General features: G+C 40.2%; 1 protein-coding gene across 1 annotated transcript; it reads right to left on the bottom strand.

Moving 5' to 3' along the window:
* Window positions 1–20760: 20760 nt before the first annotated feature.
* On the bottom strand, window positions 20761–65085 carry LOC133000246 (contactin-4). Its single transcript, XM_061070130.1, has 21 exons — window positions 65019–65085; window positions 62125–62248; window positions 61741–61919; window positions 60041–60136; window positions 56360–56563; window positions 55713–55815; window positions 55344–55528; window positions 51200–51342; window positions 50957–51086; window positions 50490–50640; window positions 44720–44847; window positions 43977–44149; window positions 41233–41350; window positions 38383–38541; window positions 36793–36942; window positions 36077–36147; window positions 35469–35703; window positions 35243–35358; window positions 25257–25437; window positions 22122–22234; window positions 20761–20979 (listed from the first exon to the last, which is right to left on the bottom strand). The coding sequence occupies exons 1-21, from the start codon at window positions 65083–65085 to the stop codon at window positions 20761–20763; spliced, it is 3045 nt and encodes a 1014-aa protein (XP_060926113.1).
* Between the last annotated feature and the right edge of the window lie 7004 nt (window positions 65086–72089).

Below are 72089 nucleotides of genomic sequence, written 5' to 3'. Positions count from 1 at the left end.
AAATAGGGCTGATGTATGTCGATGTCACAAAATGCTGTGCACACTCAAATAGGATGCGTTTGAATAATGTTTAACATTGCATCTTCAAAGTCAGAGCCTGCGTCGTTAATCAGTTGGTAAATGCCGTAATATGTAGTTACCATGCCAGTAAGTCGTTTCTGACGGAATTTCTTAATTTCATTATTTATTATTTTGAGTACGACCATGTTCGGGTAAGGGTTATCACAAAATGCTGTTTACATAGCATTCTTCTTCAGACTATGGTTTAATTTGGTTAATAACAGAATATTGGTGCATCCTACTACTTGATTGCTGACAAAAGTAACATGACTACTGTTAACGACAGTAGCTGTGTCAGTGTGCTGGTACTTCTACCAAGCACCAGAAGAGACTCACTTCCTACAACAATCCCATTAAGATAAATTCAGCCATGTGGTACAGTTAAGCTTATTGTTATATTGTTGACAGGCGAACCTTCACTCATACATAACTAGTCTATATTAATCCATAGTGTTTGTTTACCTCCAAAGAAAATAACATGGATAAAAAATGGAAGACAGGGCAGGAAATAGAATGCAAGGAGAGCAGGAGAAGAATAGGGAGAGGGAAGAGAGGAAGACAAAACACAAATAAAAAAATCCAGAAACCCGTGTGGATGGAACTAAAAATGGCCTTATATTCAAAGATTCATGACTTGGATAGACCCTACTTAAAATGGTGAGTTTGAAATAAAAATTACTGTATAAAATAAATGTATAAATCTTTCATGAATCATTCCATCATGTAGCATTCCCCTGACTCCCCCCCACGGTCACATTGCCCCTAGGCAAACCTCTTGATCTATTGGAAACACTGCTGATTGAAGTCTGTGACCATCTAAATGTGTCCAAACTGCCCCCTAGAGAGACAAAGTTCCACAGAGAGTGCAAAGCCCTTCTGAAACATCTCGCCTACATGATCAACCTTCCTTCGTGGAAAATAACTCTTATCTTGACTTCCTGAAGGCTAAGTTGTCTGCAAAGCCACATGTAATGTTTTCAGCGTCTCAGCAAGTATCATGGCTGCTGATGCTTGGTTTGGAGAGGTGTTGGTCCGCCATCCCAGAGTAGAGACTGTTGTGGCTCACTGATAAAAATAGATCATATCATGGGAAGGATATTGGTCCAAGAGATTTGTTTTCTACACACTAGTCCCCTGATGATGTCAGAACCATTGAACATGTCAACACCTTGTAGCTCCCTTCGCAAGGGAGCTAAATTTTATCGTCAAATTATTTTCTTCTGAGAATACATTGATGTTGAGTTCCACAGCAGAGGATGAGGTTCAGTGGTACCTGCAAGATCCTTTAGAGTGTATGCAATGATCAGAGCCCTGTTCATGAAATACAACCCTAAAATGTTGAGGGAAGTGACTTTTAGTAGAGTTGTCCTGACTCTACAGTATAACTATATGACAGACAAACACTTTGAACAGGCTCTCTTGCAAGATTACAATCACCTTTATGGGACTACAGAGAGCGACTAGAGAAGGTGGGTCATGCTCCAGATGTAGCAGCCTTAAGCACTAAAAGCTTTCACAGGCGATGGCAGTATTTTATAGTCACATTGTTTCATTGTATGCTGTTGTAACATGCAATGAATATTGAATGCAACACTGTACATTTATATTACAGAGGCATTGACACGTCTTTTATGTTATGCCTGTTAAATGATGTCTGAAGTATTTAGAATATTTTAGGTAATGTATTCTGTTACCTGAAACCATCCACCTGCACTGCATTTACAGCAAGCTTGAACATGTTTCAACAAACTAAAAGCCTTGTTATATTGATATGGCTCATGTGTTTGCAAGAAGGTGCTTATTTGCCTCCCTCAGATCTAGAGTAAATGTAGTATTCATTTAGTCATGTTTTGTACCAGCTGACAAATAAGTCCAATAGTCAGTCTTTTCGTTCTCTTTTGGTCTCTACCCACCGGGACAAATACGTTTGGGTCTATATTGTTGATACTTGCTATGCCTATTTTGCATGATAACTCACATAATACTTAACTTCGCCTGTCAGTTTGTATTGGTACCACAGATTTGTTTTAGCATGAAACCGCCGCTGGAGTCAAGGTGAACCTGAGCATCAAGACTGAACCAGTGAAGCTGAAACAATAAACTGAGAGATCTTTAAGTGTTCTGTAGAGGTAACTGGCAAAGTCAAGTGATAGTTATCTATGGAAAAGTCAGTATGCAAGACCCCTTTCACATCCCACACAGTCACTTAGTCCATATTTCATACAAATATTGAAAAGTGCATCTTACCCACAAATATGAAGCTCAGCGATAGTTAAAGGTTCAGTGTGTAGGATTTAAGTGAAAGGGATCTATTGGCAGAAATTTTATATAAAATAACACTAGTATTGTTTTCACCAGTGTGTTTCATCTGAATTATACAAAACAATAAACTGAGAGATCTTTAAGTGTTCTGTAGAGGTAACTGGCAAAGTCAAGTGATAGTTATCTATGGAAAAGTCAGTATGCAAGACCCCTTTCACATCCCACACAGTCACTTAGTCCATATTTCATACAAATATTGAAAAGTGCATCTTACCCACAAATATGAAGCTCAGCGATAGTTAAAGGTTCAGTGTGTAGGATTTAAGTGAAAGGGATCTATTGGCAGAAATTTTATATAAAATAACACTAGTATTGTTTTCACCAGTGTGTTTCATCTGAATTATACAAATTGTTGTTTTATGTACCCTGCAATGGGCACTTTACATTTAAATACTTTATATTTACATCATGGGGGTCCTATGGAGTTTTTAATGACAACTGAAGGCTACCAGAAAGGTTCTCTTTTATGTTTGGAAGTGGGGAGGATGAGGTCAGGGGTATTCAGCTGCAACATGCAACTTCACCACTATATGACACTAAATTCTAGACATTACAACTTAAAGTACTGAAGACCCATTCAATCAATCTCAATACTCTCACTCTCTCTATGCTTATTTATCGGCTGATTGTGGGTGTTTCTAAACAGTAAATCAGATTATGCCACAATCTCTCCCAGCTAATCATACGGCTGCTACTTAAAGTCCCTTTGAAGATTTGAAGACCTGAAGAACTCATAACATTTGCATGTCAATTGTTGGGACCTAGTAATTGCGAACAATAGTTCAGCCAAACCTGACCCCATGTTTCCTTGTTCTGGGGACAAAGGAGAGCCTTGAGAACTCAGTCTCCCAGGGTGCTTCAACTTCACACCTAGCTGTTAAAACTGCCCCTGGACACAACTTTCAACCACTATTGGTCACTCTGGGCCCCATGACCCATGAGGTCACCAGGCCAATATAAGCCCAGTTCCCTCTCCCTTGCCTCTCTTTCGACTCAACTCCTTTCCACTCAACCCTCATGGAGGAGAGGTGTAGGTCACCAGCTCATCCTGCCAGGGAATCTTCCTCCCTACCCAAGGTCTACCAACCTTCAAGCAGGTAATGTTTTTAATATTAATATTCAATATTTGTTAATAACCAAATTTATTGAATGCCCAAAGGCGCAACATTTAATGGTGTCATGCTTAAGGTATCATATGTACAACACAACTAATGTTTGTTAAACTGTTGAATCGAAGTCTCTCCTGATTGAAATATGGATTTGCTTACGAAGTGTTCTACACTCTTCACTGTAGCTTGAGTAATCCACTGCACATGTCCCAAATTAAGCAAATGACAGTAATACCTTCCATCACCTTTACCTAGCTGTTTGATTTGAATTGCAGACATGCCAATACAATATTCTTCTCCAAGCCTGATGTGATATCTCAGCCTCAAGAAGCAGATAAGAAAATAAGGACTATCTTTGTATATTCCTTGTACGTTTAAAGGTCTTCTGCACAATTTAATTTACCAACTACCAGTAAAAGTTAGCAGGTGTTATGCCCATAGCATAATCGATTGTTTTGGGCTTGTAATAAATGATACAGGCTGGACTTAAGGTACGTCTGACTGGCTACTGGCTTGTATGGCAGCACTATGAAAGCCATGTGGCCGCTTAGTAGATCAGACATCATTACCTCTGTCTTTTAAAACGAAACACTGTCCCATTTTAGAACATAGGACAAGGTGGATAATATACCTAGAATGTTTTACTGAACTATGTTATCTAATGTAAGTGACCACCACAGGCTCTTATGAAATTTTCTTCAAATGTGAACCTTAGCATCATCAGGCGTTTCAGCCTTTTACTCTCAAGACACACTCTTCTAAGGCTGCTCCAGCACAGGTTGACCAGGCCTTGGTGCATGTCCCTAGAATCTTGGGGACCAGTTAGGATCTTTCCTGCTGATCCAGAGCGACTGGCCACATGAATTCTTCAGTGTGTGATGTTTGTTTTATGGTCTGGCCCAGGACTCGTCCATGGACCGCCAGGTCTTTGAGCAACCTGCTGGTGGATGTTGCAGTGAAACCACTGCAAAGAACATCCACAGGGAAAACTCTTGCTTTCCAGCTTAGTTTCTCAGCCTTTAATGCCATGTCTGCACACCACAGCCTTTTCCTTCAAATTACTTAAATTACTCCCTCAAAAGCTTCAAGTTGAGAATAAAACAGCTCTTGTTACCAAGGAAAAAATTGGATGCAATTATTTAGCAGCCAAGAAGACGCAGTGAGGTATACTGAATGAGTGAATACAACTTGGGGGAAAAAAAACAATCTTTGAAAGAGCTGAGGAAAAGCCTGACAAACAGAGACTAAATCTTTATTTTCTTTTATCTTCAGGAAATTATCTTAGAAATTCAGCTGCTGTGATCTGCGCAAAAAAGATATTTCCACTGTTTAGTTTTCTTTGGTGTTGCAGCATTTGGTTTGTATCTGCTGCTTTAAAAAAATGACAACCGAAAAACATAGGCATTGGTTTCTAGTACAATTTGAACATTTACTTTTTGAGAAACAATAATCCTTTTACAAATAAAGCTTCATTCCCTTGCCACTGGTAATTTGCTCCTGTAGCCTTTCTTGGTCTTGTATGACCAGTAGCTCATGCTGGCTGTAATGAGGTCTTTATGTGGTTATTATCAACACCTTATCAACAGATTTGTAATGAATGATTTTTATTTGTGACATGTTCATACAATATGTGCACTGAAAGGCACGGCTCCTCTAATGACTGCATTAGCTAGTGTGCAACATGAATAGTTATTATAGTGGTGGCATTCATGAGGACAAGCTCAGTAAGCAGTACATACTAGTCAAAGCTCAAAATAGACATTAATCAGAACACCACCTCTGTTGTGCTGTGCCCCCCATAGAGAATCTAATATTGCTTGTTTGCATTCATCTTGTAGTCTACCGCCCACTTGTTGTCGAAGTTAGGCTATTGTCTGGATGCTGAGTTTGATAACCGGCTCTGTCTGTAAAAGTCACTGTATGATTGGTAAGATAGGAATTGTAATAAAATCCTGTAATGAATACAAATGAAAATATAAAAAATGTTAGTGTATTTAATGAAAGTATCAATGCATATATATATGTGTGTATATAATCATTTGTGAAGTAAATTGTTGTCCCAAGTCCTTTGTTCATTAAACTACTCACCTATAGGTTGCAGTGTTTTTCTTCTTGTTGGGACTGTTCTTTAATTTGTTGCTTTTCATGAAAACAGTTTAAAACTAAAAATCTTCTAAGAATAATGTCTATAGCAATTCTGATTGTGAGTAATTTACTCAATCATTTGAACTACAAAATAATCAACCCCTTCTGTAACTCAAACTCATGTGAAATGAATCTTGGCGAAAATCTTATTGCACACTCTAACCCAGTCACATGCACAGTTCCTGCTATCTCGAAACTCTACCAGCTAATTATCCCTTTTCATCCAATCACAGCCTGGCCAGCTCATCTTGAGCCAATCACCTATAATCTGTCAAAGTTTAAAATGTTCTCTCTCCCTCCTGTCATTCAGCTATCAGATCAGTGCTACGATTAGATGATTACTTGGATACTTGGTTTCAACTAGACAACTATATACTTGGTCTTCAACCGTACGACCAGAAACCTGCATGAGATATGCCAATTTAGTGCTCCATTCTTAATCACCAACACCAGTGTCTAGGCTCCAGGGTGAAGTCTTCTTCACATCCAAAGCACCTAATTCAGATTGTTTCCATGCTGTTTTACGTCCTGCTGGAGTCCAAGCAGCAAAGTGTACGCCTCATTTCCTTCCTATTTACACACCCATGTGTTACTCTAAACATCTCTACTGATTGAAAATGTTGTCTTACTATTTTATGTGTAACTCAGACATCTCACCACAGTGCCAGGTTCAACATCTGGTTCAACATGTCATGTTCAACATCTGGTTTTTGTCTGCAATGGGAATGGAATAAACTGGTATTCACTCCTGCGTTAATTGACGCTGCAGCACACACCATTTTCAGCATTGTAAACCATGACACCAACATGGCTTAATGAATCTGATTATTACAGAAGACATTGCATGTACCAGTTTAGTTCAAAACTGTGCAAATCTGCTGGTTTTCAAACGGTAACATAAAACCCTTTTTGCACAGCCCTCCCGTACAAATAGGACTTGGTAGAGGCAACGCATGATGGGATCTAAACTCATGTTTCGCTGATCAATAATTTATAATGCACCGATCGACACAGCAGCATACAAATCTCAGGGGATTTCCAAGGTTAATGGCATACACTGTCAGGCTAGAGGTCGCCTGACAGTGTACAACAGATAAGAAGACATTATTGTTTGTTACTGAATGACAAGGGGAGCAGTGTGCCTACAGTGTAGTGAGGTGATGAAGGTCAAGTGAAAAGAAAAATCCCTCACGAGTACAAAAAGGAGAAATTTGCTTGAAATAAAAAGCACTTCTTGAAGGTGGATTCTGAGATGATTTCTTACTGTGACAGCCCTACAGTAGGTAATCAATAATGGAAGACTGACATAGGGCGGTGAATATACTTACCAGGAATTTATGAACTGGGTAGAGAAGACATGCTGTACTATATGACAGGAGATTAGACATAGAAGAAAACATTCAGAATAATATGAGTGCTTTTAATAGAAGTACGCAGATATATACCTAATATATAGGCCGCATTTGACAATGCAGACCTCTGTGCTCAGCTCTGAACTGCTGCTCATATCCGACTTTTGTGGAGGTTTTCTTCGTATCTATTCCAGGATGTAACCATGCAGCATCTGACACCAATATGAACTGACAGCCATGTTGAGAAGACTTGTGTGAAGACTGACAGAAACAAAAGATGTCACATTTCTGCAGCTTGTTTTGAACACATCCCGGTTTTGGTCTGCCCTCTATTTCCTACTTGAATTGAGGCTTCTCCCCAAATATCTGTCAAGCCTCCAATTCCACTTCCTTTCACTTCCACTGTAATTTTGCTATTGTCCTTCACGAGTCATCACGACGGAGCAGATAAGCTGAACCAGGCTTCTATAGGACAAAATTAAAACAGTATTCTCAGATGAATAGTATTAGATATCAGATCATGATTGACTTATATCTTGCTTGTGATCTAAAAATTGTACGAATTAACATAACAGACAAATGAACAAACTGGAATAGAAGAGTGGTCAGAGAAGCACATACCTCTGCCAAGGCCTCTTTAATTCAATCAAGATGAAATTAATCAGCCCCTTGATCTGAATTCTGCACGAACATTTAATTGGTTCTTCCTGGTTCTTCTTGACCCACACGGCCTAATTCCACCAAGTGCTATAGTGGAATCGTCGTGCAGTTTGGGTAATGTTACTAACTAACTAACTAACTCTTGGTGGAGGTATGCTGGATGAGTTGACATTCATTCATGCTCACTTCAGGATGAACTCCAGTAACTATAGCAATCTCCCTATTTGTCTTCTGGTGACATCACCAGCTCAAAATTGTTATGCACCCAATACTTTGGTTCATGGCCATGTTTACACAAAAAATAATGAATTGTGTTGTGTTTGGGGCTAAGTAGATGCTATCTTACTAAAGTAAGATAAAAATGATAAATATCATTCCTGCTGTGTTTGGTTATGCTGATGTTAGCATCTATGTCAAAGCATGGGTGTGCTTGAGCTAGAAAAACACTCCACGTTGACAACAATCAGTTATTTGTTTCCTTTCATTTAAAAAACACAGCATTTCTGCTCTTGTGAAGCAAGTTTCCAGAGCAAAGCAACTAAAGCTCTGATCAGCCCACTCTACCTTAACAGCACCAGCAGCTGCATCTAGCCAACAGATATTTCCTCCAGGAGTTGATGGAGACCAAAACAGACCTGAAGGGGAATAAATTAAATTTTAATCACATCACAAGATGCCAGTTGATTTGCGTTTTCTGGATAAAACAGTTGCCAATATATCTACCTGCCAAAAACTACTTTGTGAGCTGATGTTGTAGATCATTGCAGTGATTGAATAAATTCAGCTTTAGACGATGAATATGGTTTTATCACAAATTAGTTTGTATTGTAATATTTAGTTGCCCTTCACATTAGCAATGCCAAAACTCAACAGGTAATTGCTGAGAAGAAAATTACGTTCCTAAAATTAAATTTAAAGTGTCAAGCAGAACTAAACGTTTGCATCAAACCAGACTTGTGCCAACAGCTTTTCTGTGCAGTATGGATTATCACTGCCATTTTTGCAGAACTCACTTAATTCCTCCTCCACATGGTAAATGAGTTAGATTTTGCAAACTGCCTGAGCATACTGTTTGTGTTGTTATTTTCAAACCATCACTCTCTGCTGTTGCAATATCAATGTACCGTGATTTCGTTGCTGCATACAATGTTATGCAAGTTGAAAAGTGAATTGCAGGCTTTGTGGTGTTCTGGTCAGATTGACCTGATTCCAATTTTTACTAAAAGAGAAATGACGAATAAGGAAACACTTATTTCAACTTGAAACTCAGTGGCCATGGCTTGTTATTTTCTGTAAAAAATAAATCAAGGAGCACACATGCTTCAATACCCTCACACATTAATGCCCTTCAAACAATGTTTGGGTCAAATTGACCTGCGTGCAAACTTCGAAACACAGAAACACACAGAAACACACTCACATACACACTTGTGAAACACACACTCACATACAAACTAAGCACACTGTTACGATCGAAGCCATCTGGCCCTGTTTCTCCCTTTTCTTTACCCTCTGTGCTGTGGAAACCTGCATGTTTAAAACCATCGAACACATTTATTATTCTCCCACACTGAACACCTCTCACCTGCACATCAGGGGAGCAACACAACAGATAAATAACTGCATCACAAATGGGCCCCAAGCGGGCCGCTGGAGGAGCCCCACAGTTACAGGAAAATATTCCTCTCAGTCAGGCTCATCTTTAAATGACTTTTCATACTTGTGTATTTCTACATCAATGTCAATATCAAGGTCCTCAGAGGATCATTTGCTCATAATGCTGGAGGAGAATTGTAAGTCACCTATTTCCTCTGACCAAAGGCTGTATTTACTTTACAGTATTGATTTTGTTAAGTTAGGTGGATATCAATTAACCATCTCAATTCAAATGAACAGGAATCAAACCTTGATTCCATTTAAATTTTTCATAGACAAGCATGATTTTTGCAACTGCCTTTACCCAGACCTCATCTTTATTTCAGAATCATGAGTCCATATCAGTGTAACTAAAATGGCAAACAGACTCCTACAATACAAGCTGCATCACATTTCATGCACTCACTCACTCATTTGTTTTCATCAAGTTCCCTGAATTATTACCTGGGAAAATGGTTGCAAATGTCTCACAATATTAAAGAAATGTAAAACAAATTATTTGATCCAACATATTGATGGCATGTCTATTGTTTAACTGAGTTGGCAGACATTTTAAATATCAAATCATATCTTATCAATATTGTTAAATATAAAGATAATACTTGTTAGCAGTCTTTTTAATGTGATAAGGTCAAAGGTCAATTTGATCCAAACAGTACCAAAGGGTCCAATAGGCAAAACAATACAAGGGTTAACTCCCATGTTAAGATAACATCATAGTCTCTACAAGTCCTTACTTGTTACCGCACTGACTTTATAAGTGTATTACACTGTGCTATAGGCCTTATAACTTGATATAGGGTTAAGAAAAGCAGGGTTGCCAGATGTGTATGACAAAACCAACACAATGACCAATCAATGTCAAGCCAAAAATTTGCGCGACGACTGAAGTTGTGTTCGAGAGGCAGATGCTGGCTGATGGAGTGCCTAACTGCAAGTTGTGTGGGTGTGTGTGTGTGTGTGTACACGGGTTGCACATGTTAGTTTGGTGAGATTAAAAGGAATAAATTAGTCCATTTAAAATTGAGATTTTGTTTTCACGAAAGTGTAATATGGGTTCATCTAACCCCGCGGACAATAACACTTCACCAGCAGCCTAACTCCACGGTATAACCACAGACCTGGCAACCCTGAATCAAAGTGATGAGTGCAGTCTTTGTCAGTCTGAGGCTTGAGCAGCGGTCTTCCACTCACAGCCGTCTCCCTGTGAACCTGGGAGGAGAGCTCTGCGGGCTGCCTGTCAGCTGTCCCATGGTGCTTGGAGAAGGCTCATGGTCTTTTTAATTCCCAGCCAATCTTCTGTCCATCACAGCACTTTATCCCTACTTCAGAGCTCGGCTCAGGTCCACACACTGTCACTTTCCTGACATATCTCGCAGCCTACACCTCAACGATACCAGAAAGTATTGTCAGCTCCTTCACACCCCCAACTCACTTTCAATATGAACAACAAATCATATTTTCAAACTGGATGTAGGAGCAGAGCTGCCAACCTTACCTCCCAGCACCAACTCTTAGCAGTGTGTGCGGTGTGTATGTGTGTGAGATGGACCCATATGTAGGATAAAATAAGAGTCCTAGGTTTAAGCTCTTGACAGATCAGCCCGTGCTTGTTAGGTGACCCCAGCTGTATTTTTTCATGAGGCGTCACATGTTGGTCATAATGAGCGAAGGTGGATTCTCAGCAGCGCAACACGAGCAGCCTGGCAAAGGTGGAGACGCCACTCCTCAAGCGCTGCCATTCTCCCAAGATTGCCATGAATAAAGGATTTGCTGCAAGCTGTGAGTCAAGCTCTGGTTCTTGCGGTTGCTTTACATATTTAAGGCCGAATTTTGCAGCGGCAGAATAGGCAGCTTAACGTCAAAGGAGATTGTGCAGCAGTTCTGCAAAGTGGGAATGAGTCTTGAAGGAGTACATTGACATAAGTTGCTGAAATTTTTGACACACTGCGCCTTACCATGTCTCCAGTTTGAATGATGTGTCAGACCAGGGAGGCTGAACATGCATATAAGGCTGTTAAATGCTATCTTTGTCCCAAACGCACATCTGAACGTTTTTTACTTGAAACATGGCATGAATTTCAGTTGGTACATTTCTCCTCCGTGTCGGACTATTAAAGTGAATCAGTTTGTTCATGACACAGAGATTGTGAGGTGAGATCAGGAAGCTCCTGGTGAGCTCTACGGAAATTCACACTGCTGATGATGTTATCTGCCCAGACAAACGACTGAGGGATAAACTCCATCGTAATCCGTCGTACATTTAATTGGCTCAACCCGGATCTGAGCTGCTGATACCAATTGTATGTGTGTATTTACATAACGTGATTGAAGATTGTGCAAGCAGGTAATATTACTCGAGTGAAAGTCTCTGAAAATACCTTTTGGTAAGATGGAGGGTTTCTTGTCATGAATACAAATGTTTTCTCTTTCCTTGACGTTTGATTTAACCCTTAATGGTTGCCTTTAAATAATTTGGCCGCGATAAATGATGTGCATGCACAAAATCACAGGCATATTCTCTCAGCTCAGATCAACACAATGAGCAGTTTGGCCATACAGTCAGCTCAACACATCAAAAACACATGAAACCATTATGACATTAAGACGCAGCCCCCCATTTCTGGTCAAATGGAACACCATCAAAGGCCACATTACCAAAAAAGTCAAAAACTAAAATAAATTAAAAGTTAAACAAATTATCTTCCTCCACTATTACCATCATTGAAAACATACTCACCCATAATAGTTTGGTTTGTTAGCCTCAACAGCCAGTCACATACATACAAAAAGTACAATGGGCGTCGCCTCCCATCTGATGATTCACTATCACAAGCGCACAAATATAATTTGACCCAACCCATCCTCCTTTGCCATCTGATTCATCTATTACCCTCTAGTAGGCGCTGCAGATCGTAATCCACTAAGCATCCCATTTGAAAAAAAATATGTTCCCCACAGACAGAAGGACACTTGACTCTGCCACAATCATAATGTACATGCAGTTTGAATGCATGCACTGTTATTTTACTGAAATTGATAATGTTACATTATTTTGTTGTATGCCATTTACCTGACACTTTTATCCAAAGCGATTTCAAATTGGTGCATTCAACATCTATGAGGGGCCATTCAGGGTTCAGCGTCTTGCCCAAGGACACCCCGGCATGGGCTGGGGTTCAAGCTGCCGACCATATGGTTAGAGGACGACCACTCTACCCCTTAGCCACAGCCATTGTCCTGTTCTTATATTGTCTAGTGTCATGAAGACATGTAACTGTCTATGTCAACGACTTTGTTATTTTTTTATATTGATATGAGCTGTTCACTACTAATTCACTCTAACTTGGTTGTGTTGTCATAAGTGATTATTCCACAAAACAAATGCTATTCATAAAAGATAAATTTGCACTGAAAATCACACGCCACGGTACGCACAGTGTGGTTTTAAATTTAAATACAAAATACTAAAAAACTGTTTTGAGCTGCTTGGAAGGTTTTTAGATTTTTTTAATACTTGGTAATCAGTAAATGTATGAACATGTGCTTTACATTAAATAACAGTTTTTGAAGGGGTGGTCTTTAAGATCATAGGTGGTGGCGGGACCTCATGCTCAGAGGAAGTGACGAACAAAACACACTGCTATGTATCACAAAGCAGTACCCAAATGCAGGTGCAGAAGCAAAGGTTGGGGAAAGTGAATTTCACAAAGAAACCCAAAACAATGATTTACAGTCTCTGATGGCAGGTGAAAGAACACAGGAGACACAAGACTGAACAGAAACATGAGGGTGAACAGGTGAACTGACAGAGGAGAATACTTATATACACAAGGGGGCAGGAGAACAGAACTCAGGTGTGACACATCAGAACAGATTCAGATAAGCACAAGAGCAGGGAAATCAGACAAAGACAGGAAGCCAGGGACAAATGCAAGGAAAGACCTTTCAAAATAAAACAGGAAACAAAGACCTCAGAGTGCAAACGAAGAGTCCGACACAAGTCGCAAGTCCTCAACACAAATTGAAAGTCGTTCTTAAATGTCCAAACACAAAGTTGAACAAAGGACTGAATCATGACAAACACAATGTGATGTATACATGCACTACTCATTGCATGTTGTTTGAGTAGCGAGTGGAAAAAACTGAAAAAAGGCAAAACCTTTGATTAAACTGCAAAAAAAGTCAGAAATATGTTTCATGTGATTTTATCCTGTTGCCTTTACGTGGCTGCAATCATATTAACCTATTTTTTTTATCAATGAAGGCACATTACCCCTTTACCAAATTAAACTACTTATTTTGAAGGGGATTCAAAAACAACAGTTGTATTTGATAAAGAACATATATACGTTTTCTGTATTTTTTTGCACATAGCAGCAACAAATATTTTCTCCTGGACATCATGATACAGTGGAATAATGGTGTCAACAGAGAATGAAGTCACACTTCCTCCGTGTGTTGTAATCTCTCTGTCTTTGTGTTGGAAGCTGGTCTTGGCCCATTTGTGTTAGTGAATATGAATCCCTCCCTGACACTGTTGGCCATATTTAAAACAAATAATGCAGTGCGCTCTCTAAACATACCTGTTTGAACGTGCTGTTTGATTGGCCTGTGATTTCTGACCTGCAGTAACTGAGCCACGTTGAGTAACAGCCAGCTGAATGACTCAGTATGAAGAACCCTGAGCTGGAGAATCAGCTGTTGTTGATTTTATTATGAACACACTGTTGATGCAATCAACAACAACACTTTTGTCAATGAGTCCTAGCCACCGCTGTTACAAAGCCCTGGTCGCTTTTTAATAAAGATTTGTACTGATATGAACCTATTGTATATCCAAACACAAAATGTTCTTATTTTAAACCCAATAAGATGAATGTTTTTTAAAATATTCGAGCCACATACAGACAGAGATTTCTGGAATTAGTAGAATGTAAAATAATACTTTCAGGGAGACTGTCACGGTGTGAGCCCTTTAAAGTAAGATGCACATATACACACGACAAAGACACTTTGATTGAACCGGCTCCGAGGAATCTGTATTAGTGTAACAATGCGTGTGTAATGTCAGGAGACTTGACGACAAATCAAGATGTATATATAGGTCATAGAATGCATGGGATGTATTTTGGCATTGACATTATTTATTTTAAAAGTGTTTAAAAAAGAAAATGTATTATTTGTCACCTGTTTCCTATCTGCTGTACATGTGCTTTGCTGTCTGGATTAAGAACTGCAAGAACTGTGCTGGAAGGTACCATTGGCTTATGAACAGAGGTTCCCGGGGGGAGGCACCAATTATGGAAGAGTTAGAGGGGTGTGTCATAAGAAAAATGCTGTTAAATTGTTTTTGAGAACTAATATGGACCTAAAAGTGTGTTTGGTATGCTTTGCTATACAGTAGAGAAAGTTACCCTGCTTTGTGCACCAAGTGTAATATCCCTTTTAGAAAAAGGATTATCAAATATTAATCCATGTTTCTTGGTAGGACCGAGCAGGTATAATGGAGGAGTCTGGAGGTCCTGAGAGGGAGTTGAGTTCTTACCTGGAACAGAGTCAAGCCAGTGAAAATTGCGAGGGCACATATTGCTGCACAGGGAATGAAGTTGCAACAGGAAAAAATAAATACACTTGGGCTGCAGAACCATAACTGCTGGGGCCAACCTTACAGGGACACAGGAGTTTTGCTCCTTACCTGCAGTGTGTACACCTGTACACAGCGCAGCATATTCTAACAACACTTTTCTAACTTCGGTGCAGGATGAGACAGCTGTTTGTTCTCCTGTACACAGACTAACTTTATACAGCTTCTGGTTGTGCGTTAAGGGTTCACGTTCACTTAACTTTGCAACACCCATAGACTGTATGAGCAAATTGTTGCTGAGAACTCAAAGAGCATCTAGTGGTGGTGAATATTATATATATATAGTTATATATAACCCTATAACACATAAAACATGTAACATTCTGCCTTCAGGGCTTATTTTGCGGACACACAATTACATTTGCTGGAATACTTGAATTTGCTCTTGTTGATAAAACAGAGCCTGAGAAATGGATGCTCAGGTTGAGCCATGACCTGCACGTCTGTAACTTAGAAACGAGTTAAAGCAACTTTTCATGGGATGGGTTCGATGAAGCTCCAATTTCCCCTCCCTCTCTCTCTTTCTATCTCGCTGTCTCTCACTCTCTCACACCTACACACATGTACACATAAGGGGGTGGGGGGGCAGGTCCTCATAAATCCATCACACATCTTTCTGCACCTAGACTTTAATTGCATGTGTATGCTCAGTGAGGTTTAGAATTTAAATACAAAATATAAAACTGTTTTGAACTGCTTTGAACGTTTTTAGATTTTTTTTAATACTTGGTTATCAGTCAATTTATGATCATGTGCTTTACATTAAATAACTGTTTTTGAAGGGGTGGTCTTTAAGATGTATATTATGATGTATAACTTAGAGACAAGTTAAAGCAACTTTTCATGGGATGGGTTCGATGAAGCTCCACTTTCCCCTCCCTCTCTCTCTTTCTATCTCGCTGTCTCTCACTCTCTCACACCTACACACATGCACACACCAGGGGGTGGGGGGGGGGGGGTGGCGGTCGTCATAAATCATAAATCCATCACACATCTTTCTGCACCCAGACTTTAATTTATAATGCGCTAGGTCAGCACTAAAAAAGACAGTATAGACTTACACATATGAGAGAGAACATAAGTTCACAGGATCTACGTGTGTGCGGTGATGCACGACAATCTGTGTTTATGAGAGAAAAACAGAGTCAGTCACACACACATAGCTTCATAAATTGGATGAAATTAATGTATATTTTTGTCTTTGAGCATATACACAGAATCAGTAACAGTTCCATGTATCTGGCCCCTGGTGGTTCTCTTTGTTCCGAGTCCGACTGATTCATTTCTCACAGACTGTCTGCAGGTGGTCAGACTGGATGTGTGTGTCCAGACATCACCAACCTGTCGGCTTGGGCAAAATAAGGACTATGGTGATTTTTGTCCTAGTTTGATGCTGTAGTCCACATCTCATTCCTTCTCTTGCTTTCCATTACAAGTACAACTACAAAAACATATTGCAGTTCTACTTCTTTTTTGTGTCAATATCTAAGATAACACATAGATGGAACTTTATTAATGAATCAATGAATCAGGCATTCTGAGTTAAAATTCTGTGGGAGCTGCCACCACTCTCTCACATTCTGTTGTATTTAAGACCTAATATCTAAATATGTGGGGAGAGAGACTTAAAAATGATCATCTGGTATCGATCGTGTGATGTGACGCTGTCGGCTCATCCCACCATAGCTCATCAACAAATACAAGATGTCTGGTGTTTTTTACACCTAAAGTCGTTGCGTCACACAAGTTTTGGTTGATGCGCTCCTCCTCTTTCTTAGTCTAATCTCTCTCTCTTCATTCACAATCTTTCTTCTCACGCTGCCACTTTCAGCTGAACCTCAACTGTGTGCTTGTGTCAGTGCAACAATTTAACTACCGTTCTTTGTGTCCCAGTTCAGCAGATGATTGGCTGTTGTTGTGGAGGTCTGAGACATGTGCCATACATTCGCCATCTTTGGTGTTCCGGATTATTAGATTTGGAATTCTTCGAGTGGATGGTCTTCTCCCTATTAAATGTTTCTGCTTTAGTCTAATCTAATGTGGGGCAGTGCAATAACCCATATAAGTTCTGAAAAGTTTGTGTTTAACTTTATTTTATGTTGTGAGAAATGGATCTAAGAGTTCATCAATCAGCAGCTTGAACCGTATGTTTGTTTTTAGGTCAGCGGTTTCAACCATTAGTGTGACTGCTTCTAATTTATTTTTTGTCTGTTGTATAAACTCTGTATTTTCTCATATCCCAGAAGAGAGAAACTGTCTTACATGTATGAAGTTTGTTCTAAAAGAACATAAATCACGTCTTTGCTAAAACAACCACGGGAAACTAATCTCTTGCTAATTTTACCTCAGTCCTCAGGGAATACCTCTCTCCACCTTTTTTTTTTATTGCTGCTACAACCTGTTCAGACGACTACCACCTTATTTCCTGTGATTCACCATCGCACACTCCAGAGAGCAGCGGAAATCTCCGGGGACCAGTTTTAATACTGACACTACCTCCAATAAAGAAGAAGGAATAATAATAATTAGATGAATAAAAAGCGATTAAAGGGTTTCAATATGAAGATTTTATTAAGTCCTCGTCATCTCACAGAGATATCATATTAATACAATGGTATTACATTACTGAAGTAACAAGTTGCAGATTCAGATAAAGAAAGCATGTTAATATTAAATGAGAACTTTCATAGATACACATTTCCGACATCATAATTAGAGATTGAAACAGGAAATAAAAACATTAATTAGGCGAACGTAGAGGGTGAAAGGAACGGCACAAAATAAACTCTTCAATGAAATAATTAAGGATGTTTGGACTGAAATAGATTTCACATAGGCTGTAGCTTTACAGTAGAACAATAGATGTACATAGAAAAATATACAGTCAATATATTCTTAGCACTTAAGTCTTTCAAATAAAGAATAAAGCTCACGGCTACATGAGGGACAAACTGTGCTGCTCTCTGGACGAGATCAGTTCAACACCTGCATCTCTTCATTTCACTTGTCTGCTCAATACATATAATTAAATTTATGACAGTTGTGTTAATATGTCTTGTGATCGATATAAGTAATAACTCTGACATTGCATGTGTTGAAATGACACATCCTGAGTGGAGCGAAAAATCAAACCATCCAAAATAAAAGTGATGCAAAGCAAACAGAGCTGAAACATTTACACAAGCTTTTCTTTACATTTCATAACGGCAACATCACTATAACTTTTCTGCTCTAGCTTTTACCACTTATAGTGACATCCTGTGAAGGCGACAAGTTACTAAAAACCAACGTCCTACAAAATATATTCATCTACATTGTATTTTCATCTGTTCTGCACAAGGGAAATGGTCTTGGATGAGTTATAATAATGTATTGATGCAGATATTCTTCATCATATTAAACAACACAGGGATTTTCTGTAAAATAGCCATTGGTTTACTGTGGTATCCTGTCATGTATTTAAGTAAACCTATGCTAAATTGCAAGATAAGAAGGCTGTTATTCTGAAAGGTCCATATCCATGTCGGAAAGTAGCAAAGAAAAATGCTATTCGTACTGTATTGGATTATTTTTACATGTGCAGCTAGTTTGAGTATTGTGGTGTGTATTTACTTAGCTTAGATGCTTCTGCTTGCTGTTAACAAAAAGCACACAGAATGCACAGAACACCTCTTACTCATCTGTCGATCTTGGATGTACAGTAATGGTAATAATGGCTGAATTTATTTAGTTGGACCTCTAGTCACTACAATCACTTTGTGCTTCCCTCGCAGAAATATCATAAAATATAATTTTACAAACAAAATAAATACAGTTAATAACATTTTACATTCAATGTGTGGTACGTTTGCCCTTCAGTATAATTTAAACAGCTTGACAAGAGGTTTGAAGTATATACACACAACAAGGCAAAGCGGCTTTGTTAAACACTTAAAGATCAGCCAGAGTGCTCTTGCATAAAATCAACAGGGAAAACATTGATGGCAATTCTAACTGTGTGGACGACTGACAGCCTGGTGTTAAAGTGTTAACCCTGAAGATTGTCTGTTTTGATAAATTTACTTATCAGATATAGAAAACTGATAAAACACAACATTATCACCAATTACCTGCTCAATTGGTTTTAATGCTGTTGCTTTTTTTATCTGGGGATTAAACCAGTCGGTTTGACGAATGTGCACAGGTAAGAGGGTGTATGCATTATTTATGAATACTTGTACAACCTCTAGGTACAATGCATCTTGAAATATATTTGCTTTACTACATAAGAAAATCAATATTGTATCTTGAAGCTATAGCCAGCAGTCGATTGGTCATTTCATTTTCTAGCGTATTTGAATCAGTTTACAATACACTCAAAATATCAAGGATCAACACTTTAATACCAAATGAACAGAACTAAGAACTTTTACCTCTGGGTCTATACCATTCATGGGAGTCACATCAAGCCAAGAAAGAATCTGGAGGTTGAGGCAGAAAAGGTGGAAACAGACATGAAACTGGGACATGAACCTGTGCTCATGTTCATTTCACAAATAAAGATAAGAAATTCAACTTTCCATGTTTATCAAATGCATCCTGGAGGATGGCAGTGGTCCTGAAAATAGCCAGATGAAAATACTGTTGCCCACGAGTAACAGTCCAACCACGGATTAGTGGGCATTTGACAACCTGTCAGAACGATTCCCATCATTCAGTTTGGGTTGAGAAACTCTCCATTCCACAAACCTGACATGTAGAAGAAGAAAATCAAAGACCGTAGTCACTCTAATGTCCAAAGCTGAATATGAAGGCATCAGAAGCTACAAAACAAACATAGAAAATATAAACATTATGGAACAGCAGGTCTTCATTGAAACTGGGCACACACATCCCTTTGAGTTAAGACCTGCGAAGAAAAGACAAATATGAATATAAGCAGTCATAAACACTTTGTTTATCATTTTAGTGATAAAGAAAACATCTTAATAGCCTTCAAGGAGGATAAACTGGATAGAATTAAAAAGAGATTTGATGTTGTTTTGTTTTAATGGCTGATATAACTGTATTCTAAATTTATTTATATTTTCAAAATAATTGAAAATGAAAAACTCAGTGATATATAAAAAAACTAAACAAACAAATTTGACAAAGAAGTTTCTACAAACAATAATTGTTCCTTTATCGCCAAGAAATTCAGGAAATATAGGAGCATTAAGTTGAAAAAAGGGCTTTCTAAAGGGTTATCATGACGCTACCTTCATGATAACCTAATGAGTATCCTAAGCGAGAAACACGGAAGAGACCAGTATTTAGAAAATACACTTATTCACTGCTACATTACTTTTTGTATTTAGTTGTTGAGTTAATCAAGAATTAGCTCGGGAATATAACTCCTACTTAAAATAACATCGCCGCAATTTCTTTGTACGCACAATACATTTCGTGAATTTTTTGTAGCTTCAGATGTGCTGACAGGGATGAATGTTTGAACACTGAATACAACTAAACTGTCTGTTTCCTAACTGCTTTAAGTCTGTCTGCTAAACCGGAAAAACTACATTCTTATTCCATTTTTCTCAGGGAGAAAGCTTTTAAACGTGTTTCCCAAAATCTTGAACTCATTTATGAGACACCCTGCTCGCTGACAGACTGAGACACATCTTTCTATTAAAATAACTTTTTCTACCCTCACCCTGCTCAGTGCAGTCTCATTATATGTGAATTGTGAAGGTTTTGTTCAAGCTACAGTAATGGTACTACTGATAAACAGCATCACTCTCACTGGGGATTAGTCACACTCAGTGCTCCCATCCCACTGCTGCTCTGCTCAATCCCAGCTCTGATCATCTTGCATGCTGCCGGCTGCTGGGAACTTACTGGACATCTTTGGTATGCGGATGGGGCCGCTGCTGGTGCCGTCACCCCCTTTGGTCAGAGCTTTGATCTCAATGAGGTAGTCCTCGCCGGAAGGGATCTGCAGCTCCACACTGGTCTTATTGGTTTCCAGCACAGTGGTCCTGCCCTGCCAGCTCTGACGATACACAACCTGGAGGCGGACAAAACGAATCTGAAGGTGAACACCTCGTTTCTCAGTGAGAAATGAAACCTTTATTACTGTTCAGCAGAGGAATGTACGACTTCATTCAATATACTTATTCCCTGTGTGAATAAAAACCAAATCCTGAAGGCAGGGAAAATGTGTGCAGTCAAAATTTTGTTATATCTCTCTGGAGATTTCAAACTGTCTTGTGCGGCTCAGGTTTGGCCTGGTGACTCAGCCTGGAGGAACACAGAGATTTCTAAACAACTAATCCGGACATTTCTTTTATTAGTTTTACTCTATTAGCTTTATTATTTTATATTCATCAAAATGTAGAAACATGTTTTATTGTGTCGTTCAAAAGAAACTCAGAGGAAAGAGAGCTACACTTCATAATTCATTTTTAAAAACCCGGACACGGTTAAAAAATCTTTCAATTCATATTTCACTATTACTATCTACATGCAAACACACGCTCCCTTACAGCAAGAGCTCAACAAAAGACTTCCATCATTAAATCATATCATTAAATGAGCAGAGCTTCCTATCTACTGAGAACACACACACATTTGTACATCTATCTTAGTGGGGACACTCATTGACATAATACATTCCCTAGCCCCTTACCCTAACCTTAACCATCACAACTTAATGCCTAATCCTTACCCCAACCTAAACCTAATTCTAACACTAACCCTAAAACCAAGTCTTAACCCTGAAAAAGTGGGTCAGAAAGTGAGGAACAGCCAAAATGTCCTCACTCTGTAGGTTGTGAGCTCAAAATTGTCCTCACAAAGACATCTGTACAAACACACACACACACACACCCACACACACACATACAAAGCATTATCAAAGCAGTGTTTTTATTACACATACGTATATGCAAAGAGGATCAAACATGAAGCATTGCTGTAGCGGTTGCTAGGAGCTAAATTCCCTCTGAGGCACGACACCTTTCATTTTATCACCTGGAACAGATCTTTTAATTTTGAAAGGCCAGACAGGGCCAATCCATAATGTAACACTGGAGTGTCGAGGTCTATCTGTCCACTGCAATGAGAAAGCCATTTATTGGGATGACAGCAGCTGGAGCTCTATTTGTTTCCCCAGTTGTGGAGTTTCTGTTATTACTCTGACAAACTCACCTTGTATCCTGTCACCTCAGACTCATTTTCCATCGCCTTGACATGTTCCCAGTTTAGAAAGATCTTCGAGTTGGTCAGACTCCACTCGATATTCCCCGGGGGCTGACTGGGAGCTGCCAGAGGTGTAGACACACGCGTTCCAGAAAAAAGAAAGTAGCACAAACGAATGAATGAACCAGTGTCATAGTCTCTAAGGTAACTTTGCATTCAGCCTGGATTTAATCATGTGGTGTTGCAGCAGAATGCTTTTCATTCAACACACACTTCAACCTCGAGGAAAAACTTGGTGAAAAACAGAGGTCAACAAAAAGCGGAAAACTCACGCTCTTTGATTAAAATTTCATTCTGTGAGTGAAAACTCGGCTAATAAGGATGAAATGAAAAGTTCACCCTGCGGCAGCGTGACAGTCTTTACTGCAACGTGATTCAATGAAATGCTTCTGGTCGAGAGGGGTTCTCATTTAGGTGCCGCAGCTGCTCCGGCCCTTTTTTTATATGCAAAACAACAAAACAACATTTGCAATATGAAACATTAGAAAGGCAGTCATAAATATAGTCATGACATCGTAATGGAGGCAGTGTGAGCAAGACAAAGAGATTGAATGAGTGAATAAATTGAACGAGTTAAAAAAACTAATGAAATAAAAGAGATAGGAGTATGAGAGTTTTGTTTTGAGGGAGTGGACTCAGTTGTGTAATTACACTGGCGACCACACGACTACTACAACTGCGGCCTTATACTACTTCTACTACTACTATGACAAAATCCACAGTCAGCATGTTTTGTACATAAATATATTCCAAAATGTTGCATCTACTACAACCAGTTATTTAGTTTGTAGTATCACACTCTCTCTATCTGTTTCTCCAGACTGTTGGGCCACAGACCAGAGAAAGTAACAAAAGGATTTTTAAGATAACTTGATTTGTTTATATCAAATGGCTGTGCTCACTTTTTATCTTCAGATAAACTTTTGAATCCAATTGTTTTGCAGAGGAGGATAACGAATGGAAACGGACTGTTGAGTGTTCTGCTTCATTTCATACAATATTATCACAAAACTGTACCAAAGAAGGAGAAGGTTTGGAGATTTGAACACAAAACACCTAGAGCGGATTCCACAATGATTCCCTAATGAAGAGAAATGTGATCCTGTTGTGTAGACTCAGCCATTGTGTGAAAACATGCACGTATAAGAGGAAACTGCAAAAGCAGCTGTGATGTACGGGAGGTGTGGGAATATAAGGTGGAAAACTGTGGAGAGCTGCATTTTTCAGTCTACAGCAGTGCAGCCATAACAATAGCAAACAAATATTAGGAAATATCATTATTCCCTTATTAATGTGATTAATTAGGAAATATCATTATTCCCTTATTAATGTGATTAATACAATAGTGGGAATAAGCAATTTCCATGTTAACAGCATTTTCTGACGATCATAATCCAAATAAACTCATACTCTGAATGATCACATTGAGACATGTGGACTATTCTGAGCTTGGTGTCATTATGTAGACATGTATACGTCTCAATCTCATCTTAACATCCAATTGTAGCAGTAGTCTATATACAGCAGTGACCAACTGCTTGACTATATGACCTGGCTTCAAGCGTAATGTCGGACGCATGACGCAGTGGACATCATTTTGACGTGAATCATGTGAACTTCATTATAATTTGATACTATCCAGAATAAGGTCAATAGTCTGAATATTGCTGACCATGTAAACTTGTCTTATTTATCTCTCAGAATTGAATCTTCCTTGCACAGATCAATGTAAAAAAAAAGAGAAGGGGTTGATTCATTCAAGGTAAAATAAACTCTAGTAGTCACATTTTTCATTAAGGTTGTGCACTTAGTTGAAGCACTTAAAGGAGTCGAGGTGTCAGTGTTAAAAAGCATTTAAACAGATAAAACAAGGGGAAAGTCAGCTGAAGTGAAATTTCTAATATCAGGTGATATTTCTATTGAACCCCCGTCGACCGTGGAGTTGTGGTAGTGTCAGAAGGGAAAGCCTGTCATCTGATTAATAAGCAGTGGGAGCAGCTGAAGAGTCGGTGCAGTGAAATCAGTTATATGGGGAATGAGGCGAATGAGAAAATTGACAATTTATTTGACTTTGAGCTGAAACACAGAGACAAAAGGAAAGTGTGTGCATTGTTCTTCACTCAGGTGTAAGCACGCAGGTGTGTGTGTGTGTGTGTGTGTATTCAATGGCAGCCATTAAAATGTCAGTGGAAGTTATGACCTGTCGCTTGAAGAGTTAAAATTAGTGGAGCGGTCGGTTAGAAGCTCGGTTCAAATGTTGCTTGTCGTGTTCCTTGACACCCTCAGTTATTACGACCCGAGTGTCATATGCTGCTGGCTTCACTTCAATGGTGAATGTCACTCCACCTTTGGACATTTGTGTTTTTCTGGGATATACTTCCATATCTTCTTACAGTGATTGACATGAGCTGCTTTCAGACAAGCACTAAACTCCAGACAACCTCCTGACATCCCCCTGAGGGGCTGTATGTGAGAACGCAAATGTCCAGGTGAGAGGCTCCAGACTTTGTGGAGTTTCTCCTGCCAGCCCTCTGGTAAAAACTTAAAAATAGCATGACATTTTCCACAGGATTCACAGTGATAATGCCATTTCTAAGCTGTGTCAGGGGGACAAAGAGAAGCCACACACGTAGAAGACATCAACAAAGATGGAGATGGACCTTTTGCTGATGAGAGCAGACACCAGTGTCAATGTGCTGTAATAAAAAACATGTGATCTTCGCAGCGGCATTAACGCGTTACATTCTGCCTATGCATGCCCCCCCCCTCACCTGAACACTCTGGAGGCAGACCCCATTCGTCAGTAATCCTCCAGAGTTCATGTTTGAAAAGAGCTACATGGACTTATTTGTGGCAGCCAACCACAATATTAACAGATATTGACATTCTAATATTTTACTATTTATACTAGATAAAATATCTTTAGCAATCCTACAGCCTGATTTATTTTGTGCAGAGCTGTTCACAGAGGAACCTCTCTAAAATACATTAAGGGTTGGAAAATCTCCGAGGACCAACTGGCTACTCTTTGAGGATAGTTGACACGTGCTAAAATGCAGTAGTTTTGAATCTGTGTGGACTCACGTGGTTTCTTTGTGGTGACGTTAAACGCGGGGCTGCTGGGTCCGAGTCCAGCGCTGTTCTGGGCTCTGACTGAGATCAGATAGACCGTGCTGCCCTTCAAGCCAGAGAGCTGTGCTGTGGTGTTGATAACCTTCACTCTGTCAGCGTCGCTCTGCCCAGATCCGTCCTCCCAGAACAGAACCTAGACCAAAGAAACACAGATTACCACAGAGCTCCAGCCATACTGCCTCCCTTTGACCCTCCCCCTTCTTAAAAAGCTTTCAAATGTGTAAAGTGGTGACAACTGAGTCAAGTAAAACCCTTATTTATTTGCCAATTTCCCACTGAGGGTGTCATAATGTGCTTAAAAAAACAAGCATCCTGGACAGCACAGCCAGCTGACGTGCACAATGTGGCAGCAGCACATGAAATAAAAGCACTCGCTTATGGACAAGCAGATATTTTTAAATGAAGCGATTCTGGGGCATTTCTCCCCGACTTCATTAAGATTTAAAAACATTTTGAGGTCATGTAGGTTCATCTCTTTAATATATTAAACAGTGCTTCAGTAGGACATAACTTAAAAGAGTTATCAGCTCAGCTACTGTAGGTCCTGAGGCAGTCCAACCCACATTTCTTAAAAACTGTATCTGACGATCAGCAATAGCTGGAGCAGAACTGGGGCGTGAGGAGTGCACGGTTAAGGAGCTTGTTGGGATCTGTATTCATGGCGAAATCGTTTATGACCCGGGAAGACGAGACAGAAGAAGCAGACAGGAAAATGTCAAACAGATGGTGTGAGAGTAGCCTGGGTACTTATTCAATTGGCAGCGCACAGGTTTGCAGGGATCTTGCTTTGGAGAAGGCAGAGTTAAGCGACAGGGCCTGGAGTTGCTGATAACAGATGCATCTATGATTTTTTTTCAGCCTACTAGCAGTTTAATTATGGCAGTTCCAGCGGCACTTGGAGAAAAAAAAACAGAAATACCTCAGCAGAAGGGGTATACAGTTTTTTTTCTGTATCGCACCACTTCTAATCTAAACACAAAGAGGGATGAAGAGAGGAATCTGAGGAGATTTAAGCTGTCGTGCTGCATCTTTAAGTCTTATGGAGACAGTCTCAGGCGAGTGTGTGGTTTCAGCAGTTTGTGTGTGAGATGTACAAAAACTACGCTGTACCTGATATGTCTGAAATGTATGTAAGTCCTCTATTATGACATCTGAAATGCCCATGTCCTGACAGTAGTGTAACAAAAAAAACTATTTTGTTCAGAATTTGTATCTGCTCTGCATTTATGAAGCACATTATATGAACAAGCAATGAAATTATCTCTTCCACAGTGAAAATGTTGGACTTCACTTTGAAAAATATCTTAATCTAAACAGTAAATATGTTGGACTTTACTTTGAAAAACTCTTAATCTAAACAGTAAATATGTTGGACTTTACTTTGAAAAATCTCCAAATCTATACAGTAAAAATGTTTGATATTCAGTATGTAGGTATTCAGAGAAGTCCGGAAAACAGGCATATCAGTCTCTCTCTGAACTTATTGAGCAAAGTGTTTTTAAAGTACTTTGAAGTATTCTGAAATGATCACTTCCACAGTGATAATGTTGGAGGCATATCAGCCTCTCTCTGAACTTGAAGCAATGTCTATAAATACATTTAATGACATGTGGCTCAAAGATATAGAGCCAACAGTAAACAAGGGATGACATAAATGTGCACCTTCCTGAATCAGAAATAGAGCAGGGGACTCCGCCACTGTGTATTATGCGGATGGATGATTCAGGCTTCAATCAGTGTCAGACATTTATGTGCATTGTCTGCAATCTCAGGTCAAAGCCCTGTTTATTGATGCCTCAGGGGCGCTGACTCAGCCAGCTTATTATGTACACCGTGCTTATGCAGTCTAAAGTCCTAAAGATGTTCAAAGCATCAACACTGCAGGTGCAAGTCAGTTTCCTTCTGCAAGGAAACAATCAAGAGTCCAAGTGGCTGAGCACAGAAAGTCAAGATGTTTCAAACACGTTCTTCAGTGGGAACAAACCATATTACACCTCTGGTACTTCTACCTGCTCATTGTGGTCTGTGTGGGAGGTAGTGATGCTACTGATTAACTCATATTTAATCATAATTACATTACATATATACATTAATATGGAATTATACGTATAAACTAAAAGACATACATGCATCATTAGTTTAATAGAAATTAAGGGACTGCTTCAGATTTGTCTTAAATCTGCTTACTTACATGTATGGTAGCCATCTCATTCTAGTGTCTCTTAAATTTAGGGGAAAAGTTAATTTCATTAAAGAAAGAGAAGTTGATAATCTTGCAGTTGTGTTGTTTTTTCTAGAGCTGTGTATACAGTACATTAACACACACACACATACCACAGAGATTTTTTAAAATATATATTCAGCATGAATTAGGAATAAAATACATCTGACCTCAGAGATACACACAATGTGTTTTAATGATCACACACTGAATTGTAGACATCTCTTTTGTTTGTTTCCAAAAAGCTCCTCGGGGTACCTTTGTATTCATGGAGGACTACTTCACTAACATCTGAACCACTACTGTGTGTCTAATCAAATCTGTGTCAGATACAGTATCACACTGTCCCAGGTTCATAGCTCTCCACAGGCTCCTCTGTGTTGTCAGTTCTTAACTTCATTATTTTATCTTATTTTGCTCTAACATGGTGCACATTCCTCAATAAAGTTGCATAAAATCAAATTACAGCGATAAAGTGAGGTACAGAGATCCTGGGGCCAGGTAGTGGTGTAGTGTTGTATAAATGGCTGATGTCTGGCTGTGTCGGCACATTAAAAAGCTGCTGAGTGTTGTGATCAGATCTTTTTCACAGTAGGAAAAGCACAGGTTCTTCTAATGACATAAATAATGGCTCTGGTCTATTCGGCTTCCCAAAAGTAGTTCTGAATACTGTGAGGAGTTTCTGTCTGGGCCCAAATTTGATTTAACCTGCCGTGCAAAGATTCAGTAACAAATGTACAAACAATCATGTACAGGTAGGTGGTGAAGATCAAAATGGAAACTCAGCCAAAGACATGTGTCTGCTCCAATCAATGACTGTTATGCCCAATCAACAGGAGGTGCATCTGCAGTGTGTGACTGCTGCGTCGCTCCTCGCTCCTTGTTGTTCACTCCTCGTGTCTATGTGAACAACAAAAACCTTGTCGACAGAAATGCTGGGGCGCTTTTACTTTGAAATTTGCAACCATGTTGCACAGATAGACTTTGAAACTGTCGTAAAAGATTCACCTTCTATTTTGCTGTGAAGCACACAGGAGCAGTGGGGCTCACACGTGGCTGCTTTGACCTGATAACATGGACGACAAAATGAAATGCAAGATGTTCTGCGACGCACACGCCGCTCACACATCCAGCGTGGCCCGAGCGTAAGTCCTCATATAGAGGCTGATGGGATGGGATGCCCGTAATATTCCGACCCATGTGTACTCAGTGGTCATTAACACATGGGTCAGACCACATGCACTGAAACCAATCTACATTTTTATCACAACTGCACACCTGTAAAGTTTCGTGACTGAATTTTGTGTGGTTGTGACATTTTCTTAATGTAACACAACCTGTCCATAGACACACAAAAACACCTGCCAAAGTACTGATGCTTCGAGGACAACTGTGTGCCAGAATGGTACACGCACAAAACAATAATACGATTATTACAACTGAATACAAGTGAGTCAGAACATCAAGGTGTTGACGGATGTTGCAGTGGATGTGGCTCATTTTTATAATCATATAATATATAATTATCAATTTAATTATTTAAAGTGCTAATGTAACGTGTCAAAATGTCTTTAACAGGATCTCAACATCAACCATGGTGAAGACTTTTAGATCTGATGGTGTGGTGCTGCAGTCTGTCTCAAAGGTTTTCAGTTAAAACTGCAGAGAGGGACTTTTTCCTTCTGTTAAAAACTGCAGCTGTATTTACCTCTTTGTACTATCACTCTGTGGTGAGGGCCTGTCCAAGTGCGCCGGCTATTTTCATTCATGCGTGTGAAGTGAAAGATTTGGTGAAGTGGGAGATGGATTGAAGGATGTGGTGATGACTCATGAACCTCTCAGTCAGTCATATTACTTCTCTTTCGGCTTTCGAGCAGCGGTTCCAGTCTCATGACACAAATGCCAGTGAGGAGAGACAAGTCCCTAAAGAAGAAAGGAGTGCTGTTGTTGCGGTCGTGCAGTTTGATAAAATGTGCCTTAATGACACTTTAGAGCTGCAGACAAAGCTGGATGTTGTTGTATATTAGCTCCAAAACTTTGAGCTGAATGAGTAGTTGTTATCTTCTATCGTATGAAGTGGACATATTGGAGGACGCTACACTTGAAATATGAGGCATTGATAGTAATGCCTCAATGGTATTTGTTGGCCAACTTGCGTGAAGAGCCCTTTGTGCCACAGCTGGCTGCCTCCTCTCTGTGGTCGGCCATGGAAAACACATCAGTGCAGATTTCAGTATTGCTTTTACTTATCAATGTGATTCTGCATTTAATCCTCTGCTGATAAGTTCTAATGTAAAAAGCACTATATTGATGGTAAATAGCGATAGCGTTGCTGAACAACAAAAACATATTTTACCAAAGAGAGTGCATCATTACGACAGAGTATTATGGCTACATTAGGGGGACAAAATTGGACACTTAGAGGATAAAATTGTAATAATGATAGATATATTTTACTCTGGTAATATTACGAGAGTAAAGTCCAGATTTTACGGGGAAAAGTGAAAATATTATGCGATTAAATTGTAAATGTACCTGAACAAAGTCACAATATTTGATGTTATGTTCTCTGTCTATAAAGCACTTTTCTAGTCTTGATGACCACTGAGCACTGCCATTCACAACAACATTCATACAGTGCATCTATGTGCAACACTTTCTCTATCACTTGTCATTCACACACTGCCGGAACAACTGTAAGGGGCAATTAGGGTTTCAGTATTTTGCCAAAGGACACTTTGGCAGGCGAAGTGATGGACCCTGGGATCGACAGCGACCCTCTGATTAGTGATGACCCATTCCACCTCCTGAGCCACAGCCCCACAAAAGCATCCTAAAGCATATCTTGACTCAAGTGCATTGTGTAAACATTCTCAGAGAGCACACATGCCAGCTAGTATGCTTCATAAAGTTAAATCCCTGCAATACACATCAGAAAATATTTGACAACAGGTCCTAAACAGGGTCTGATTCCTGATTCCTATCACTACAAGCCTCTGATAAAATGAATTTTGGCACAGTGCTGTCCTCCAGGCAGAGTATATGGACAGTACATTATTAATAGTAAAACTTCTTCAGTTTCAATGTCTCCCTCTGTCTTTGCCTGAAGGGCAGGACTTGCAATGGGAAGATCTTGTAAAAGTAACTAAAGGATGAGGTTATTTTTGAACCTCTACCGGTCGCTACGAATTCTACAGCAGTACGATTTTAAGACTCATAAAGAGCAGGTACGCTGTTTTTCTAAAGTCATATCCAATGCACCACCTCACTTCTATCAGTTGTCAAAAGTTGTTTTCTATGTGTTTCTATCGCCCTTTATCTCTTTCTACACGTGCAACGATTGGACATTAGAGCCACTGCTGCCTTCTTCTAACTAGATGTTCTCTTTCTAACAATGCAGCCCAGGGAGTTTTTAGTTGAGGCATGTCCTACTGCCATTACAGTTTACAATCATCTACAAGAAAAGGACTCCCGATAGACAGAAAAAGAGTATGAGTATGTCTACACCGACTGCGTAGTTACAGCAGCATATTAGCAGAAAAGGCCTATCAAATTCTGAGTGACCATTAGTCAATTGGCCGCTCCAGATCCGTTTTCAGAATCTGCACATATGTAGCTCCATTATGCTGCTTCATCAGCTCACTGGTGTACCCCCACTTAATGTCCCCTCTCATCTAACTGCAGTGAGCCAAATTTTCCCTCTTGGCAATAGCCACTTCCGAGGCTTTTTATTTCTCTTCATAACGGTTTTATTTCATTTGTCTTTTAATTTGAATATTTTAGCTTGTCATTGTGATATCGAGTCTTGCATCCTAAACCATCTATTTGTAGCTGTCTATTACAAATATGGGCAAAAATATTTTACTGCGCACTAACTTTCAGTCCTGGACAAAGCTCCCCCTTGCCCCCTAAAAAGTCAGGATTAGAATTCTGATCTCCTATGTGGAATGGATCACATTTTTAGTTGATAATTGATTATAACATTATTACTTTTCACACATTGTATGTCTTTTTTGGCCAACAATCATGGTGGACACTAATCTGGTCAATACTATGAAATCCTCTCCTTCACATTTTACCCACCTCTTTGTTATAAATGTTGCCAGTAAAAGAGCAATCACCTCAACTTTTTGACCAGGCCTCAGGAACAGACCTTTTCGCGACATTCAGTTTTTAACATTGCTTAACTGCCATGGAGTAAACATAGCATGTCAGGTTAATCTTATCTAATGAGCAGGTACTTCTACCTTTAATTGTTTAAACAATGAAAGAAAATGTAATTTCTTTGGATAAAAGGTTCAAAAGGAAGTACAGGATAGACAGTGAAAATAATATTGGTCCCAAAACTAATACCTGAGGGACAACATACTTGAGAGGAGCAATATGGTTATTTATGGAGACACAGAACCTCCTGTTAATAACCCTACCAGATATTCCTAGTCAGTGCTTCAGGCTTACATCTTACAGAGTGGTAAGAGGAAAATATATTTAAGACTTATTTAAACATCCGTAATTTCATCACTGCTGAGCAGATTTAGTAATATGGTCTGGGTCTCAAAGAAATGGACCCCCTGGTGGGATTATTTTGTCAACTGCTCTTTCCAAGGTCAAGAATTACCTCTCAATCCAACCAATCTAAACAGTTTCAACAAAAAAGGAACTCCAACTTGGTGAAGAAGCCTTATCCCGCCTCCTATTACAGGCCCACCACAGGAGCTACTGCAGTGCCAATGATGAAGTTCAGGACATGTTGTGGGAGTCTTATCCTGCTGCTTTCTTCGTCAGAGCCAGATGGCACCGGTTCAACAAGCCCAAAGATCAGGGCATAACGGGGGGTGCATTCCCTTCCAGGAACTTGCAGCCAGCAGCTGCTTCAAAGAAACCTAGAGGCAACATTGAAAAATATGACTTTCCCACCCACTGCCACACATCTGGAGTGACTGAGTCAAAAGTCAAAACCCTTTTGTAAAAAAAAAAAAAAAAATTAAATCCAATGATAAACCATAGCAGGTCACATAAATGAGTGACAGCTCACTTCTAATTTAAAGAGTTGTAAAGAAGGAATGAAAACATGCAGCTCTACAATAGCTTTACATTTCAAAAACGATCAAACCTTCCTTGATTCTGTTCACCCTAATCTTGAGGACGTCTGGATGCCTCTATGTGGAGGATTTCCAGACACACCCAACTAGGAGATGACACAGAGGCAGAGCCAGGGCAAGCTGGGGAGGTTAATTATCTAATTTAACCTGGAAACACCTCTGGGTCTCCCAGGAGGAGCTGGAGGATGTGGGTGAGAGGAAGGATGTGTGTCTGCTGCCATCATGACCCTGATCATGATAGATGGATGATAATCTGCATGTTTGTAGAAAGAGAGAGGAAAACGATTTGGACAAAATATGAATATGATCACTTCTTTTCGTGTAAAATAATTATTTTATAAAAAAAGAAGGGGAAGAGGATGAATAAGCTTACCTCTGTTATGATTGTGTAGCTTCGTAAATTATATTTCAGTTGAGTAATAAGGATTAACACTACTTCATCACCAGCACCAGGGACAGTTTGAATATTTATTTGCCTCCGCTCTGACAAATTAATACATTATAGAGCAAGTACAACAATTACACCATTTAAGCATGGTGAAAGAATTATAATTTGTTAAGTTATTATTATTATTTATGATGCGTTTGCATGTTGTAAGTACTTGTGCTAGTGCCGTGAGGTTCAAGTGTTTCTCTTCCCTCGGTGCATACTTGCTGTGACCATGGAAATGTCAAATATTTTGAGTTATGTCGTGAACCTTCTACAAGGTCACAGGCCACACTATCATGAAATCAGTAGAACCTAAACATTATGCTTCATTGTTCTCTCAAAATAAGAGGCTTTAGACTATGTTAATATCATGATAATTGAGGTGATGGAGAAGAGTATTTATGTCATACTGGGATATGTTTGGGGTATTTGTACAATGAATGTAAAATAGAGAGAAGACAGTGCACAACAAATCCATCTGCTAGTTCAGCACCATGGACAGCGCTATGGATTCATCATTACACAGCACAGTGAGGTTACTGATATCACACAGAGCAAAACAAACAGGGCTGTCTCCATAAAACACATGCATTTTATGTCATTCTTTCACAATTCAGCTCACTGTTTAACCACATCCCCTGTTAACTTCCTTACAGGTGGGAATAAAACATGATATGTCGGAAAATACACCACATGAAAATTACCATATTTCTTAAATACAAGTTTTTCAAGTTCACATTCAAATTTGAATGTCGGGGCTTAGGGACACTTGGATGACACCACAGGAGCAGTGTGGAGGCATTCTATTTTTCTCAGTTGTTTTTAATTTTTGTATTTAACTATGAAGAAGTGGTCATCAATTACTTCAATTGTATTTTAATTGGCAGCAACGCAAACTACAACACATATTTTTAACACTTCACAGACCCCTCCGTCGGCATAGTGGTGAGTCGATAATGAGGGAATTTGCATTTTTCATTGAACTATCTCTTCAAAATGAGCTTTCCCTGAAGAGTTGTAGCCAAATAGAAAGAGAGACATTCTGCTGATGGCCTGTTGGTGTGAACGCAAATGTCCGAGTGAGAGCCTCTGTACTTTCTGCAGACTATATGCCAGGGGGCTGGATGGAGAAAGTCTGCAGGAAGCTGTGAAATAGCTGTGCCAGACAGGTATGAGGACAGCAACCAAGATGTCAGGAGAGTTTGTTGTGATGAGAGCAGACCCTGTTCTCGATGTGCTGTAAACACAAACATGTGATCTCCGCAGTGGACATAATACTTTAGGTTCTGCCTCCCAAATGCTGCTCCACACCTCACCTCCGTCTGAGATGTATGTGTTGTTGTTAACGTATCTGAGCGGAAAATCTCCTGCTGCATTGTTCATGTGTGAAAGGCAAACTCCAGAAAAAGTCATAACCCAATTTGTCTATGGGTTTTTTTTCTGAAGAGGGCTAATGATTAATTTCTGGCCAGTTAGTAGAAGCTTCCTACATTAAAACACGTGATAAACATGGGTATTGGTTTAAAGAAGAGAAGCATCAAAATTTTGCATAAAAAAGTTTCCAAAATACATTCATATTGTTACTAACCTTCTTTGTTTTATATTCAAGCATATTAGCACATTTATTTTCAGTGTGTTTACAATGAATACTCTCAGCACAGCTCCCTTGCTCTGTCTCAGTCTCTGTTCTACAATCCTCTGTTTTATAACCATGTGTGGACCAAACACTGGCATTGACCTCAAAGCTTCAGGCCACCTGGGGAGACCCGGCCATATATCTGGGGTCTAGGAGAGACAGTCTTTTTCTATCTAGGCTTTTCCACAGCCCAATCCCAGGAGTGTTTTTGTTGTAGGGGATAGTGATGTATGATGTTCACACTTTTATTTATTTATTTATTTTATATTTTTTTAATAGCAGCTGTCAGACAGCCTTGGGTATTGAGCTCTTTTCAGAGTCTAGAGGAGCTGCCAACAGACCTCTTCATCCCTGGGATTAGCCCCTGAAAGACCTGCCACTCCAACACATAGACTAGTTTAATGTCAGAATATTTCAACTTTGTCATTATTGGCAGTCAGACTCAGCTCAACGCCAGCGGACTGTAATGTCAGTCATTCTGGGATTTCTTTTTTACTTGTTTTGAAGCTCCATGTAACGCTATTATTCCACCTTGTTTTTTTTACATACCTCATAAGCAATGATCTTCTCCCTGCTGGCCCTCGAGGGAACTGGTTCCCAGTACACCTCGATCTCGGTGGCTGACAAAGCGCGGCCGCGCACTTTTGCCGGTGCCTCCGAGGGCTCTTAAGAGGATAGATCATGAATTATACATGTTTGCAATTAAGAGTGAAATCATTCATTTTCAGGAATTAACACAATCAGCTTTGCGGCGCATGCAGGTGAATAAACTCACCCTCCTCCGCAGAAAAAACTCGAACAACACGGCTGAACTGGCCCTCCCCCAGGCTGTTGTACACGCCCACCTTCACTTCAAACAGGGTCAGGGGTGCGATGCTGTCGTTTCTGCAAATATATCGGGATGCATCGGGCGATGCCAGCACCGTCTGGATCCAGGTGCTGCTGCCGAGTGGGCGGAAAGCCACCACATAGCCAAAGTCCTCTCCGCTCTGCTGTTCCTCTGGAACTGGCTGAGATAAAAACAGAAAAGTTACATCTTTAACATAAACAAGTGTGCGCAGAAATTAAATGAGGGATAAAACGTACAGAGGTAAAATCTTGCTCCCTTTGAATCACACCCAAAAGATTTAAAGTCTTTACGTAATTCTAGATGTAAACATGCAACATTTGCTCCTGCTTGCAAATCTTGGTTTTGATTTAGACAACAAGGGAAAACTGCAGGCAGTAAATCAGAAAAGCTACGCCTTTAATTAAAAGCCACAGCGCTGGAGCCAGACAACCTCAGCCACACTAACTCTGCCAGAAGTCCATTCTTGTCCAAAGATTCAGAGAATGCTCTCCCACAATCATTGCCCACTCAAAAAATACCCATGATCCTCTTACCTCCCAAATGATGACAAGTTCTCCTCGGGCTCCTCCGCCACCGCTCACATTAACTGGTGCAACCTTGGGAACTAAAGAGGCACAAAGGAAACGTAATCACCCCTCAGGTTTGGACTGGTGTGTGTAAGGCAGGTGCAGAGGATTCTGTTAATACACGGCTTTGAACAAGGTGATCAGAGCCACTCATCACAAGCTTCTTATTTACACAAACGGGTTAATCACACAGCAGAGGAAATAGGTCTTTATGTTGACAGAGGCATTACCACTCATGTACGGTGAAGTTATTAGACCAGCGGCGTATGTCGGCACTGTGTGTGAGGCACAATTGGACATTTGTTCCCTTTTTAGTCAACCTGCAGGATGGAATTACTCAGCTAACCAGCTCAAAATAGACACTTTTCATGTTGATGTCTCATGGCATTTGTGGGGAATGTTTCACATTATCAATGGATGTAACCATTAATTAATCGTGGCGTTAAGTAACACACACACACACACACAAGCACACACGCACACACAGTGCTGATACTTAAATGTTTAAAAGTGTCATTCAATTTCCACCTATTTAGCATGAGTCTCAGTAATCAAAGTACTGGCATGAAAGGGAACAACACGGAACACTGAGGGAAAGTGAAACTCATCAAACAGTTAAATTACATTTTCCAAGTGGGACTGATTAATTTGTTATGAAGAGAAACAACAAATTGAGAGGATACCTGCGGCTTTGGTTCGGATCTGTTTTGATGGCGTGCTGGGTTCTCCTACACCAACACTGTTGATTGCCACCACCCTGAATTCATAATCCACCCAGGGGTTCAGATCCGTCACTGTGGCATGCATCATCTGTCCAGGCACAGAATCAGGAACTAGGATTAAAGAATTTAGAATTGAGATGTGTTTTGTTTTTTTATTACACTTTTTTTAAACACTGAGGCACATTTCACATTTAGTCTCCAACACATTTAGAAAGCGTTTCACTCAAAATGAGTTGCTGACATTTGTAAATCTTATTAAACTATTTGAATGACAATACATTCAAGGGCACACCATGTCCGCAACTCCTCATGTTCTGATGATAAAATTTTACACCTAAATGCAATAAAAAAATTGAATTATTCAGAAAAAATGTAACTTAGCTCAACAACTTCCTGCAAGAGTCTTTGTTTCAGGCTCTATTAATGTTACAATGATCAATTTGATGTGTGTTTAGAATTTTAGTGTAGGAACTAATAAACCAAATACAATAGCCAACTATGTCCTTAACTGTACCTACTGTATATATTGTTTAATACAGGAATAATACAGACTCTTACATATTGATAAAGACTGCTGCAGATGATGCTACTGAAAACACTTTGTTATAATAATCAATGGCCGAGTCTCAGTGGCCCCTTCTGAATCCTGATCAGATGTTTTACCGGTGATGCAGCTGCTGTAGTGTGATCATGTAATGCAATTGCTGATATACGTAATGGAGGTAATGGGAAATGTACCTAAAAAGAAGTCTACTGAAGTAAAGTATCAATGAACTTAAGCACAGTAACACATTAAATTAGCTTTGTAACATCCCAATACTAGTTTTTGCACCAAGACCTCTTGCATATACTGTATCTAAATGTAGTTTTTCATGCATGTGGAAGTCATTTATACAGAATCCGGACTAAAGGAGCTACTGTGCTTTTAACTTGTGCAGCAAACAAACAGCAGCTTTTTCATGCATGCTAACATTACTTGTATTTTCTACTGTATATGCTAATGTAATCAAGAGGCTGCAACAGATACAGTATATACTGTTCTTCATCTGTATTGGTTTTCAGGCCTGTTGCTTTATCTCTTTTCAGTTTTTGTTAGAATTATTTTCTACATTCCCAAACAACTATGCACAGGATAATAAATAGCTCTTTAAACATGTTGCATAATCACTGGACTATTTCGAGAGCTACAATATGACTTCTCTCCTCTGGAGAGAGTAAATCTACCAATGGAATATTAAGCATCTACTATACACGGCATAGTACTAGACAATTTAAATTAGGGTTGGGGAAAATATTGAAGAGTACAACTAATGTCTGTTTTCTTATGGGATAATTAAGTAGCAAAGAGATCAACACATGATATTACAACCCACAACTACATTGTTAACTGTTAACTGTGCACTAAAACGAATGCAGCTGTCTAAACAGCTTGTTCAAACTCTCTATCATTCACAAGAACATTATGAACGATCATAGCCTCACAGATGACACAGTCTGTCCGCAGTACTGACTAGTTTAATAAAAAGAGTGGGATGGTGTTGCAGCTGTTACCTGTTCTCACAGTCTGCCAGCCTATAGAGAAAGAGGTCCGGGCCTGCACCATGTACATGGTCACAGGGCTGTGGTTGTCAGGTCCAGAGCCCCAGGAAAGTTGCACAGTGTTGTCGGTGATGTCCGTCACCACCAGGCCCTCCGGGGCACCCGGGGGTCCTGCAATACCCAGAAACAGGGAGAGGTTCCTACATCAGCCTCAATGGACAGCCACAGCCAAAACAAATGAAATCCTGGCAGGTGAGTAACGTCAGACGGAGAACCCAACAGAGGTGTTAAGTGATTCATAACGCAGGGATTAACCCCAAATGCAGGGCTAGTGGAGATAGGGTGGGCCAGTGTTATCAATCCACAGAATTATAACGGTTAAATTGTCAAATGAGAAGGACATTTAGAAATGTAAACATGTGTGTGCCTCAACCAGCAAACTGATATGAGAGAAATCAGTATTTATAATGAGACAATTTTAATGACAAGGGATTTGGGGAAAACAAGGCTGGATTTTCAACAGTGATCTAATTGAAATTAGTTTAAGCAGCAACATGAGATCAAACAAACAAGCCGGGACTTGGCTAACCGTCATGAGATTTCCTGCTAAGCTCCGCAAATCTCTGCAAAAGTAGCAGTGAAGCCTCAGCGGGGCGACCTGCTGCTTGGAAGAAGATCACTGGGTATCAACAATGCTCTGTCTCAGATTAGTCAGACAAAAAAACATACAGTACAATCTGCGTGTCAAAGCTGCAGCATCTGACTTTGGCTGCAGTCTCTTGCTGCCAGGCTCTGCCAGTACAACACTGCTAATGCCCAGCTTGAGGTCAGCCTACACTTCTATTGCATTTCTGTATTAACAAATTTTTTTTATATATATTACATAAGGTGTAACCCAGCAAACTACACAATACAAGAGAGATGATATGAATGCACAAAATATGACAGAACCGGTGTACTGATAAAAATGTATGTTCTCAATATATTGAAACACTAAAATAAAAATTATACAATAAAAACTCAATGAAAAAAATTAATAAAATCAGAGAAACATAAGGAAAGATCCATTCATTTGACTCCAGGAGGCTTCTTCACAATTTTTCTATGTACTGATTACAGACCTCTGATTTATACTCAGCAGTTATTTTGGAGCACTGGGCCTCTATAACTAATGCAAGTTTTAGATGTAAAGTTCTCAAATCCCTTAATGCCCAGAAAAAACAAAGGAAGAAGACACGGTGTTAGCTACAATCGGTTGTAGTTCTATAATAGAAAAAACATCCTACGAAATGAGTTGTCCATTTTTAGTAGAAAATTCTGAAAACCATTAATTAAAAGGAATAATATTATTCAATCTGTACCGATCAATTTTTAATTCAAATTTGATTGTGTATACGTGCAACAGGCTTCGGATTGTACTCTATAGGGAGGTGTTCTAAAACTGATTTGTTCATCCTGCAAAAGAGACCCTGGGCAAGGACCCAAAATGACCCAGACTCTCAGGCAGAGATGAAGAGTTCAGAGCGATGATAAAAACAAACAAGGCTTATGGTTGGTGGAGACTGGCAAAGGTCAGAACCAGGGAGAGAAGGCTGACAGAAAACCAAACAAATGCAAAATGGAGAGAGCAGTAAAACAAATACACAACAAAACAACAGCAAACAACTGAACCATCGGTGAACAACAGGAATACACTGTGGCAGCTCAGAGATGGAATCGAGATGTTATAAATACACTGACTGACTAATGAGACAGCAAAATCCACAACACCAATGAAAAACAAATTCATGTTTGGTAACTATACTCATGTCTCCCTGTAAATAAATCTCAAATTTAAGACATATTTCCTAAGAAAAGCAAGAAAGAAAAGAAAAGCAGAGTGCAGATTTAATTTCAGACTTAATTTAAAAAGAATCCCAATGTTAATGGGGGGGGGCACTTTAAGATAAAGTTGTGATATTGTCTTATTCATATTCTTTAACTTCCAGCCAACATAATTGAAATTGAGGAATGTGAATACAAAACATTGATGGAAGCACTTTTTTCAGTATGGGAATTGCATCTGTTTTACAGTAACATTAGATAGTCACCCACATCAGAGGGCAAAGCGACAACTCTTCCTCTTAAGTAAAACAAGCAATGTATACTGACAGTTTAACCCCTAAAAGGGATAGTTCACCCAAAAATGAAAATCACTTGCCAATGGAGGGGTCGGTGAAATGAGGTTTTCTCTGATGCTTTTTTAACTTTGAAGAAGTGATCACCAGTTACTTCAATTGTATTGGATTTGGCTGCACTGCTGTTTACCCCTGACACCCATCCCTCCATCGACATAGTAGTGAGAAGATAATGAGGGAATTTTCCTGCTTTGCTGAATTATCCCTTTAAAGGGGGAAACACATGTCCATATACATGTATACACAAATATATAATATCTGTTTGATAAATTAAAGACAGTTCAAGTTTAACATCAGAGATGCAATGCACAATATATATGGTGTTGTTATGGTTGTTTCTGTGAAGTATTTTCAAGCTGGGTTCTGATATTTATTACTGCCCTGAAGCGTTGGAGGTTATTTACCTGAGAAAGTGCCGTGATCACTGAGCCCACGGGTTTAAGAGAGAACAACTCTTTAATTTCAAAAAGTTCATGGCTGTCAATCTGACAGTCTCTTAAAGCGGTTCATATCTGAAACCTGACATTGAGGTGATACATCTCTTCCCTGACAGCAGTGGGATTTCGCTGGTGTGTTGAAATCTAAAGAAACACGCACATACTACCCCACAAAACAAGAGACAGAGAACCTCCGGAGAGACTGCTGCAAAATGACAAGCGGTGTAAGTGAGGAGGAACAGGCGTACCTCTGACAATTAGGTCTGCTGCTGCTGAAACCGTGTCGACTTCTGTGTGTACCATGCACACATACTTCCCAGAGTGCTTCAGCTGAATGTTCCTCACCATCAGGTCACCTGAAAATCCCTGATGACACAGACACATACGTATCAGAGAGACTCAGGAAGACAGAAAAACACCAAAAGGGGCAAAGTATATGGAAATATGGAAAATCCTGAGCGCACATTAAAGGCCTGTGTGTCAGTCATATTGTGTAAATCCTCACAAAAGAAGCTTGGATTCACCACAAGTGAATCAACAAAATGACACAGCATTGTGGTTACACACATGAATTCACGTTTACATTGTTATGAAGGCTGCACACATTTCTTTTTTCTTGGGATCAGTGTTTGCTGTTTTCACACTTTATTGTTACTGCTCCGATGAACAGCATCATCAGTGGAATTCTAGGGATTCAGAATTCAGTGGTTTGTGTAAAAATCAATGGCAAGTAAAACAGCTGTGGTGCTTATGCACAGTGTGGACATGTCAGAGCTGTACAGTGACTGCTGTGGGCCGGGCGCTCTCAGCCAGGGAGCATAAATCTTGTAATCACAGAAATACAGTCTCCTTGTTTTTTCCAGGAGAAGTTGATTGATTTTCTCCTTCAGTGAGATCACCTCTGGGCGGCAGAAATGTCATCCAGGTTACAGGCTCTCCCTTAAGACACAACACTCAGTAACATCTGCTGGTATCTCTGAATTAGACGGGCACGATGGTGACAAATGGGCTTAAAGGCGAGTTACAGTGGAGTTTCGTAGACTTTACTTCGTACTGGGCACAGTGACACAGCACTTCAGAAGAAGTAAAGTGTAACAGCTGGTCTCTCACAGTAACGCTCTTAGGAGGAACATGCACAGACACATTCTCTTCCTTGCATCCCATCCATCATGAAGTTTAAATTACATAAAGTATTTCTATTCAAATGGACTGAGTGAAAAAGTCAGCGGAGTGACTGTTTTCATACTTTGAGGGTCCCTACTAACCCCTAATACAGATAGTATTAGGGGGATTATTAGTTTACACAATATGGGCCATTTAAAGCTAATCTCACTAAATGCCTTTAAAAGCAGAATAAAATAACTGGAGGCAGCTTGTATAAAATGTTGCTGTTTTTAACTTACTCGGTTGTGTGTCTGGAATCTTATTTGGTTCTTTTGATCTTGTTTTTAAGTTGTGTTTATTTTTTGGGTCGTAACTAGCCTACGTGTTTTTTGCCTGTGCTGTGTTTTCACCAGTGCTGCTGCCTATTTTTGCAAGGTCTCCCTTGATAAGAGATTCTTAATCTCAATGAGACTTGAGAGCTGCTCGATCAACCGTCAGGGCAGGACAAGCTGCTGATAGAAATAAGAAATCTACAATAGACCAGAACGTCTCATCGGCCTCCACACACTACACCGTCTTGAGTGGCCACATCTTCGTAGCCCCTGAATTAAGAAAGAGTGACATCTTCTTTTATCCAAACAGAAAGCTCTAAATTCATATATATTGCCATTTTACCAAGCTAACTGGCCGCTGCCTGTAGACTATTTATTTAACAGACAGACATTAGTGTGAGTGGTTTCTATGAAGAGCTCATGCTTGTCAGTTCTTGGAAAGAGGACAATGGCTGCACCTCAATCCACAGAGCACCACAACTGTGTGTGCTTACACACATTCCCCCCAAAATGACGCCATAATATCTACACTGATCAACACATAATTACTTAAATTAGTCAAATCTTTCTTCATAGCTGCCCGTGCTTTCATCAGCCCGTCCCGCTAGCTCTCTTCCTCTCCAACACACGCACTCACACGCACAAACAGTGTGATCAGACACTTAAGACTGGGTAAAAACAACAGAATTTGGAAACTAAGACCATGAATGCATTTGGTCTGGCTCGATTCGTTTGGCAGTGAAAGAGACACAGAGAGGAGCCGTTAATTACTGACAGGCCCAGTACAGTCCAGACACAAGGTAAGTGGACCTACTGATCACTATAACCATAATATTTATACGGCTGCTGTATAGGAGCGATTCTGCCCCAAGCTTTTTGATCCATTTAACAGTTGATCGCTATATCCGTGATCGCTATATCCGGTGTCCACTGTATTATTTGTTTTTTTACTTTTAGTGACTAAAGTGAAACCTTAGTGGACTAATTGTTTACCTACCAGAGGCTAAGATGTTTTTAAGTTTAGATTGTCAGATTATCTGTTTCCTCCATGCTTTCAGAGTAAATGTGGTTGTCTGGCCCCATACATGAAATCATCATATTTTTGGCAACAACTATATATATATATATATATATATATATATATATATTATATATATATATATATATATATATATATATATATATTGACCAAAATGTCCAACCATTCCTTAAAGATTAGGACTATTTCTGTGTTACTGCCAGACTTCACAAAAGACATACAGTCAACATCATTCAGATGCAGTGGGTCTTTTTCCTTAAAACGCCTGTTATCTCCCCATTCCATATTTCTAATCCAGGTTTTGATGAAGAAATAGAAGGTTTAGAAACACTCAGGGGAATTGACTGCACACTGAAATCATGTCTCATCTCAGCCCTGTTTTATACACTATCACAGAAATCAACTGGCAGAACAAAACAGCTCTGGTGCTTCAATATCAGGTCTGGCTTTTAGAAAATGATGTCGGTCAAATCCTTGGCCCAATATCAAATAATGTGTTCACCCACATTATACATACCCCTCCAATCATTTCAAAGTGCTCCTGTCTGATGAAATCAATGGCTTTGCCGTTGAAAAACCACTTGAAGACGGGGATCAGGGATGAATCGCTCGACACCTCGCAGGGCAACACGAGGCTCTGTCCCACAGTGGCGTCCAAGCTCAAAGGTGGAACAACGATTTTGGTGGGTTCTAAACCAGAAAAGGAAAGGCAGGAAATAAAGGAGAATATTTTGTTACTTTATCCTGCCAAATAAAGAAGGTAATAAAGCTTAATTCATCCAGAATAGTCCAGATTCTGCTCCATCAGATTAATTAAATGACCTAAAATACTTCACTTAGGAAGCAAATGCCCCCCATAACCCTTTAAAGAAAAATTAAACACACTGCAATCATGGTGTCAACTAGAAAGAGAGAAAAAGAATCGCTCACTATAATCATAATTATTTTTAAAAACCCAAATCCGAAATTGCTTCTCCAGCTCCTTTTAAATTAAATGTTGAGAAAATACTCTTCACTCGCAGCCGTATAGATGACGGTGCTTTGCCCCACTCTGCTACATGAACAATAACTCACGGCTGACAAAACCATAGATGACTTATACGTCTGTCAAACCGCCGGGAACATAAAACGGCTATATATTTCATTATCAATTTCATGCTTGAGCTGGTATTTTTTTCCCCCTTAACAAAAGTTTACACCCTCGGCTTGGAAGGTACAGTAGTGGAAACCAGGAGAGAAAAAAAACAAAAAGACAAATACCTTTCACCATCAGTGTTCCTGTGCTGCTGGAGGTTCCAAACTGGTTTCTGGCCACGCACGTGTACCTGCCGTCATCAGATTTGGAGATGTTGGTGATGCGCAGGGTTCCGTCCTCCATGATAGTCTGTCTGAGGAGAGTGGCAAAACTGAAACAGCTCATCATGGGCTCAGATCTCTCATTTCCTTATCAATCAATTACTTGGTTGTTAATTGAAGGAAAAGTGACGATAAGAATCACTGGGACGACTTCCTGCCTGAGAGATGAGGTCTCATCTCTCAAGCCAATTTGTTCCCTCCCCCTGTTGATTTGGTTTTGAATGAAGGTTTCAGAATCTATTCCAAAAGTCTATTTGCACGCTTCAGAAGATAACAATTATCTTAGCTGAGGCAGAACAGCTTTGTTGTGGGGTCAGCACAGTATTGATGGCATATATTCATCAGCTGAAACGCACATATTAATTGGACACACAGCAGGCCAGCAGTGTGGGGCTGGCTGGTGATAAGAGGAGGAGGAGGAGGAGTAGGAAGAGAAGGAGGACAGGAGCAGCACAGATTTGACTGGGATCTTTACCTGCAACCTTATCGCTCTACAGCACGTGGCAGATTGTATCAACATGCTACAAGCCTTTCTGAGAGGCAGTAGCATGGGAGATATGCATGTAGCAGCATCGAACTTGGGGAAAAAACATCAGGCGGGTCTCACAGGAGAAATAAAACTGGGAGTCTGATGAGAGGCACTTTAAACTCAGATTTTGATTACTCAGGATTTTTATGATATTTTTATATCTTTTATAGTATTTACTCTTTTAGTTTTGACTGTATTTATTATCCAACAATATTAAGAACAACCTGGATTTCTCCCGAATCTGTCACTATGTGCCAATGTTGTGTCTTGTTCTTTATTGTCATCGTCTTGGAGCAAAACCAATTGCCCTTCAGGGACAAATAAAGTTGAAATTGAAGTAGAGGTTGCATATGGCTACAACAAGGGCATTCAGGACTATTGCATTTCAGTAGTTGTCAACTGTTTACAAAAGCAGCTAGTCAATTAATCACGAAGAGAAAAACATTTTTATGACCAACATTTGTGATGGATATATTCAATTCGACCTAACAAAATTGTATTTGTATTGCTCCAAATCATAATATACATTACTTGAAGGCACACAACATGTTAAGGTTGAGACCTTAAAATTGTAGAGAAACTCAAATGTTCTCACAATGAGCAGACGTTTGGCGACGGTGAAAAAACGTTCTCATTAACTGAGGGAAACCTCGAGCAGAACCAGACTCAATATGGGCGGCCATCTGCCTCGATATGACGTCTGGTGGTCAGTGATAGGACGTTTAGTTTATTTCTGTTGGTTCCTTTTCTTTGCTGTTGCTATAGCATGAGCTGTAATCGATTGTAGATTTATGCGGTTACACGTAGCTTTGGTCTTGTTGTCATTGTTGTCAATCACACATGACAGCTAACACGTGTCGATTACATCAGCGCCCCCTGCTGCACCCTGCTAAACCCACAGCTGAAATAGTCTACAGCAATGCAAGTGTCAACTAATGGTTTTGATAGTCTACTACTGGAGTAGTCTGTGAAACCACTGGCCACAACATGTATGAGCCCCGAGAGGCAAATCAGGAAAATAAAAAGTAAAGAGGGCTTTCACCACCACCCCATTTGTTGTTGTTTGTCACATCGCTATTCCTGAGTGCACTTGAGTCATCGAAGAAGACTCAACAAGACAAGTGTCTCAAAATTGTATCAACTCAGCTCTTATGTAAGACAAACAACAAGAAACTGAGACAGAAAAAGTGAGAGTAGTACATCTCCACTGGATATTACACCCTCTTTCATAAAACTTCACATTTAAGCCTGGTGTACTTCTTTCGGCGCCTCAGCTCTGAACAGACAAGCGGGAGAGCATGTAAACATATGCATAACCGAGGCAGATAATGCTCTCCTGTTGTGACCTTTGGCTTCAATAAATCAAACAGAAATACTGTGAGCGGCAAGCTCGACCACAAAAAAAAAACACAACACACAAACAATTTCATACTGGTTCCCGAGAATAAATATGTATTCACTTGGGCTGAGCTGAGACCCAGAGAGCATGTCTGACACGGGGGTGCTTTGCAGTGATTTATTGACAAACATATCAAACGCTGAGTGATGGAGGCGCACTGAGAACATGACCTGAGGGGCAATGAGCTGCAAAACAAATAGAAAGGTAAAGAACTATCTGCTTTGTAGACAAACTCTGTTCCATGCTGTGAATTTTCTATTCTCGTCCAAATGCGCTGCCTGGGTAATGCATGGGTAATTTTTTTTTCTCCCTTTCCTCATGACCACTCAATGGAAAACATGAAAACTAATCAATCCCTCCGGTCGCATGTTGAGGCAGGTCCTGTGAGTTACGAAGCGTCTATGGAAAGCTGCCTGTACATACTGATCCCAGCATGAGCACAAATGGAAATTAGAAAGGTAATATAAAAAAGGAGAGAAAGCATCTATGGACTTCATTTCACATAGTAGCAGTATGCAAAGTGAAACTAGAAGTCAGCATACAATATTCTGTAAGTTATGTGCAAAAGATTAACCATTTAAATAAGCGTTAATTGTATCGCACCTTGCATACCATCTTGCAGCACAAAGCGCTTTAAAGCAAAGCTAAATAAGTAATTGCACCACATGAACGTAACAGAATGCATCTACACATTATTAAAACCACTTGATAATAACAACAACTTGAGGGTTTTTTCCCTTGACTTCCTTAGCAGCTGTAACCACTCAAATTTAGCTTTGAGCCAGAGTCAGTATAGAATCAAAGTACAGTAAATGAAGTCGGATCAGTTACTATGGAATAACTGTTAGGACAGCTAAAAGTGCTTATCAATAAAAACATGGCATAAGAAAGTATAGCATATAAAAATAGTACAGGGGAAAGCTATGTAAACGCTCGGGTGTTGAGATATGTTTTAAGCTTTCTATTGAAAATATCTACCGGGCTGGCTTTCCTTATATCTATCAGTAGTGTGTTCCATAGTTTGGGGGCATAATTGACAAAGGCTGCTTCACCGATCTTCTTTTTGCTGCTGCTGGGAATAAAAAAGGTATTTTAAAAAGAGCCACTCTGGTTTTTCTTCCTCAATTTCCAGTAAACCTTAAAGATGCACCATAAGCATCTGAACTCAGGAAACAAACTCAAATTGAAATATCAAGGCACAAAATGTGTCATTTGTCGATTTCTTTTGTGAAGCTTAATTGTCAGACATTCAGCAGAAACTTTCAGACTCCAACAGTTCTCCTAATTTTCAAAACTCACTTCGAGAGTTCAGTTACCACGGTAATTCCTGTGTTGAGACAAACAAGGGGTTGTGAAGTTGCGTGAGTCTGTACCTTTAGGTGGATGGATTAAACTCCAGTTTTAACCTTGGATGATACAGTGAAAGGATGTACACACGTCCTCATGTTCTGTTGTCACTGACATGAGGTTAAAGCATTAGCCGCCTCACAAATTGATGATCCATGTAGACAATGAAGAGATGCAATAATACAGCAAAATAAACAACATTAGTTTTGTAAAGCAGCCTTCAGCCTGTAAGCTGTATTTTACGATTGGGATAAAGAAAAAAGTCATTCTGACACTTCCATGACATTTGACTGCTTAGATATATTAAAAAAAACAACAGAAAAAACTAAAGAGAATATTTGTTTTGGTTATTTGTTTGTTTTAACAAAGCAACACTTGAGCCTTGATTTAAAAATAAGTGATATTTGCATCAGGTCTGCAGTTCTCTGGGAGTTTGTTCCACACTTGTGGAACATAAAAACTAGATGCAGCTTTCCCATGTTCAGCTTTGACTCTGGGGGACAGAACAGCAGACCTGTCCCAGGCAGTCAGCAGATCAGAAATGCATTTTCAGTCCTAAAACCTTCCGGTGCTTTCGAAAATCAACAGCAGCATTTTGAAAATAAATCCTCTGACAGACAGAAGGCCTGTGAAAAGATCTAAGAAATGGAGCGAAAGAAAAACAACTTCTCACTCCTCTGCTCTTTGACTCAATGTTCACTTCGGGCTGAAGCCAATTCCAATTCCAAAACTGAGGCGGATGGTTGTAACTCTGTACTAAAGTGCAAGTTGCTGCTGCTCAACATAGGCATTCTAGCAACCATTTATTTACCGATGCACATGACTGTGCTTTTGAAAGCAGAACCATTTGAATGTATTCCTGGTTTTTCTATGGCATGTTCTCAGAATTGTTAGATTTCATACACGGTGGACAAAATGTTTTCATTCGGCATACCCCAAACACACACAGAAAAAAGATAAGAGAGATAAAAAAACGGATGTTGAAATCAGTATTGGAGAGAAAATAAAATCAACAAGTTTCAGAAGCAACATCGTTCTTGAGAGAGACTGACTGAAGTCAGACTTCTCTTTTTCCTCGCCCTCGCTCTTTATTTGAAAATCTCTCCTATGGAACGTTTTTGTAACTCACTTAAGTTGCCGCCCAAACGGAACAAAGAGCCAAGGCTCTCTCAGAAAATTGATGCAATTAAGTCCATTTTACGTTTCCAGGCTGACGAGGCGTCCTGATGGTGTTTCGCACAAAAGACAAGCTTTCATTTGCATCTCTTATAAAGTGCTGAACAACAGCTTTAAGGGGGGAAATGCCAGGTTGCCAACAATGTCATTCTTTCCCTTAACAAATATCTAAATGATCCAGTTTCGTGTCAATACGCTTAAACCAGCATGTCAGTACTGGGATTAACATTTGCACCCACATTAATGGGTACTGATGGTTATAATGTTTTAACCCATAGCTCGTGGCTTTTCCGACACTCCAGCAAGAGAGACAAGATGGGTCATCAGCAGCTCTACTGGAGTCACCCCAGAAATGTAACATTGATCCTTCCTGAAATGATTTTAGGAACACAGGCCAAGAAGATAGGATTACTCAGCAATGCAAATAAATGTGAAAAAAAGCCTTGGCATATCATTTGCAACTTTTCAATCTAGGTTCTGCTGGAAAATTTCGGGCAATTATTTTTTGCTTGTTGGATCTTTTTCACAGTAGCCAAGCCCAGCCCTTGTTTCTCTGAACTTATACAATAACATTTACCTCCCTTTCATTTCCACCCAACACCCAATAGAAGCAGCTCTCATACTGTGCTCCAACCGGCTGTTATTGTTTGCATTAGCTTTTGCGTAGGCGTAGTGCAACAACAAGCTGTTTCTTTGTAGTTCGTAGGTGTTTGCCTCAGACCTTGAATCCTCACACGGTGTGGCCTGTCATGTAGTCAGAGGAAGACTTTCACTGAAAGTCTGTAGAAGATTGTTTTTCCTCTGTGGTTTGCACACAAACAGCATCTTTACATGGTGTTTGCCCTTCATCCAGCACTTTGACTGCCTTCAAGAGCTTAGAAAGTGTGGGACGCTTTAAAAAAACCAAATCATATATTGGTCTCGATATGAAGAACTGATGGACTCGGGATCCTGACCTCGCTCTTACATCCACTTAAAAAGACATCACTCAAAGCAGAACACTGACATATAAATCCATGTAAAGAATAAGGTGTCCATCTGAAGAAAGAAGAAAAACTTTCTTGAACCAAAAAAAAGCTGTTTCATGCGACCCTGACTTCTAGGGTCCCCTCAAGCAGAAGTAATACATAATAATGAGTCCCAGAAATGAACATGACCACAAGAATAAACCATCAGTGGCCATCAGTGGCATGAGCGGTGGTGCATACAGCACAGTACCTTACCTCCTGCCGTCCTTCAGCAGCTCGCCCCCTCTCCACCAAGAGATTGTGGCCCTGGGGGAAGCGTGGGGGCGACACTCATAGACAACCTCGCCCCCCCTCTGGATCACCGTGGACTTCTTCACGGGGCGCCGGGTGAAGTCAGGCGGGGAGGCTGAGGAGCAGAGCCCACGTTGAGGCCATTTTAGGGAACAGCTGAGCATCAGCCAAAAATGTCAAGTGCATCGGCGGCAATTACAGAAATTATATTTCCACACCAGACCGGCTTAACTGTATGAAATAATTATGGAAATGAAAGAGCAAGGCCACGGCTCACTGAGGAACCGCTTAAGCCTGTTTTCATTCATTCATTTAAATTGAGATAGGGTTGAGCTTTTCTTCTACTAACAACCCAACGTACACAGGCTGTACCTCTGCCTCGCCTCTGGTACAGCTCATTGTAAATAATACGAGGCAAACAAACTGCTTACCTACAACCTTGAGCTCCGCGCTGGCGTAGACGGCTCCATGTTCGTTCTCTGACACACACTGATACATGCCAGAGTCCAACAGACTAATCCTGGATATGGTCAGTCTCCCAGCTTCCACATGGATCCTCCCCTGTACATCAGGCCAGAGGGATATTATTGTCTAAATAGTAGATGTAATGTGTTGAAAATCACCATTGTTTTTAACATGAATATCATACGTTAGGGTTTCTTCTGGTGTTTTACCTCTGCTGGTAGAGGCTGACCATTCTTTAACCATCTGTATGCAGGCTTAGGTTTACCAGTGGCTTTACATTCCCATTGCAGATTAGCATCTATGGCCATATGAGCATCTTTTAGTGTCTGGACCCAGTGCAGATGTTCAACATCTGTGGAGAAGAAGAAATGCACATGAATCATTATTGAGGAAATAAAATATCGAATTGCAATTCATTGCATCTCCTGTGGTTTAAATCCAAATCCCTTTTTTGTGAGTGCGCATTTTGCGATAACATGGGTGTTATCTTGTTACATGAATGTCAGTCCTGTTTCGACAGATGGACTCTGGGTCAGATTAACATACATGAAAGGCCACGGCAAATTTGCAGCACTTGTTCCATTCAATTTGCATCCCGGTGCTGCATGTAATTAGCTCCTGAATTAGCTGGGCAGCAGCTCATTACACAGTCAGTGCCTGGGACTGACCTCCAGCAGCATTGTGCAATCGGCACACTTCAGTGGGATTTGAGATGAACAGGTTCAAAGATAACAAAGAAAAGAAAAGAAAAGTGCTCATTAAGTTACAATACAGGATGATCTGCAGAGCTCCTTGGGTTGTGAAAGCAACAAGGATAAGTGAACTGTGAGTCAAAAGAAAATACAACCTCACAGAACAAAACTGTTAAAACAATCAGAGGTGAGAGGAGTGAGGAGCAAGTCAGGCAGAATGTAGGAGTGGGGATATGTGTGGTTTGAGTGTTGATACATCCCACCAGTACATGCTGCCAAATTTCACAGATTACTGATTGTCAAGTTCAAGTTTAATGAGAGCAAAACCATTAAAAAACTTGTGCCCCCTCCTTATTTAGTTTTTCTTGTTCATTTGTTTGTGTCCTATTACTGAAATGTTTCCTTTCTGTTTAGCTTATATTAATGAATTTATTTTTAGCTAACCAATTCATTGGAGTCTTTATGGCATCATGTCTGTGGGCGCTAAATTTGCACAGTGCAGTCAAGTGGGGTTCACATGGAAACAGAGCTGGCTTGTAAAGACTTAATTGTCACTTTATCAGGGGGGGTGTCACAGGCTGGCGATATTCAAAACCAATAACACTGGGCTTCGCTTATGTTCTCTAACAGCGTGAGAGATGATGTCATTAAAACAAATAATAAACTTTAAAAAATAATAAATTATACAGAAGGAAGACGCTAGAACAAGCTTTAGCAATACTGCTACATTTACATAGTGACTTTGAACATGCTTAAATTAGGCAAAATTATGCAAAACGGGAAAGAAAACGGTGATGAGAACAGATCTTCTCTTCAGCTAAACACCAACAAAAGTGGAATAAAATAAATTATATTCAGTTCTTATTTTTTAAACACAAATATGAGATTCTAATAAAATGACAAACAACCTGTTACCTGTTGATTCACAAAAATGTCTCCATCTACAGTTATCATATAGACAAAATTATATCTACCGTAGGTGATATCTACTTTTGGAGGCTGTCATCTGTGTCATTTACACTTGGCATTAAAATGCATTTTCAATTCAGATGAAACCTGATTACATTAACTCTTGGTATCTTAGCATCTCCAGTGTCCACATTGAAATCTGTGTGATCCGTCTGCTCCATCCATCTTAAAGAATAGAAGATGGTGTGCTGCTGTGTTAATGGATTTACTTCCTTTGCATATGGTCTGTTCTTTACACCACCCACAGCTGCCATTAGTTTGACTTTATGCAGTCACTGGCTCGTGGATGTGAGCTGCTGCTACCCTGCTGGTTTGGAAAAATTTGCAAGCAATTATTATTGTTGTTTAGCCTGGGTGCCAGACGAACTTAGCCCCGCCCACAACATTTGTTGTTCGGGAAGTTCGGTCTGGAGTCGCTCCGTTGGGGAGAAACTATGGCCGATCAGGAGCTGATCGGACCAATCAAATCGTCAGGGCTGGCTTTATACGATGATTGACAGATGATCTACAGTGACGTAATCAACCACGTCACCAGAGAGCGCTGCCTGCAGAGCTGAGATGTGTCGATGCTTCCATCGAGTCTGTTCCAGCAGACATCGACAGCGCATTCATTTTGAAAGAGGAACAGAGGAACGTGATCAAGGCATTTGTAGATCGAACAGATGTTTTTGAATGTGATTTCATTAGAATACTGTTGGGCCTTGGCAGGGGAAAGTCCAGTTCGATGATTTGAAAACCACTGAACAGATAACCACAAAACTTGATGAAAGGATTGGTCAGGGAATAAATCATGGATCTAGATGAAAAAATCAGGGCGGGTTAGAGGAGTAATATGTATCAGTGTGTGTAATTTGACACAGCTTGATTGAATTTAAGGGCTCTGTTGCGCCTTGATGGAAGTATGCGTTCTAATAACTGCTATTCAAGTCGTATATGGATTGATATCAAATTTGCATTTACACTTCCACATGCGCCCTCAGTGCATCTTGGGTGTGAGGTGTTTTCAGGACCATTAATCACAGCGAGCAATGTTCATTTCAGCCACAATCGACAATGATCCTCAGTAGAGGCACTTGAATAGTGCTGAGTCAATGTTTATTCTCAGCATGTATTCAAGAAGAGATCAACACAGGCAAACATGTGCAGAGTTTAAATAGCTCTCTGAGGTAACACAACCATCAAATGAGACATCGCTCGTGAGGCACTATAAACTTATTTGTTTTCTTATGCCTACATAGAACACCAGGAGAGGGTTCAGCCTCTGAGCAGGAAAATCCGGAGCTACACATGTGACCATGGCCTGTCTTGACATGAACCATTAAATCATCTTCCATAGGGACCAATATGTCACTCATGACACATACAACCATAGAGAGTGATGTATGTTGAACCTATGGACACGAGCAACAGCAGAAAGTGTGCAAGGGAAATCTAAATAACACCTTTGACATGTGACAGCTCCTCGACGACCCTGAGCTCACAGAGAACTGCCATGTACAGCCACACAGTAATCCCAGATGTGTCACAGATTCAATTGGAGCCATTCTGACTCATACAGTTCATATACGCAGTAGTTTATGACAGAAATATACACATTATATTGCTGTATTAGCGAGTAATAGACCTTGTATTTGCTTTAACAGAGTTTATTCATGTCCACGTTGGCCTGGACCAAACCTCCATGAGTCAAAGCACTTTACATTTATGTCTCTGCCTTTTTTATTCTTTACATTTCATTTAGCACGGTTGCTGTCTTTTGATTGCAACAACAGAATGTCCGAACTGTGATCACGTTTAATTGGGCCACATAAGTGTTATTTATTTAGGCTTTTCTCTATTTGTGTATTTGTAGATGGTGTCTGAATTGCTTGCTTGAACTGTTTTAGTCTTGTGTTTTTCCTTAAGTATGTAAGTTGGCATCCTAGGTAACTTCAGCATATTTATGTTTTGTATTTTATACTACTATACTTAAGGATACTTCATTAATATGTTCTGTCGCCATCAAATGAACAAATAAATGGATACAATAATGGAATGTATAAAGAAAAGAACACTGAAGTGTCTTTGTGCATGAGATTTGCTTCAGGCACTTACTATTCAACAACAACAATTTACAGTTTAATTTTAACAGCACATGAATTAGACCTTGTGACTTCTTATCAAACACCAGAAATTCTTAACCTCATTTACAGGCTGATATTAGTATTTTTAGTTCTCTATCAACACATAAGCCACAGTAGACAGGAACAGTCTCACTCTTTTCTGCCAACAGAAGAATGTTCACTGACTTGGACAGTATTTTCTGGCTTTCTGACAACTTACAAATACAACTCATTTCAAAGCTCTCAGCTTGACATCCGCTTCCTTCTGATTCTACAGATGTGTTAGGCCAATGCTGACGTGTGAGCAATCTCATTTTCTACCAAAAGATTATACTAAGTATGCCAGGGGAGTTCTTTAATGTCACAACCACTAGAAGCAGAGCTAAGAGGCACCAATAAAGCCCCAATTATCTTGACATTTTAACGCTATTTTATACTGAGAAAATAACCCAATCACTTTGAATAGAACAAATAATAAAACACTTAAAAGACACTTAACAACAAATGCAAAACTCTGAAATACTGAAGTGCAGGATATGAGATAGTACTTTTTTTTAGACCCAGAAAGCAAATGTTTACATGGCTCTTACTGTGGAATATCAGTTGCCCTCTGGCAACATTTCGTCCTCTGCTGTTTTCGGCTTCGCACTCATACACACCGGCGTCCTCCGGGCGAAAATACGGAATTTCCAGAACCCCAATGGCGTGATTGATTTTAATCTTGCCAGGGAGTGGATTTCCATCAGCTCTTCTCCATGAGATGGAAGGCACGGGGCTGCAGAGGTCACACACACACACACACAAAAGGTCAGGCTGGCCACATGCTCCCACTCACGCTGACCAGAAGGACCGCTGCCATGTTTGTCAGTCTGTTTGTTGTAATAGTCTGGCCTCTTCACAAGTTTCAAAATGCAATTTGAGGGGTAGAGCTGCAGCGTGCTAATGTTTCTGACACTTACTTTCCTAAGGCAAAGCACTCCAGCTTCACAGAGGATCCTTTAGAGACATGTAAGTCGTCAGGAAACTGAACCTCCATCTTTGGCTCGTATTCACCCATCACCACTGCATGACGGATTAAAGCAAATCACATCAGTCAAAACACAAAACATGGGCATGCTGTTTCCTGTAATTCATATAGGATCTAAGAGCCAAGGTGCAGATGACACTGGCAGAGAGCGAGCGCCCGTGATGACGCCGTACACAACAGCATTTGGCTTAGCGGATGGATGCGTTTGGATTGCATATCTGTCTCAGCTGAAATGTGAAGTGGTACACATAAACGGTCCTGATGAGGTTTAGTATGGCAATCTCTTTTCTTTGTGTATATGTGTCTGTGCCTGCCTGTATTTTTGTCAGTTCAGACTACATTTCTGGTTATGTAAATATGTGCCTTCATGCAGACAGACAGGGTTTCTCGCATGCATAGCCCTCTATAGTTCAGAGGCTCTGGGATGGTGCAAAAGCCTTGCTCGTAAGCAAAAGCAAAAACAGTGTCACGCTCAAGACAAGCGATTTATCTCCCAGGCTCGCCCTCCCTCCGACAGTGTGTGTCAGTTCAGTGCGCAAGATAACCAGGAGGCAGCAGAGGAGAACTGAGGATGCTTACCGTCCCTCCTCACCACCACCGGGGTTGGGGAGCTGAGCACTGTCGCATTGGTCATCATGTTTCTCACCGCGCACGTGTAGTTCCCAGCGTCCGAGGCTTCGACTTTGGCTATGTACAAGTTGCCCGTCCTCTGAGAGACAAAGCGGCGAGCGTCTTGCTGCAGGAAGCTGCGTTGTCCGTTGAAAATCCATGAATATTTGATCTCTGAACAAACAAATAAAGAATAGGCCATGAAGTGTGGATATTGAGATATAAAAAGAGATATAAAACTGTACTTCCAGTACAGCAAGACCTGTAATACATATAGAGGAAATATATGATTACATATTGAAATTCTATTTCCCTGCCAGAAATATAGATATAAGATGACATTAAAGGATGAGGCTGGTGATATTCTATATATTCCTTGTGTCAATAAATCTCATGAAAAAACAAAACAACTGTTTAATTGATCCAATAAAATACTGCCTGTGTTGCCAAGTCTGGCTAATGTAACGCTCAGCAAAATAGCATTCTGACCTATACCAAGCAATAAACATTGCAACAAGGACAAAGGATCAGTTAATGAAAAGTATAAACACTTATGAGGCAAAACGTTATGAACACCCCTGCCTCATAAGTTGCTGGTACTTGCCAGTGAAACCTTTCCGACCTGCTGAGGCATGGACTCTACGAGACCTCTGAAAGTGCCGCTAGGCATCAAGGTGTTAGCAGCACATCCTTTTAAGTACTCTAAGTCACGAGCTGGAGCTGCAATGGATCAGGCGTGTTCCAGATCATCCCTGAACATCGTGTCACCAGTCCACAGCTTGTCACTTCTCAGACGACAAGGCTTGCCATTTTGGAGATGCTCAAACGAAGATGTCTGGCCATAAAGATTCAGTCTTTAAATCTGACCATTTCTATCACAGCCAACCCACAGACTGCTGTTCACTTAGTGACAAATAAGGCTTTACACATTAAATGTCAATTTAATCTCATTCACCCTGTCAGTACGTTATGGACAGAATATTCAAGGAGTCATTCACATGGGCCAAGTAGTTAATGAGAAGGTTCTAGAGATCTTTTGGGTCGTTGAAGGGGTTGTCTAGAAGATGTAGGTGGCCAATAGAGAGGTTCTTTAGTTTTTTCGGTTTGGTTTTCCAAGGAGAAGTTTTTAGTGGTCCTTCAGGAGGTTATAGAGGTCTTTGAAGAAGAAGAGATGGAGTTTCAGGGCTACTCTGGGAGTTTCTAGCGGCTCCTTGAAGGTAGTAAAGGTCATTGGAAATGTTCTACATGTAATATTGGAAGTTTCAGTGGTTAATAACATGATTCAGAGGGGTGTTAGACAGTTGTAGGGCCAATAAGGAATTTTTATGAGTCCTCTTGGATTTGCTAAGGGTCTTCTTGAGGGTTTGGTGGTCCTGTTATAGGCTCTTGGTCAATGTCTAGGGGTCCTATGTGGTTACACATGTGGTGAGGTGGTAGATAGCCTTCTCAACACCACCAGCAAAACACCAGATGATGGAATATCTTTGCAATTATGCTGTTAATCCCTCAAATTGAGTCAAATAACCTAAAAGAATTCATGACAAAAAGCAACCAACAAAGTTGTGATCTGTTTTCTCAAGGTTCCACCTTCAACAGGACTGAGCTGGTTGGAGCCTGAGTGCCACAGACAGAGTATTGAAGTCTATTTAAGTCTGGACGTATTGAGAGATGGGCTGAGGTCAAGTTCAGACAGACAGCAGCGCAGTGAGGTATAATGCAGTCAGCTCACTCTTTTGAATTGGAACGCTGTGTGTGTAGACACAGGGGGCGCGGGCAAAAGAATGCAGGGTCGTCGAGTCTAGAAGTTGAACCTGTCTCAACTATTGCAGCATGACAATGCAACATGTTCTTCAAGCAATCATATACTGTGTGTGCAATAGAGTACTGGGTAATTTAGAGCAAATAATTGTGTTGTTTTTCATCATCAGAAAGCAAAAGAATGATCGTCTTCGTGATAACTCTCCAGTACTGTTCAATCCTTTCTATCCTGAGTAAAATACATTCTCTTGCAGTGATGTGTTATTTAACAAGGAGTCAAGAAGTGTACATTATAGTGTTCTGTTTTCTGTATTGTTTCAAAGGTGACTGAAACAACATGTCCTGCTATTTGAATGAAGGTCTTTTCAAAGTTGTTTTTCTTTCAATAAGGGGGCAAAGATGAAATTCACAAAGGACACTAGCTAACAAGGTCAAATGGTTGCTTATTAGTCCGTAATGTGTGTGCATTAGTGTCTCTTTTCATATTTTTACAGGGAAAATTTGTTTCATAGTGGATCTCAAACTCTTGTCATAGTAACAAGAAAGATTTGTGTCAGAGTACAAGTGTAAAACACACACACACACACACACACACACACACACACACACACACACACACAGACAGACAGTAAGAGAGCGAGCGAGAGATGTCTGCAGGGATTGTAGAATGAACTTGACTGTTAGTGCAGCCCTCTGATATCAGACAACACAATCGGCAGTCAGCCCCTTTGACTGTGCGGACGTCAAAAAGTCACACTCACTTCCTTGAGGGAAAACACTGAATTAAAATCATTACAGGGAAAGTCGAGGCAGCTACTGACAGACCTTTCATGATTAGGGACTATCAGAGACTGGGTGTGTTAAAGAGCTCCGGTCTCACAGCAACAGAGGACTTGCAGGCACATAATCTTGTGTCCTCTGACAGTTTTATTCTCAGCTCGGCTCCTTTTAGACCACTTACCTATTGATTGCTCAAAGATGCGACAGATTATTCCTCTTTTAATAAGGTGCATCACTGTATTACTTAAGTGATGCATCGACAAGCATTAAAGAAGATTTGACATAATTCAAACCTAAAACAAAAATAACACACAACTCCTCACCGCTTTTCAATTTTAACATACCTCGAGCTACCATTGACATCTCGGGCAAATCCCATCAAACGTGTGACTATGCTCTGTTTAAAGAGGGCAAATAAAGAGATGGCGGCTTTAAGAGGGGGATGGAGGGAAGGCTGGAGGGCAAATTGCTAAAGTGTGGAATCCCACGTGGCCACGGGATTCAGCTGGAAACAGAGAGCGGAGAAAGGCTGGTGTGCTGGCGTGAAATTGTGCTGGTAGGCACCGAATGGCTGCAGGAGTGCCGACCACTTTGAGGGCCTGCTAATCAGCAGCACACAGACACATGAGCTGACTCACAGCTGTGCCACAGGATAAATGCTCTCCCAGTCACAGCAGCCACCAGCAGCCTTTATTACCCACAGATAACCTGCACACATCGAGGATGGGGGAAAAAAAGAAAAAACAACAGTCGGGGAAGTAGAGCACTGGAGACTTTATAGATGGCAGCGTGGTCACAGATCATATGGCCGAGAAAAAGTGAGCCCAAGGTTAAGAAGTGTGAGGCAATGAACTACAGATGTGAGGGAATGGGTCTGAGCAGGTATGGAGCGGTGGATGGTTGTAAAAAGTTCCCTGCCTGACAGATAAAGAGGAGTGAGTGGAAAACAGGGTGTCAGAGTTGGAGAAAGAAAAGACAGAAAAACAAAAGAGACACAGCAGTGGTACATGGATATAATAAGCAGAGGAGTGAGTAAGCGTAGAGATTGCTGAGGTCAGCAGGAGCATGAAACCCCAGCAGACAGTGCAGAAGAGTTAGGACAGAGTGCTGTACCTCCGTAATGGGGTGGAGGGCCGCAGAGCAGAACCACAGCTTGACCCTCTCTCACTGACACCGTGTTCCTCGACTTCCTGCTGAAGTTCTGCAGAACTGTTGAGTATGAAATAAAACAAATTGTAACTTTAAAAAAGTATATAGAATTGCAACTTTTCAGGGTTTGACAGCTGTAATAACTTTTACCTAGAGGTGACATCCAGGGAAGGACATTTCATTCTGCAGGATAATTCACATCACTTACAAGTGAAAGCCAAGATTCCCCCTGTTAATATCACAACGTGCGCAGGAGATCAGGCGGAGGGTGCTCACATTGAGCTTAAGCAATAACTTCCACCTTTAATTAAATGCTGCTGTGCTTGCTGTGAGGAACAGAAAAGCAGTTGAGGGGTATTTCAGTCAAATGTCTTTGAAATACCAGCCAAGTCCCAGGAGGGATCAAACAAATATCAGCAGTGGTCAAAGAAAAACTCACTTTGATTAAGACTGCCCTCAAAATCAACACACACAGTGCCGTCCTCCTTCCTGCAGCGTTCGACTGGTGCCTCTGACGTGAATGAAGACGTTACATCTCTAAGATATTTTGGCTCATTATGGGAACTGTAGGGTTTCTGAAATGTTGGTTAAGTCTCAAGCTTACAATGAAAAGTACCTTGAGATAATGTGTGTTGTTATTTGGGGGCCATAGAAATAAAAGTGTATGGCTGGAAAATTTGCAAGGAGGGGAGCCATGGAAATCTCTGAGGTTACTTGTTGGTGTTTTATTATTCTTTTATTATTAGCACTAAAATGTGTCAAATGTGGTTCAAATAGGAAGAAAAAGCAAATGTAAGATTGTTTAAATTGAATTACACATGTGACTTAGTCGGGTTTCAAATTCACGGGATAAATTATGCTTTGAAACTTATTTATGACGGATAAGTTTAAAAGAAGCACCTAATGAATTACAATGAATGCTGCTTGTTGTATAGTTTCAGAGGTATCCTGCCATGAACTAATTTACATGAAGACATCACTGTTTAGATAGCTACATACAGAGTCAAGGCACCACCAAAGTCCCCTGCATACTTCCTCTGGAGACAATTATTAGTGCAGCAAACGTTGTAATAATCAAGCATTTGCAGAGATACTTAAGATCCTGGCTGCTATACCATACCTGGCATTTCTTCAGTAGTTTGTGTTGAGTATCTGAGATACGGTGCGTTCACACCAAATGCACAGCCAATGTTTTCACGCAGTGAGATTACAAACAATTAAAATGAGCTTACCTAGCTCGAGTTCAAATATTGCACGTACAGTTCGGCACAATGTTGCAAAAACCAATTAGTGCTGGGAGTAAAACTCACTGGAGACAGGTACTGAAATGAGCAACGCTGATCAAACTGGCCACTGATCAGGTAGTGCTGGAACCTGCAGTCATCCAGACGCAGCTCCTTTAGAAGACGGTGAAATTCCCAGAGCTTATTTCTCTGCCAATATTTTAATATTTTACAGACCATTTCATCTGAATGTTGAATTGGCCAGCTGATAAGGGATATGACCGTCCATAAGAGTAAATTCTGACATTTATCCAAAGCGACTTACAATAAGTGCATTCAACCATGAGGTCATTCATCATATTACGACAAATCGAACGAAAAAGGCACTACTTTATGTCTGTCACAAATATACACCAAAATCTGAATGAAATATCAACTCACATGCAAACTGGACTTTTGCCTCCCTGCTGACAATGGTCCCAAATGTGTTGGTGGCGATGCACTGATACACGCCTCCATGGTTGATCACATGGGGGTTATAGATCAACAGGTTTCCCTCGACTAGGCTGAAGTTTGGATCGGATCGATCTGTGTCTATTTCTCTGCCGTCCACCTTCCACCTGTGGATGCAGAAAAGTGAAAATAATCGTTTGGAAGACCACAAGAACACAAGGTTAAACATTTAACCTCCTTATGAGTTAGGAATGACTTTCACCCAGCAAATACAGTCAAACAACTCGTGAACAGAAACAGCTCAGTGTTGCACTGCACCACACATTAGAAGATGCGCCACTCCGGCTCACCATAGACAGTCATTACAATTACCTGTAATGAGGAGGTGGGTTTCCTTTTGCTTTGCAGTTAATAAACACCTGCTTATCATCAGTGCTCAGGGGGAAAACACTGTCACTGGGCTCCTGGGTAAAGACCGGACCGTGGCGTGTATTCTCTGGGTTGAAAAAAAAAACCAGAAACACATTAGCTGTACAATGGCGCAGAGACAGTGACACTGAATTAATGCAAAAAATAAATGAAGGAGCGCTTGGGAAAGCTGTATATAAACTCTACAACCATATAATTAGCTGCCAACGGGGCTGTTTGAGAGGATTCTGCATTTAATCAACCCTCTCGTGCACATGTCACACGGCAGATATTGCAACGGTGATGAGAGAGCAATTAACTAAAGATAACCCTGTGGTATATCGGCCAACTGGTGTATTCCATACGCAGTCTGCGGCATATGAGTCATGAGGTTGTCTTTTACTATGCTGGCCTCATTCAGTCACAGCACTTACATGTACAGTCACTGTTATAGTGCAGCTATCCAGATGAGTACACAGTTCACAATAACTCAAGTTACTGTTACACTGGAAGTGCAGTCACAGGGGAAACATGAAGTCGTCATTGATGCATTGTTGAATAAACCCTTTTCTGAATTATGTCAGGGGTATAAAGGCATATTGGTAAGTACATGAGCTGGTTAATTGATTTACACTTTATTTCATTAGGATCTTAACAAAAGTCGGATAACTTGGTTAGGGTGTTTACATGAGCGTTGCAATACTCAGAGCATGGCCTGTCTCTGGTTATAATGGCATTATTAGAGGAGACAGTAAAGCTGTTGTCTATATGCAGGTTTGGGCGTGTGTGTGTGTGTGTGTGTCTGTGTGTGTCTGCTCCGTGGGGCCTGTTGTTCCGGTTAGCTCCAGCCACACTATCAATACACAGGAGTAATTAAACAGTGTTGCACTAATTACTCCTGTGAAATCTAGCATTTTTTCGATAGAGAGCGCACCCACACACACACACACACACACACTGGTGCCCTGCCTCCCTTTCCTCTGGCACCACGTGTCACCCACCAGGCTGCACACCAGTGGTACTCTTAAAAAATTGCTCATTTCTCTTTTTGTGCACTTGAAAGGATGGAAGGCTCTTTTTTTTCTTCCATACACATCTCTAACCTTGACTAGGACAAAGACTGCTTGCCTCCCTTATCATCATCATCATCATCATCATCATCATCATCATCATCATCATCATCATCATCATCATCATCATCATCATCATCATCATCATCATCATCATCCTAATGAGAGTGGGAGTCTTTGCCTCAGGTAAGGGCCTTGCTTTTCCAGCCTCTGAGGGAAGGGGGGCGCTTCATTTTTACCTCGGTTGCAGTGTCCTTTAAATTAAACAAATTAATGAACCTTTAATAGCCGGGCTATTTCACCTGGGAAATGATCGGATGGTTTGTGCGTAAACGAGCCTATAAACACACCAACTGGACTGACCACTGACACACACACACACACACACACACACACCCACACACACACAAATTACACTTAATTAGGTTTCATGGGAACGCATACAAAAGTGAGCTCAATAGCGGGCATATGTATGTACAAGACAGCGTGCAATGCCATGCACGTTACCCTTCATCGTCTTCTCTGTGTTAGCAGACTGCAGAGATATACCTCAGAGAAACTGCTGACTTGAAATGAGATGCTAAATCAATGGAAATGAAATCATAAATAACAATACAATAGACCCCACTCCATTTGCTAACAGACACAAACATTTACATGCAGGTTTTTGACCACTTGAGTTCCGTACACTGAATATCCGTCAAAATGTGACTTCCAATGTTAATCTCACTCAGTTATTTTGGAGGCACAGGTCCCAAATCCAGACATAAAGCGCAAGCACTCAGCAAAGTTTTAACTCCTTAGCTGTAGCTCACACAGGTATTAACGGACTAAAGTTAAATATTATTCTGCTTTCCTCCCATTCCGTGGATCTGTGTTTCTGAGAGCGGAGTACAGCATAAATTAGGGTTGAGAAAAGAGTTACATCTCATGTAAGTGGCAGCAGTTGGACATAAAGCAAGGAAATTACACAATAAAACAGGGAGGCATAAAAAAGAGCAGATAGAGGGTGAAATCTTTCCCACACAATAGCTTCTCTTTAGATGTAAATCCAACAGTGAGTCACGTTTATCAGAAGAGAACTTACACTCTGGTTTGACAAGTGAGCTCCAAATGTAGCAGTTCATCTTATGACACCAGGAAGTATCACTTTACCTTGTGACAACTTCCTCCTGTAAAATAACAAAAACTAAACCACTCTGATTAGACTACATTGGCTGAGACGTCTCACACAAGCTCATCAACGGAAAAACACGTACATACAAAACACATCTACAAAAGTCACACCAGATCTGCAAAAGCCACACAACAGAAACACAACCAATTTGGAAGTGGTGACAATGAAACAAGAAGAGTTATGATAGGTTGACAAGCCATGGATGTATTTTGTGAACCTTTGTTTGTTAAAACCAAGGTGTTACAGTACAGCTTTAGGCCTCCAACATGAAAGAACGCCTGAATAGAGCTTGACTGGGTTTTTGTAAACGACAGCTCACTTGAACACAGAATGTAACTGCTCGTTTTATTGACAACATCTGCTTTCACTCACTTCCATTGTGATTGTGTTTCCATTGTGTGGCTTTTGTGGTTGTGTTGTCGCTCTTTCGTTTGTGTTTTTATTGATGTGCTTTTGTAAATCATCACCGTATTAAATGACCACGATTGCAATAATAATATTGCTAATATCATTTCATATGGCATCATATAACAGACATGCATGTGAATGAAGCGACCCAGCCCCCCTGAGAGATGTGTGCATATCAGGTGTTTCATGAAAGGCAACTTGACTTGTCTTCTTACCAGCCAGGCACTCTTTGAGTGACAGAAGGATTAACAGTTCCCATGGCAACAACATCTTCATTTTCCAAGGTCAAAGATTCTCCTTCTTCCCATCCAGTTGCCAGAGAGTGGAGAATATTTCCTGTTTTCTTCCTCCGTTTGGCTGTGGGGAAAAAAGGACGGGAAATGAGCGCAGTGGAGATGAGGAGATGCCAAATAAAAAAAAAACAGGCCGAAAGTTGTGGAAAATCCGTGAACCATTAATAATTCATTCAACCGAAATAAGCAGAGCCAAGATACAATGCCGAAGAGCCAGCTAGCGGCTGATACTGAGGAGCTGATATTTAGTGTATACATACTGCTGCCACACTATCTCCCACGAGCAAGTCAAGAAAAAGAGAGCAGAGGCTCAGAGCAGCAGCAGCAACAGATGAGCAGAACATCCTGCCAACGGTGATGCTAAGCTTCCTTAAAACGGTTGGTTCAACATATTTACTCTATTGCAAAATGTGTGCTGTGTTAAGTGCAAGCTCTATAGCCACAGCATCACAGGGAATTCCAATGAATAAACACACACATTGAACTGAATTCCTTTTTTTTTTACGTTCAAAGCCCTGCAGTCAGCACATTGTTCACGGGTCGTGATGCCTAGATTTACTGATATTGATTCCGAAAGTGTACTGTGTGCAGGTTTACTCTGCTTTTACTTCATCTGAAGACCGGGCCGTTCACGAGAAGCTACCTGGGAGGTAGTTAAGGAGTTTGAAGGAGTTCCAAGTGGTGTGCAGAAATTTCTTGTCGAGTGATTCATGGCTTGACGTAGATTAGGAGTAGAAGTAACACAATACACTTAATGGTGTTTTAGTGCAGTCTTTATTTCATCACATCTGGAACACTGAGTTGAAAGCTTCAATAGTATAATGATTTCATAAATGTGAAAAGACTTGCTCACGTTAATGGACGATTTGAGAATTTTTCACCTCTTCTCTGCTCTTGAGTCTGAGCTCTGTGACTTTTAAATAAGAGAAGTCACAATGGTTCAGGTGGAGTGGATGCTTTTGTTCCTCATTTCCTGAATATGAGTCAGAAAAGCTTTCACGAAGAGACAAATGACTTATTAACTGCTACATGTTAAATGCTACAACTTGATTTATGGGTGAGCCTCATACTTGTGCCATTTTTCCTCAGCTTTACTTTGTCCTTCTCTAGTTCTGAGTTGCTGTTGTAAATTGTTGCAGACAGATGGATATGAGAAAACTGGGCGAATCACTAATCACAGTGGGAAGGACGGAGAGAAAGCATTAGCTGCGTGGGAAGTGAAGTAGATTTATTTCGCTCTCCATTACTTATCCGTAGAGGGCACACAACTGATCATCCGAGCTTCATCCTGTCAGTCATCATTATTGATTTAGTTTGAGCATCATTGACGTTGTCTTAACTGACTGTTTTTTTGTTTGTCATTCTTTCCACGGTCTTGTCGTGCGTCTCACTCACATATGGAAGCCTTGATCAATAATGGGAGACTTGGTTGATATCTTTCCTTACGAGACTCTCTGTGTTGACACATGCCTGTGTTCTGGAGAAAGCCGATGAAGAAACTCTATCCATCTAACAATAGAAGCCACATGCTTTTGACCTACTTGGAGAAATGTGAAATGTTCTCTTCTTCCCACAAACAGCTTTGCCTTGTGCTATTCTCAGTCTCCTTGAGAGTCAAAGGTAATTATGTGTTGATTAAGGTGCTGGCGAAAGGGTGCGTTGTGAATGACACAAAGCTGCATATGGTAATTACAGTTAGATGCAGGGCTTCTATTATGGCCTCTGAGAAACTTTAAATCGATGTGAGATGTTTTCCAGACATTTTGTCAAAACGCCTATCTGCGATCGATGCTGTTATAGGCCCGCACCTGTAACTAATTCCAAATCAATATGTTTTAAAATGCAGACATGCCTGCCAAGCTCGCTGTGAGGAGAGGAACTCGGAACGAGTCGAATTACGCTCTGATGAAAACACCGGCAAAAGTCTGCAGCTTGAAAGTGCTCTCAGGTTTATGACCGACAGTTCCAACCAGAAACCTCATAAATCTTTACACGTGAAAAAGGATGAGGTTCCTCATATTGATCAAGCGGATTTGGTAAATATGTCTTGACCATTTTGGAGTCGACTTTGAGCATGAAAGATTTTGAAGCTTGTAAGGAGAAGCATTTACTCCTCACTGCTGCATGATCGGTAGATCTAACAGCACTATTTGACATATAACTTCTATCCACATTAATGACTGCATTATGCATTCATGCATGTGAAGTGAAGACAGATCATTTGCCAATACGAGGATGCTCTTAGAGGAATTACAGCCATGGATATTTAGAGGATTGTGGGGATATGGGAACCATTAAAGTGCATTGCAAGAGGTTTAGGGTGTCTAACAAGCCCCTGCAGCCATGAGTCATTAGTGCACGTGCTCTGCCCAATGATCGATGTTCATTTATGTCCGCTGCGGTCAGCTATCCACTCTCACTTTCAAGCTGATCAACTTTATTCCGGCTCCTCGCAAACACGTGTCCTCTTTGTTCATTTAGCATTCAAAGTCAGACTTGGCCACTCGATTGCACTCAGCCAGACAGTGGCTGCTTTGCATGGTGCGGAAATGCAGAGGCCACAGTCCTGTAAGGTCTAAAGGAGAGGGAGCTGGCACTGCTTCCCTGTCAGATAGCACAACTCTCTTTTAATGATGCATAGGTCCCTGGCATCCTTGGGGAGGATGTGTTCCTTGGTCACAGTCCAGAAATTTAAAGTAGTTGCTTGTGATTCCCATGATTAATTTATATACCCTAGATAAAATACAATGGTAATAATTCTTGTGCCCAGCGGATGGTGGTCGCAGGTGTCGGAAATACCAAATGGGATGAGGCCAAGCTAATGGTGCCTGGAAGGGAAAGTATCTGTCAGGGATAATCCCTAATACTCTAGCACCCCGGCTTAGATAATGTGCTCGCCCCGCCTGTCTCACTAGGCCGTGATATTGAGATAGGTGTGGAGAAATGATTAAACGGGGTATGGACATTGACTCGGATAAATGTACATATCCACAGTCAAGTGTGCCTGGTTTAATGTTTAGTGATGATTAGCTTGCCACTCTGGAATAGCCAAACTAGGCTAAGAAGAAAGGAGGGTGGAGGACGTCCTGCAATCTCTGGTGAGCCTTGTTCTGCTCCACTACGCTCTGAGTAACTGGTTAATCACGTGACTGCAGAAATTAACTTCAGCAGCCTGGGAGGAGGTAATGAATCCTTCTTTTTGCTGCTCCTTTACAATGATAAATGCGACATTCAGCCCTGCACAGAGCACAACAACATCGGCCTGGCACCACATAATCATGGCTCAAAGTGTCAACACTCAAAACCGCTTGGCTCATTGTGGTGATTATTAAATAAACTAATACTCATATATATGTGATACATCTTATCTGCACAGGCTCCTGTTAAAAAAATTTGCTTTATCACAAAGGTGTCAGAATGGAAATGGCCAGATGAGTGTCCTGATCTCAGGTTACAGTGCATCTTATCCCGTCAGCGACAAGGGGACAAACATGGCTGCAGCTCAGGTTGCCGCCTGCTGCTCATTGTGTTTAGGTGCATATTACACATGGGCTAAGAGAAGGGGGAGAATTTTGAAAGCTAACACACAGTCAACCTCACATGCTGTTTTGGGCCGGAAAGATCTTTGATGTTACGTCAATGTACAAAGACAGAAGGTACAAAAGGCCCTGGTGGTCTTGAGTCAGCTTGTGCTTTCGTGGGAGAGAGTTGGGTCAGGATTCATGATGAGCGTACAAGCTCTATATTTCATTTCCACTTTTCAGACGCCACGGGTTACACGTTTTAAGTGCTCTCCTGTAGGTCGTCGGTGTTGGCAGCGAAAATGCTTTCTTCTAGAAACTGGCTGATATGAACTTATTGCAGATACGGTTTATCAGTTTCGGCACGTGTTAGCCGGAAGTTAACAGGAAACAGCAGATCAGCCCAATAAGAGATATGTTCAGACAGTCTCTCTGTAAAATGGTGAGTCCACCAGAGCACACTGACTAGTTTATTTTTCAACTGTAACATGTGCAAGGCTGTATGCTATGACAGAGTATTAGTGCCATATGCAAACAAAAGTCGTAATAGGGAAAGTTGTAATATTATAAGAATAAAGTTATCATATTGCAAGTAAAGTCACAATTGAAAGGAAGGTCGTAATATTAAGTGAACAAAGTTGTAATTTATTCAGAAAAAACGAAATATATTATGAGAATACCATTTAAATTTACTAGAATTCAGTCTTAATTTAATGATAGAATAGTCTCATTATTAAAAGGCAAAAAAACAGCGCTGGTCAGACTTTTTGCACCAGTTTCTTGAAATCACTTTGAACAGCACAGAAGGGACTACTTCCACCTAGTCTACGGTGTTCTTTCTTCAGAGGAAACAGTTTCTTTCTGAATCGTTTCAATGTCCTCATACTTAGGATTATATGGTTCTGACGAAGATAAAGTATTTTGTTATTTGTGAAACTTATACTAAAGAATAACTTAAAAAGTATTTATATGCTGGCAACAGGCTGACCTTCTGATATTCACCCTCTTAAATGACACCAAGCCTAATGCTTTCCTATAATAATATTTCAACTTCAGGTTAGTGACCTAAAACTCTTTCATAGTTCAAATATATCTGACACAGACACAGGAACATCTTTTATTTATTCATCTTATCAACACTGCACATGAAACCTGCTGACTAGCTAGGTGGGCTTTATCGTGAGGTGCTATTTTTCTTATAAATTGTATTATTTATATAATTATGTCTGAAACATGACTAATGACACATTTTATATTAATCAGTTTAACTCTACAAACTTCAAATACTGGACGCTTTACCTTGCTCAGGCCCAAACCTGCAGCACACATAACATTTAATTATCAGAAGTTCATCATAGAGCACTACATGTAATCGATGACCTCAATAAAAGACAATCGATAGCAAATTAATCGGGCAGAACACACGCATATATCTTCCCCACACACATTTCAAAGATGAGGAGATCACACTATATGCAATGACTGCTCCTCTACCTGGAAAAACAGCAACGGTCGCAGTCATTTATAGCATGTAATAAATAAAACAGCCCAACAGACAAGCATGTTTCCCACTGATGGAGTACTCACTCAGTAAGTGGAGTCTGCTCGCTTTTCCACGGCAGCAAAGACACAATCAGCCCTTTGGCCAGCTAGGAGAGAGAGAGGGGGAGAGAAAGAGACAACATGAGAGAAATAAAAAGAAGATCGAAACAGACTTTAGGTTTTTCTGTAGCAGAAGGGATAATCTCAAAGATGCACCAGGATTTGTGTTACCCCTTCACCTTTTTCATAAGAGGCAAGCATACTGTAAGTGTGAGGATTCACGGAAGGATGAACAGCGTAGAATATGTATATATATATATATATTTTGAGTTTACTGCTGGAAACAAGCCAATACAGTATTTGTTTAAATGCTCATTCAATCAGCATTAATGATTAAACAGACTGCCGTCATTATTTTTCTGAATCATTCCTATATTATAATCCGACAATATATACTAATATTATAAATACAGTACATACAGTATATTGTAAATATGCTAACATATACCCAGTTACCCAGGCACAGACATGTCACCAAAACATATGTTAAGCATAATTTAAGATACATATTTAAATATTGTTTATGCCTCTATCCTCCTGTATTACTTCTCATGTAAAATGTTCAGAGAAGGTTTACTGATCAGAAACAAGGTAATGTGACACTGTTCTGTGATTAGCTTGTTCCTCCTTCACTGCGAGCTTAACACTCATCAACATCACAACTGTTTGCTGTCCTGGCTCCTAAATGGTGGAATGAGCTCCAAATGAACCTCCGGACAGCAGAAAGCTTACACATCTTTGGCCGCAAACTAAAACACACCTCTTCCGACTATATCTTCAATACAAATTTTAAACTAACAATTTAGTAGCACTTAAATGGCACTAACTTATAGCACTTTGTACTTTTGCTTTTTTGAAAAAATTGTACTTTGATCACTTGATACTTGATCCTTGTTGTTCTGGGTTTGTACTCTCATGGTTGAATACACTTATTGTAAGTCGCTTTGGATAAAAGCGTCAGCTAAATGAAATGTAATGTAATGTAACTAGTGAATGCAAGCCAACCTAATTGGTGTTCCATGTTCCATTCTGACCACATTAGTTTGTGCCTGAATAAAACAGGCTATAGGCTAAATGGGACACGTTTTAAGGACTTTAGAAAGAGGAGCTCAACATATGCTCAAAGTGGCATTGAAATAACTTGCAACTGGTACCTTACTTTTTTATTTGGGTAGTCTAAAGAAAATGTATGTATATTTGTGAGGCCACTTGTTAGGTCGTTGTTAAGTAGCTAAAGCATAATATAGAATCCTTTTTAGTCTACTGGCAATTATGTCGTTGAACTAATTCTGTGAAATCAACAAAGGCCTCATATTTTGGTTTATTCACTGTGATCATAATCCGACAACTCAGTAAACTAACTAGCTTACCATAATAGTTACGGGGTAGCGTGGTGACTTAAAACATTGAATACCATTGAGATTACTATGGGCCTTTCGACTGGAAAAGTAAATACTTGTAGCATTTAAAGATTTTGACTTTTAAATAACATAACATAGTGAAGACGACAAAAAAGAGACTAACATGCAGGCAAATTTTACATTTGTCTGGTGGACAAACGTTACACAACATTTGCTTACATGCTCACAAAATCAGAGATGATTTATTTGGAAAAACACTCTCTGTGTGCATCTGTAGACCAAACCCCTACTAGCCCCTTCAAAAAATCAGCAAGCTAACCAGCTAACATACATAGTAACGGGGTAGCAGTGACTAAACTTGGCTTTTCATTATGATGTGTCGGCAGCTGTGATCCATTTCAGGGCGTGGCCTTCAAAGTGGTAGGACTACAAAGGTGAAGCCTTCCTACAACAGAAAAGCGACACTGAGCAGCTGCGCCTCCAAATAAGACAGTCTA

Source organism: Limanda limanda, chromosome 4, assembly GCF_963576545.1.
Source record: "Limanda limanda chromosome 4, fLimLim1.1, whole genome shotgun sequence".
NCBI lineage: Eukaryota > Metazoa > Chordata > Actinopteri > Pleuronectiformes > Pleuronectidae > Limanda > Limanda limanda.
This window is presented reverse-complemented; position numbering and strand designations above follow the sequence as displayed.

What these genes read in the sequence shown, in the direction of transcription:
- LOC133000246 (XM_061070130.1), bottom strand. Translation starts at nt 65,085, where the DNA reads ATGTTGTTGCCATGGGAACTGTTAATCCTTCTGTCACTCAAAGAGTGC. An exon ending in CGCGGAGCTCAAGGTTGTAG is followed by an intron (nt 50,641 to 50,956) that starts GTAAGCAGTTTG and finishes TCTGCTCCTCAG; the next exon opens with CCTCCCCGCCTGACTTCACC. An exon ending in CTGGCAGACTGTGAGAACAG is followed by an intron (nt 36,943 to 38,382) that starts GTAACAGCTGCA and finishes CTTTAATCCTAG; the next exon opens with TTCCTGATTCTGTGCCTGGA.